At 42.6% G+C, this 61,866-nt stretch overlaps 2 protein-coding genes across 4 annotated transcripts; both read right to left on the reverse strand.

The window, feature by feature from the left end:
- Positions 1–1,378: 1,378 nt before the first annotated feature.
- On the reverse strand, positions 1,379–26,950 carry LOC120025934 (phosphatidylserine decarboxylase proenzyme, mitochondrial-like). 3 transcript variants are annotated; one of them, XM_038970662.1, is made up of 8 exons: positions 26,826–26,950; positions 22,150–22,579; positions 17,153–17,318; positions 5,419–5,655; positions 5,096–5,243; positions 4,685–4,834; positions 4,206–4,366; positions 1,379–2,639 (listed from the first exon to the last, which is right to left on the reverse strand). In XM_038970662.1, the coding sequence occupies exons 2-8, from the start codon at positions 22,200–22,202 to the stop codon at positions 2,364–2,366; spliced, it is 1,191 nt and encodes a 396-aa protein (XP_038826590.1). In that variant the 5' UTR covers positions 22,203–22,579; positions 26,826–26,950; the 3' UTR covers positions 1,379–2,363. The 3 variants fall into 3 exon arrangements, with proteins under 3 accessions (XP_038826590.1, XP_038826589.1, XP_038826591.1); XM_038970661.1 differs by having other exon boundaries at positions 21,968–22,579; XM_038970663.1 differs by lacking the exon at positions 22,150–22,579 and having other exon boundaries at positions 26,826–26,947.
- Positions 22,444–58,841, reverse strand: LOC120025557 (phosphatidylserine decarboxylase proenzyme, mitochondrial-like). Its single transcript, XM_038970116.1, has 4 exons — positions 58,627–58,841; positions 47,806–47,876; positions 44,420–44,595; positions 22,444–22,563 (listed from the first exon to the last, which is right to left on the reverse strand). Exons 1-4 carry the CDS (start codon positions 58,689–58,691, stop codon positions 22,444–22,446), a joined length of 432 nt encoding a protein of 143 aa, XP_038826044.1. The 5' UTR covers positions 58,692–58,841.
- Positions 58,842–61,866: the final 3,025 nt, after the last annotated feature.

Consider the following 61,866-nt stretch of genomic DNA (forward strand, 5'->3'; position numbering starts at 1 on the left):
TATTCAAATGTGACATACACCTTTTAGCAGTCATTTAGGAATGAAAGTGCCATTTGAGTGAGTTATGCTGGCATGCTAAACTGTAACACTACAATAGAACTCCATTAGAAGAGATCCACCTGGTTTGAACCCCCTCCATGTAGACACCTGTTAGCAGTGCTTGACTTGGAATGAAAGTAGTGCAGGAGCTGTCTTTTTCCAAGTCCATCCATTAGATCATGTTCACCGAAATTCACAACTGGTATGCTACAGATATTATTTTAAGAGTTCATACACATTTTCCATTACTTCAGACTTTTAACCAAATGTTCATGACTATTATTATAGCCTACATGAAATAGTAAGCATTATTGACACTGGAAGACTGCTGTGTCTGATCCCATGTAGGCCTTCCATCTCCTGCCATTGTGCCCTTCATCAAGGCAAACTTGTCAACATGTGGTCAACCCTCCATCTGGAGCTCTTGGGTGTGCAGGCTTCGCTTTTGCTCCGGGCCTGAAATACTTCTTATCAAGGTTCTCTTGAGCAGCTGATGTTAATGCTACAATGTGGTTAGACCAGGACTTGAAGAAAAGCCTGCACACCCAGTAGCTATCCTGGAGGATGGTTGCCACACTTCATGTAAAATATTACAACCAAATACTTTTGTTTTTATCAAATGATTCCCTCATTAAATGGATAAGGTAGGCTACTTCAAAGCAAGGTATGTCACTAGACATGTCTATATATAAGGCTCAAATATTCATGCTTCAGGGGAGCTCTATGCACAGCAAGTTATTTGTCAATTGTTATTTTTTTTTAACGTTACCTGCAGCAGAAATGAGCACACAGACACGCACTGAAGGGTCATTCCGATGATGGCTGATATGTCCATTTTTAAGTGTGCCTTCATGAATTACATTTGCAAAAATCATGAAATACATTTCCATGCCTTTTCATGACCTGATAAACCCTCTTTTGGCAAAAGCCCTTCATGCGCATTCAGGCTGGCTCATTTTCAATAGGCACAATCTTGAACTCACATCCTACTGTCAAGCACAGATTCACAGACCAGTGGAAAATGAATGCCCATTGGCCATTGCTAGTCAACGCAGATCCTGCCTTCATTCCACCTTGATCAAACTTTTTTGCCTCTGTATGAATCTAGACCGGTGACAGGCTACTTTGTTTTATAGAGGAGCCGGTACGCAATTCATCAAACATTTGAAGTGTAGGTAAGGCCTCCGGGTAGCTCAGTCCCAAGTCAAGCACTGCCTGTTAGGCATCACTTACAGTAAAACAACAGCGATAATTGGCATCAGGCAGGCAACGCTACTAGCTACCACTAATGGTGATTAATAACGCATTGCTGTGATGGCAGAGATTGTACATCATGGGCTTACTACAACAGGGTTGTATTTATTAGGGCAGACTGAGGCAAAACATTTTACAACAGAAAGTCCAGGTATTCAGCCTGTTTTCTTCTGGCAGGTGCCTAATGAATACGACCCAGACTCGTCTGACTGGGAGGAGTGGTGCCAGTCTGTACCTCCATGATAGGGAGGGAAGAGTCCACATAATCACCCCCAACACAAGCACCTTCTCTGGGGATGGCAGAAGAGGGAGACCAAAGGAGAACAGGAAGGCATTCAGTATCAGAATGAAGGAGGGAAATTAGAGAAGGAAGAGGGTAGACGTGTGGCCTCTGGTACATTCCTTCTTCGTGGTATGTGTACTGTAGGTGTGTGTATACTTTACATTGTATAGGGAAGCCTGTCCACATGATAGAGGCTGTCTGTGACAGGGGTTATCTGTATGTGTGGAGATGCCTCTTGCTAGCCTGGTCCCAGATCTGTTTGTGATGTATTGCCAAAGGCCATATGAGTTGGGCTACACAGCACTAGCCAGATCTGTAATCAGGCTGGTGTCTTGCTGCTTGTGTCTGAAATCTCAGGAGGAACTCCTAGTTGAAGAGGATACCCCTGACAAAAGGCAATATGGGTACAATTTTGCATTTTTTTATAGTTTTTTTTAGTTTTTTTTTTTTTTAAAGCTATGTTGTTATTCTTATGGAACGTAAATGTAACTAATTGCTATAAACGATCTTGCTTTTGCTGGTCAGGTATGTACACTAGTTGTAATCAACTGTCCAACTGACAGAATAAGTAAATTGTTAATAGAAACTCTAGTCAATGAAACGGGGAGACCCCCTTAGTAGTAATGCAACAGTGGTGACTGAGTTTTTTCTGTAAGTCCATCAGTGTGTCGTATGCCAGCCGTACGTCTCAATTTCGATGTACAGTACAGTGTGTGAATGAATGTGTGTCTAAGTCAGCCTGTGCACCTCCGCTCAAATCTGTACACACGTTAGTGTGTCCATCAGTTTATTTTAGTCCGTTTCCCCCCAGAAAGTGTCTCTCTGGTTGGCCATCTCGGCTCACAGTCCCCAGGGGTTCTCCGTAGCGGATCTTCTGGCCGGCCTTCAGGTTGAAGCTGAAGTCGTGCGGAGCCTCGAAGAGAAGGACTATAGTGGAGCCCAGGTTGAACTCTCCCAGGTGCTCCCCTTTCCTCATGCTCACGCCCTCCTGGTTGTTGTTGGACAAGTAGCTGAAGTCGTTGTACGAGCCTTTGCTGTAGCGTGGGCTGTTAGTGCGCAGCTCCTGGATACAGACACAGAAAGAGAGACAGAGAAAGGATACAGTTTAGTAAATCCAATACATACAATGTCAAGTGTTTTGAGCATCTGGTGGAAAGGATTTGATATAAAGCGACTTATAGTCACGCATATATTAAGTACACGTGACACATGGTGGAATCAAACCCATAGCCCTGATGTTGCATGCACCCTGCTCCAACCAACCCTTAACACTGAAAGGATATCTCATAACTGTCCCATTTATCTAGTGCCCATCATGTGATGTGTAAAAAATCTGAGGAGAATAGTTGAATTGGACTAAGCCCCATTAGACGATGAGCAGCATGATAGCTGCTGAATGAAGTCATATCCTCCTGTTATGTTGTTGACGGTCTGGTTGGGAACAACTTGTGCCACTGGCCCCCCTCCTCACTTTTCCTCTTCCCATTTAATCTTTCTCGTCTCCCCTCCCCCCTCCTCGTTGACTCCCCTCTCCTCCCCTTCCACCTCCCCCCTCTCCTCACCCTTCCTTCGCTTCCCCCTTCCTGATCAGGCTCTTCTTAATGACAGCCAAACCCAGAGCAGGTGATGGTGTTGGCTTACAGTTAACCCCCTTACCTACATATTAAAACGACCACGTCATCCTAAGCCTCTGGTCTAATCAATGGAAGTATATGGCTCCTATGGGAAATCAGTCAGTTTAAACACAGAGTGGAGAGATTAAATATGCCTATCCGGTGTGTGTGTCGGCAGCTTAGGGAAATGGCCTGACGTACAGGTAAGTGGGACAGGAAGCAGAGGGAGCTGAAGGGAGTGAAAGCTCACACTGCGAGAAGAAGTGTAATAGGGGTCAGATTGACATGGGGTTAGAACCTCTCTTAAGTCAGCATTATTTCTACTGTATGTACTGCTTTGTCCTAATAATTCATCTTTGAGTAAATACTATGGCACAGTACCAGAATAGGCTCAGACCAGGCCCTCAGTGTCTGGTCTGGAGTGTGAAGTCACAAGCTCTGCTGGTTGGCTACTGCGTAGCTACCTAGTGGTGTCAAGTCCTGGTCTGCCCTAGAAAGCCTATGTAAATTACGATCGTCAGAACAGCCAAACTATTCTTTATTTTTACGTCTGTTTTGGGCTCTAAAATGTGTTTATTATGATGAAGTTCAATCCCCAAAGTGAATTATTTTAAAGTTCGCTACAAATTGAGATATTTAGTTAAATAGTGATCCATTCTGACTACTACATTTGTCGTCACACAGGACCACTTGCTGACACAGACCAATCACGGGCTGGCAGGCTACGAGGAGGCTCTCGCCCTCATGCATTCTTTGCGCGACTCTTAGGCAGGATGACAACGACTACGTCGACCATGATCCTTTGCTAGTTATGGCCACTTTCACCATGATCCTTAGTGATTTTTTTGTGCCAGTCAGCAATACGGTGGGCTTCAAATTCAAATACTTCTATGGAAATCTCCCGATGGCGCGTGGAATACGTGGATGACGTCTGCGCTTTCACTATCTACTGGTTTTAATGTTTATGGGTCAGACTAGTAAACATTCACATTAAGTGGGCTGTAGCGCTAACTAACCTTGTCAAAGTAGATGCGTATGGAGCCCACGTTGGTGGCCCCTACAGCGGTGAGGGAGAAGAAGCCGTGCGTCCACTCTCCGCTCAACACCACCCTCTCGTTATGGCAGAACAGTTCTTTGATCCAGCGGGCCACACCAGGGTTCACTGACATCAGAGAGCCTGGGAGGGACACAGACAGGGAGCAGGAGGTAAATACACAGCTATACAGACACGACACAAAACATGAGGTACAATACAAACTCTGCAAGCAGCACCATATTTATACACCAAATATGATTTTAGGACTGTGCCATTTTAGATCAGATAGGAGTGAGGGTGCAAGGTGCAGCATGGCGAGTCTGAGTACGTAGAATGATTATGCTGTGTGTCCTGGACATCCTGGGATTGTCCTAGCATCCTCCTACCGTAGCAGAGTAATTCTGGTGTTTATATATGATGCATATAGTAGGAGTAGGACAGTCCTAACAGGGTACTGACCAGGGAAGTGTCTTCTGTGGGCCACCCTCCAGTCTGTGGGGGAGTGGAAGCAGTGGTAGTCTCCTGGAGCCAGGTACACCACACAGTGGAACAGCTCATTCCCCTCTTTAGTCACCAGCAGGTCCTGAAACGAGCTGGGGTCCTCTTCATCTGGGAAAACACACATACATCCACCGTTATGGTCAGCAGGCAGGGTGTGCAAGGTGTGTCATACAAACCAATCCTAAATGACCCCTAATCTCTGTGCTAGACAAAACAAATGGGCAAGGTGAGCCTATTAGGTCTATAACATTAGTGAAATATTTCCACCCAATCCGTTGAGATCAACAAGTCTAAAGGAGGTAGGGGGGATTAAGGGTCAAATTGGGATTGGGCATTAGACCAGGAGGGGGAAAGGGTAGAGGTATTCACTTGATGGCTTGATGGTACTGTTGATGGCCTCAGCCCAGGTGTGTGGTCCCAGGAAGGTCTCCAGAGAGTATGTGACTCCTTTGACTTGCTCCACCTCACAGTTCCGCACCCGCCCAAAGTGCAGGATCTTCCCATCTGCTGGGCTGATCTGGGGAAAAAACCCGGACATAATGGCTTTAGCCAGGGATCTACTCCTCTGTGTGTATAAAAGCCAGTAGAGAGAACTCTGATCAGACACAGAGCAGAAAGAGTAGTTCAAATTCACACACACCGTTCACACACATAGACAGACAGTTCACATATACGTGTGAACACGCACTTACCACGCAGTGTGAGTCACACACGGGCCGGATAGCCGGTTTGAGTTTCCGTCTAAAGAACTCTCCCAGGTTCCTGTACTGAATTAGGTCTTCCACAGCAGCCTCCTGCATGTTGACACCAAACGTCCAGATATACAGACTGTAGACTGGCTTCCTCAGCCAGGTCGGCAGCTCCACCTGGTTCAGCCGACCCCAGGCCCGAGACAGCAGCCGTGTCGGGATGGTCTTGTACAGAGCAACCTGAACCAAGGAGGATGAGAATGTTGGGTTACACTACACATAGCTAGACTCCATGTTCTCACATTGGCTACATCCTGGCTCCTTGTTTTTGTGGTCTGGCCAACTCCTATGGTCATTGTTACACCAAATGACCATAGGAGTTGGCAACAGTGCACAAACAGATCTGGCACCGGGCAACTGCTTCTCTACTGGGAGAACTCTATAAGGAGAAGCTAGAACCCTGGCAGACGAGGCTATTGAATGCAAGGTGACATCTTGAATAAAAGTATTCGCCTCCCATATCACTAGGTCAATTGCATCAAGGACATGTGCGGGACAGGTAGTAAGGTTGAGGTGTTGACAGCGTTTTAAAGGTGCCTGAATAGATCAAACTTTTGCACACCTGAAGTTCTGTCTTGGTGCATTGTAAAAGCCTAAAGTGAACAGGTAGAACTCAAACTGTGTACATTTGCAAATATAACTTTTCCAGATAACTGCAAAGTTTGTCGCATAGAAAGCCATCAATTCACGGCTTTAAGGATATCTAAACATAAACCTAGCCCTAAGCTGCACTCACCAAAACACGACCACATCTGAGCAGCAGCGTCGGTTTGAGCAGCAGCACCAAAAAAACAAATTAAATCGAAAGTTAATTGATTCCTACATCCCCTTCTACTCTATTTATCTCTGTATCCACGAGATGTGACCAGTCAAGTTGAAGGAGCCGCCTGTCACTTGACTTCTCTGCACAGGTGTAGAACATCCATCCGCGACTCACGCAGAGACACTTACAATGTGAAGCACGAAATTCAGTGTGCGATGAAGTGATGAGTGACAAAGCGATCTGATGATCTGACCCTCCTAGCACCTGCAAGCAGTCAGGACTGTTTAGACTCCTCTATCGCCTGAGCGATCTATATGGTTTGCTGCTTGACTTGCTGCTTCTAGCTGTTCGCTGGGCCAGGCTGGCATCATCAATAGCTTCTGCCTAGCTAAGTGGATTAGTCAGGTTCTGGACCAGCTGACATGAGGAAGGAGGAGAAAAGGGCTCTAATAAAGCTTACCTATCCTCCCCTTCGAAAATGTTGCGAATCGGATGTTGCAAGATATCTGATGATATAGATGGGGTTTAATACGCAAAACATGATTAATTTAATACCGGGCTAATCCTGATGTGTGGAAGCAAGCCTCGTTAATTATAATTAGTTGACTGTGCACTTTAGGGATCTGCAGCCTACGGGATCAAATCCGTCTCAAGTCCAACACGGCTACGAACAGCACAATATATATTTTTTTTTACATGGCCTCAGATGCGAGGACAGAATAATTAATAAACACAATGGCAGATTTAAAATAGACCTAAAATAGAATAGGAGTTAAACAGGTAGGTAGGTAGGAGGGGAAAGGGCCTAGAAAATCCATTTGATCCACAGTGTGGCTCAATCCACATGGAGTTCAGGGCTAAATTAAAAACCATGAAGGTGATCAGAGTTCAGAGTGAACAGAAATACAAACGTAGGAGAAATACTGGGGCTTATTTAATGTGGGTTACAACCAAAATTATTTTCCAATTGTTTCGTTCTGAACAGAACCATTATTTTTTCCCCTTCCAGCCAGCAAAATTAAGTTCTGAACCGACTCAAACCGCCAAAAAGTGAATGTTTATATCGTTACTTTCTGATCCTTTTTTTTTTATTTTTACATTTAGCTCGACATCAAATTACTTCACCAATCAGTGCACATAGAGCAGCTTGCTATTGGGCAAGCAAGTTATAGTTGTTCACCTGCATTGGAGAGACAAATTTGGGTGCGAGATGCGACAAATTTTGCAGGTGGGGAGGGAGCAAGAAAGGGTGGAGAAGGAGGCTTGGTTTGAAGCGCTGGGCATCTTATGACATGCACTATCTGAATTAGGCCCAAAGAATTATATCTATGGAGGAGCGGCTTTTATGAAGAAACTTTGAATGTCTTCGACCAGAGAGTTGACTTAACGTTGGGCCACAGCTAGCTAGCTAGCTAACAAGCTTGTGGATGCAGAGGCACCAGAATTTAAATAAAAACATCTTACCTTTTAGTAGTTAATAAATCCAATGTGAAACGTGATTACAATAGTATCTTTAACTTCTTTGGGAAAGGGGGCAGTATTGAGTAGCTTGGATGAATAAGGTGCCCAGAATAAACTGCCTGCTACTCAGGCCAAAAAGCTAGAATATGCATATAATTAGTAGATTTGGATAGAAAACACTCTGAAGTTTCTAAAACTGTTTGAATGATGTCTGTGAGTATAACATAACTCATAACTCAGGCAAAAACCTGAGAAAAAATCCAACCAGGAAGTGGGAAATCTGAGGTTTGTAGGTTTTCAAGTCTTTGCCTATCCAATATACAGTGTCTATGGGGTCATATTGCACATCCCAATGCTTCCACTAGATGTCAACAGTCTTTAGAACCTTGTTTCAGGCTTCTACTGTGAAGGGGGAGAGAATAAGAGCTGTTTGACTAAGAGGTCTGGCAGAATGCCATGAGCTAAGTCAGGCGCGCGGCCGTGAGAGCAAGCGGCGTTCCTTTTCATTTCTAAAGACAAAGGAATTGTCCGGTTGAAACATTATTGAAGATTTATGATAAAAACATCCTAAAGATTGATTCTATACATTGTTTGACATGTTTCTACGAACTGTAATATAACTTTGACTTTTCGTCTGAACTAATTGCTTGCGCACTGTGCATTTGGATTACTGGGCTAAACGCGCAAACAAAAAGGAGGTATCTGGACATAAATGATGGACTTTATCGAACAAAACAAACATTTATTGTGGAACTGCGATTCCTGGGAGTGCATTCCGATGAAGATGATCAAAGGTAAGTGAATATTTATAACGCTATTTCTGAGTTTTGTGACACCTCTCCTTCTTTGGAAAATGGCTGTATGTTTTTCTGTGGCTTGGCGCTGACCTAACATAAATCGCAAGGTGTGATTTATGTTAGCCATAAAGCCTTTCTGAAATCAGACACGGTGGCTCTATTAACGAGAAGTTTATCTTTAAAATGGTGTATAATACTTGTATGTTTGAGGAATTTAATTATGAGATTTGTTGTTTTGAATTTGGCGCCCTGCAATTTCACTGGCTGTTGGTTAGGTGGGACGATATCCCAGAGAAGTTAAATAACATTGAAAAAGTTCATCCATTCTAAATCAAATTTAAAAAAAACTGTCCCTAATTTCTGAACCACGCTTGTAACGTCAGTAGGCTACAGTAGCCTATGCTTTGGAGGGGGAAGCGCAGGTAGCCTATACACGCACTGGCAAAGATTTTAACCTCTTGGAACTATAGGGGGTGCTGTTCCGCATTAGCATATTTGGGTCTCCAAATTAAACTGCCTCGTGCTAAATTCTTGATCGTACAATATGCATATTATTGTTATTATTGGATAGAAAACACTTTATAGTTTCTATAGCCGTTGGAATTTTGTCTCTGAGTGGTACAGAACAATATCTACAGCACTTTTCATGACAGGGGTCAGATTTCAGAAATTTTTACCCCTGATCTGGAGTCTGTTTTTAAGGCGACAGTGAATGCTATGAAGAAACCGACACTGCCTACGTCTTCCTCTGGGTGTCTGTACGTCATCACGTTTTGAATGGAATCGATTGCACAATCCCAGCCCATATAAAACCACAAAACGTGGGAGTACACTCTCTTTTGTTCGCGCGTCACAAGCGGGATGGACATCGGACTTGCCTCATTCCAAATCGTTGTTTAACCAGTAATATTTCTCTGGTCATGTTTTTACTCGTTATAGTTGTTAAAAACATCATAATGTAGTTAATTTGAACCGTTTTATAGCAATTTATATCCGTTTAGTGCGATTCTGAGGAATTTCTTTGTCGTGCACTTTTTAGCTTTGGGAACGTTTCGGGGGTCTCGGTCGTTGGTAGTGGACATTTCGAAGGACAGAGGACATCTATCGACCAAAAGAAATTTATAACATAGAAAGGATACATTGCCCAAGAATCTGATGGAAGAACAGCTCAAAGTAAGCAATATTTAATATGATAAATCGTTGTTCTGTCGAAATATTTTAAACGCATATTTCGCCATTTTGTTTGGTATAGCTTCACTTGGCGAACCCTGTATTGAAAAGTAAGGATAATTTTAAAAATGTAAGTCAGCGGTTGCATTAAGAACTAATTTGTCTTTCGATTCCTGTCAACTCTGTATTTTTTAGTCAAGTATATGATTAGCTTTCGATTAAACTAGATCACTCTGAAAGCTGACGTCCCTCATTTTGATGCTTGAGTTGTGACTATTTCCATTGTATAACCACGGTTTTGTATGGCTAAATATGCACATTTTCGAACAAACTGTATATGTATGTTGTAAAATGATGTTACAGGAGTGTCATCGGAAGAATTCTGAGAAGGTTAGTGAAAAAATTAATATATTTTGGCGATGATAACGTTATAGCTCCCTTTGCCTTGAATTCATGCTCTACTAACGTTTGCACATGTGGTATGCTAACTTATCGATTTATTGTGTTTTCGCTGAAAAACGCTTAGAAAATCTGAAATATGGTCTGAAATCACAAGAACTGTGTCTTTCCATTGCTATGCTTTGTCTATTTTTATGAAATGTTTTATGATGAGTAAATTGGTCATACACGTTGCTCTATCTAGTAATTCTAGTCGATTTGTGATGGTCGGTGCAATTGTAAACTGTGATTTCTACCTGAAATATGCACTTTTTTCTAACACCTATCCTATACCATAAATATGTTATCAGACTGTCATCTGATGAGGTTTTTTCTTGGTTTGTGGCTATCAATATCTTAGTTTAGCCGAATTGGTGATAGCTAGTGGTGGAGAGAGAAAATGGTGGACAAAGAAAGATGGTGTATTTTGCTAACGTGGTTAGCTAATAGATTTACATATTGTGTCTTCCCTGTAAAACATTTAAAAAAACAGAAATGATGGGTTTATTCACAAGATCTGTATCTTTCATCTGGTGTCTTGGACTTGTGATTTAATGATATTTAGATGCTACTATTTACTTGTGAAGCTATGCTAGCGATGCTAATCAGTGTGGGGGGGGTGGGGGGTGATCCCGGATACGGGGTTGAGAGGCGGTAAAAGTTAAGCTTGCAGGCAGACATTGGAACAAGTTTCTGAGTGACAGAGTGGGCTTTGCATAGGCACTTTGTTGATGGGAAAAAAGTTCCCGGAAAGTAAAATAACATTATTCCCAAGCTTTTAAAATAACGGTTCTGTTCCGGAACAGTATAGTTCACTTTCGTTCCCGGTTCCGATTCGGTTCATCAACAAAAAAAAATCTCCAGTTTTCCTGGTCGCAACATACGGAACATTGCAGATAGAACTATAACGTACAGATCAAACTGATGAAATGAGCTGACAAAATGATTCAATGTGATTGATAGAGAAGCACCCTACATGACCATAAGTATGTGGACACCTGCTTATCAAACATCTCATTACAAAACCATGGGCATTAATATGGATTTGGTCCCCCCTTTTCTGCGATAACAGCCTCCACTCTTCTGGGAAGGCTTTCCGCTAGACGTTGAAACACTGCTGCGGGGACATGCTTCCATTCAGGCAGAAGAGCATTAGTGAGGTCAGACACTGATGTTGGGTTGATTAGGCCTGACTCGCAGTCGGCGTGCCAATTCATCCCATAGGTGTTCGATGGGGTTGAGGTCAGGGCTCTGTACAGGCCAGTCAAGTTCTTCCACACCGATCGACAAACCATTTCTGTATGACCCTCGCTTTGTGCACGGGGGCATTGTCATGATGAAACAGCCTTCCCCAAACTGTTGCCAAAGTTGGAAGTACAGAATCGTCTAGAATGTCATTGTATGCTGTAGTGTTAAGATTTCCCTTCACTGGAACTAAGGGGCCTAGCCCGAACCATGAAAATCAGCCCCAGACCATTATTCCTCCTCCACCAAACTTTACAGGTTGCACTATACATTGGGGCAGGTAGCGTTCTCCTGGCATCCGCCAAACCCAGATTTGTTCATCAGACTGCCAGATTGTGAAGCGTGTTTCATCACTCCAGAGAACACGTTTCCACTGCTCCAGAGTTCAATGGCGGCGAGCTTTACACCACTCCAGCCAATGCTTGGCGACGCAAATGGTGATCTTAGGCTTGTGTGCGGCTGCTCGGCCATGGAAACCCATTTCATGAAGCTCGCCGCCACGTTGCTTCCAGAGGCAGTTTGTAACTCGATAGTGAGTGTTGCAACCGAGAACAGACGATTTTTACGCGCGTCAGCACACAGCAGTCCTGTGAGCTTGTGTGGCCTACCACTTCACGGCTGAGCCGTTGTTGTTCCTAGACGTTTCCACTTCACAATAACAACACTTACAGTCAACCGGGGCAGCTATAGCATTGCAGAAATTTGACGAACTAACTTGTTGGGAAGGTGGCATCCTATGAAGGTGCCACCTTGAAAGTCAGAGCTCTTCAGTAAGGCCATTCTACTGTCAATGTTTGTCTATGGAGATTGCATGGCTTTGTGCTCAGTTTTATATACACCCGTCAGCAACAGGTGTTGCTGAAAAAGCAGAATCCACTCATTTGAAGGAGTAACCACATACTTTTGTATATATAGAGTACGTCTGTTCTATAACATTACTATCTGAATGTTCTGGAACGTAACACACCGTCCTGAATTTAAGCCACCGGTGCTGCCTGCTGAGTCTAGATCCGCCCACATAATTCACAGGCAGTTAGCTCCTGTAACTAAAGATAAATCACAGATAATGTCCAAACTGCAGAAAATGAGATCAGCAGATGCTATGGATGGCAGACAAGTTCCATCTCCACGACTGAGTTTCCCCTTTGAAAAGTGGTCCAGGGGAGGTGGAATAGATCAACATTTCATTAACATTAAATGCTTATTGGCTGATGGTAAGGGAAAAACAGCGTCCATTGAAACTAAGTGCACTCAGTCGCCCTGTGACTATGACAGCGCGAGCGAGCAAAGCAGGAGAACAAAACAAAGCATTTCTCTGTTATTGTGTGGCCCACACAAAGGGCCTTTGATAGGCTGTACGGTAGGGCCTGTACAGTGAAGCTCTGCAGGTCCATATGGGTCCAGCCATCTGTGTCAGGGGGGGGGGGGGGGGGGGGCATTTTAAATGATTTCACTATTCGTCTCAGGAGAGGCAGTGCACTATGTACAGACGGGTGGGGGTGGGGATGGGGATGGTGCCCTCAGCACAGACGGGTGGGGGAGGGGTGGTGCCCTCAGCACAGACGGGTGGGGGAGGGGAGTGAGAGGACCAGGGGCGGGCGTGTCTGACATGGAGGGAGATAGAGTAGCCAAACCAAGTTAGACAAACTTGTTGCTGCGATAGGTTCTCTATCCTCTCATCTGGTAGTGTGTGTCTTGATGTAAAGGAGCTAGCTAGCTACACTAGTCAGCTAAGTTAGTAAGCCAGCTAAGTTAGTAAGCCAGCTAGCTAGCTGGGCTAATTGAGGCCATTTTGTTGTGCGTCCTTGACGACAACAACTCACTCATATTAAACAGCCTACCAGTTGGTTGATCATTGAAGCCTACTCCTAATTTAGCCAATTTAATTCTGTAATTGTAAATCCATTTTGCATTGATTAAAAATCTCTCACTTCACTTGCTACACATGGAGCCTCTGACGGTAATGCTTTGATTGACCGACAATAACAAGAGTGAAAAGTGTGTAGGCTACCGGTACATTTTATTATTATTATTAAATGGGGCGCACTCATAAAACTGTTGTTTTATTAAAATGCATAGTCTAATCATTTTATTACATTTTAGACAAAGTCTTTACATTAAAAAAAGGCAGACAGATACAGTACAGGTCAAAAGTTATGACACACCTACTCATTCAAGGGTTTTTGTTTATTTTTTTTACTATTTTCTACATCGTAGACATCAAAATATTGAAATCATGTAGTAACCAAAAAAGTGTTAAACAAATCAAAATAGATTTTATATTTGAGATTCTTTAAAGTAGCCACACTTTGATAACAGCTTTGCACACTCTTGGCATTCTCTCAGAGCTTGAAGGAATGCTTTTCCAACAGTCTTGAAGGAGTTCCCACATACGCTGAGCATATGTTGGCTGCTTTTCCTTCACACTGCGGTCCAACTCATACCATCTCAAATTGGGTTGAGTTTAGGTAATTGTGGAGGCCAGGTCATCTGATGCAGCACTCCATCACTCTCTTTCTTGGTCAAATAGCCCTTACACAGCCTAGAGGTGTGTTGGGTCATTGTCCTGTTGAAAAACCTATGATAGTTCCACTAAGCGAAAACCAGATGGGACGGCGTATCACTGCAGAATGCTGGGCTAGCCATGCTGATTAAGTGTGTCTTGAATTCTAAATAAAATCACAGACAGTGTCACCAACTCCACACCTCCTCCATGCTTCATGGTGGGAACCACACATGCAGAGATCATCCATTCACCTACTCTGCGTCACTAAGATACAGTGTTTGGAACCAAAAATCTTTAATCTCAGACCAAAAAGACAAATTTCCACTGGTTGAATGTCCATTGCTCGTGTTTCTTTGCCCAAGCAAGTCTTTTCTTATTATTGGTGTCCTTTAGTAGCAATTTCTTTGCAGCAATTTGACATTGAAGGCCTGATTTCATGCAGTCTCCTCTGAACAGTTGATGTTGAGATGTGTTTGTTACTTGAACTCTGGGAAGCATTTATTAGGGCTGCAATTTTTTGAGTCTGGTAACTAATTAACTTATCCTCTGCAGCAGAGGTAACTCTGGGTCTTCCTTTCCTGTGGCGGTCCTGGTGAGAGCCAGTTTCATCATAGTGCTTGATGGTTTTTGCAACTGCACTTGAAGAAACTTTCAAAAGGTCTTGAAATTTTCTGGACTGACTGACCTTCATGTCTTAAAGTAATGATGGACTGTCGTTTCTCTTATGCTCTTTGTTTGTCTATGCTTATTTCAGCTGTTCTTGCCATAACATGGACTTGGTCTTTTACCAAATAGGGATATCTTCTGTATACCACCCTTACCTTGTCATAACACAACTGATTGGCTCAAACGCATTAAGGAAAGAAATTCCACAAATGAACTTTTAACAAGGCACACCTGTTAATTGAAATGCATTCCAGGTGACTACCTCAAAGTTGGTTGAGAGAATGCCAAGAGTGTGCAAAGCTGTCATCAAGGCAAAGGGTGGCTACTTTGAAGAATCACAAATATAAAATATATTTTGATTTGTTTAACACTTTTTTGGTTACTACATGATTCCATGTGTTTTTTCATAGTTTTGATGTCTGTATTATTCTACAATGTAGAAAATAGTCTAAATAAATAAAAACCCTTGAATGAGTAGGTGTCTCCAAGCTTTTGACTGGTATTGTGTGTATGTATACATACACATATATATATACACACACACACACACACACACACACACACATATATATATATACAGTGGGGAGAACAAGTATTTGATACACTGCCGATTTTGCAGGTTTTCTTACTTACAAAGCATGTAGAGGTCTGTAATTTTTATCATAGGTACACTTCAACTGTGAGTGACGGAATCTAAAACAAAAATCCAGAATATCACATTGTATGATTTTTAAGTAATTAATTTCCATTTTATTGCATGACATAAGTATTTGATCACCTACCAACCAGTAAGAATTCCGGCTCTCACAGACCTATTAGTTTTTCTTTAAGAAGCCCTCCTGTTCTCCACTCATTACCTGTATTAACTGCACCTGTTTGAACTCGTTACCTGTATAAAAGACACCTGTCCACACACTCAATCAAACAGACTCCAACCTCTCCACAATGGCCAAGACCAGAGAGCTGTGTAAGGACATCAGGGATAAAATTGTAGACCTGCACAAGGCTGGGATGGGCTACAGGACAATAGGCAAGCAGCTTGGTGAGAAGGCAACAACTGTTGGCGCAATTATTAGAAAATGGAAGAAGTTCAAGATGACGGTCAATCAACCTCGGTCTGGGGCTCCATGCAAGATCTCACCTCGTGGGGCATCAATGATCATGAGGAAGGTGAGGGATCAGCCCAGAACTACACGGCAGGACCTGGTCAATGACCTGAAGAGAGCTGGGACCACAGTCTCAAAGAAGACCATTAGTAACACACTACGCCGTCATGGATTAAAATCCTGCAGCGCATGCAAGGTCCCCCTGCTCAAGCCAGCGCATGTCCAGGCCCGTCTGAAGTTTGCCAATGACCATCTGGATGATCCAGAGGAGGAATGGGAGAAGGTCATGTGGTCTGATGAGACAAAAATAGAGCTTTTTGGTCTAAACTCCACTCGCCGTGTTTGGAGGAAGAAGAAGGATGAGTACAACCTCAAGAACACCATCCCAACCGTGAAGCATGGAGGTGGAAACATCATTCTTTGGGGATGCTTTTCTGCAAAGGGGACAGGACGACTGCACCGTATTGAGGGGAGGATGGATGGGGCCATGTATCGCGAGATCTTGGCCAACAACCTCCTTCCCTCAATAAGAGCATTGAAGATGGGTCGTGGCTGGGTCTTCCAGCATGACAACAACCCGAAACACACAGCCAGGGCAACTAAGGAGTGGCTCCGTAAGAAGCATCTCAAGGTCCTGGAGTGGCCTAGCCAGTCTCCAGACCTGAACCCAATAGAAAATCTTTGGAGGGAGCTGAAAGTCCGTATTGCCCAGCGAGAGCCCCGAAACCTGAAGGATCTGGAGAAGGTCTGTATGGAGGAGTGGGCCAAAATCCCTGCTGCAGTGTGTGCAAACCTGGTCAAGAACTACAGGAAACGTATGATCTCTGTAATTGCAAACAGATTTCTGTACCAAATATTAAGTTCTGCTTTTCTGATGTATCAAATACTTATGTCACGCAATAAAATGCATGCAAAATTACTTAAAAATCATACAATGTGATTTTCTGGATTCCGTCTCTCACAGTTGAAGTGTACCTATGATAAAAATTACAGACCTCTACATGCTTTGTAAGTAGGAAAACCTGCAAAATCGGCAGTGTATCAAATACTTGTCCTCCCCACTGTGTATACATATATATATACACACACACACACACACACACACACATATATATATTTAAATGAATAGTCTTGCAAATAAGATTTTGTTCTTAACTGACTTGCCTAGTTAAATAAAGGTTCAATAAATAAATAAAAGTAATCGAATACTAACGTCCGTTCGGATATTTAAATAACTGTGCCCATCCCTACACACCCACATCAGTGCCTCTAACAGACCACCTCTAGCCGAGAAAACCTAGGGTCACGACGCAGGGGAAACTAACGACTATAGGGGTTATTAGAGTGATGATAATGCTTTTTAAGTGTTCACGTTGTACTTTACCTTGTAAGAGAGGAACTCTCATCCTACTCCACAAGTATTCTAAGAGTTGGTACCCCTGGATGCTGAGATTGACATTCACACACAAACCCACAGATAGACACAAATAAATTATGCAGCAGCTGTTAGCAGGTAAATACTTACCCTGCTTGTTGGTCTCCAGCCAACCTTGGCCAGGGGCTTGAGTGCACCGAAGGTCAGGAAGTAGTAGAGGAAGCTGAGCGGCCATGAGCGCAGCCGCAAGGCGGGCCGGGACATGCAGCTCAACTGGCCAAGACGACGCCGCAAGGCCAACTGAGGGAACTGCAACCTAGGCAACCATACAAAACGCTGGGTTGGCACAGGTATGGCCGTGTATACATAGTACACACAAAACAGTCTCAGTACAGAAACACTGAAAGAGGACAGACAGACGACAGGCAGGCAGGCAGACCGACAGGCAGGGACACCGACAGGCAGGCAGGGACACCCCCGGCAGTCCACCCGGCAGGCAGACAGCCCAGCAGGCAGGACAGAGGCTCACACATTCACCCACAGACTCTCTCCCCCACAAACACCCACACAGGCAAAGCATGTGAATAATGCACATACCTATGTCCACGCAAAGGACATGACACACTGGTTATACACAAAGACGTGTTAAATACCGGCATAATGGGAAAAACAAAATGACACAATGATGCCCTCTTACTTTATACTGTTCAAACACAAATCACACAACACATTCCTATCAGGAAATAGGCTACTGTAGGTTCACATGTTCTGACTGCACACATCCTCCCCACTGTATCCCCAAACTCTCCTCAACAATGCAGATGGTACTCTTCTACAGTATCTCATCCAAACCACCACATGGTTTCCTAAGAAACTCCTCATATATTCATATTTCATACAGAATCCACCCTACTCTTCAGGCTGCTTTTAGTCAGGCCAACTGTGTGTGTCCTTAAAATATCCTAATGCCTAACTGCCATCCATCCAGATCTCTCAATATGCCATGTTAAAATAGCTAAAAAATAAATGAGCCTTCGCTGATAAATGCGGAGCGGGATTTTGATGACAAACCTTGTGCTTGTCATCAAAGCGTGGATGGTAAACACACCGCATAAAATGCATAGAAACAGCATATCCACCCAACAGCCAAATCAAATCATCTGTGCATGAATATGCCTGGCTGCACTGTAAAACAGTCTATTAAAATAGGCCTAAGTGGCTGTGATGTATTGCCCTGGTTCTGTACAATAGGACCAACTAGGGCAGCAGTGATGCAGCAGTGGCCTCTAAAGGGGGGAGGCCAATGTTACTGCAACAAGGGACATCAACGCACGCAATGTGCAAAACCACCGTCTTTGTCCAAAACCACAGGACGTGTACGAATACCCGCACTTGCGTTCTAAATAGTAGGTATTTGGGTATGCATTTCCCCCCCTCCTTTCTATTATAAATCTATATTTTTTATTTGATTTTTTGCATACCCAAATAATTTATTTTATAGTATATACATTTTCAAATAATAATGAACAAATGGCTCTGCTATGTCCACATTAGCTTCAGTATGTCAGGGGATGTGGATCATACTTGGCCCTGAGAGTGATGAGCCAGAGCTAATAGGCCTGAAAAGGGAGGGAGGGGGGAGAGAGGGGGTATAATACATTCTGCTATACAGCTATCTATAGGCCTAAAGAATACCAGTCCACTCTAATCAGGATAAGAGACAAGCGTGCCATGGATAGCTTCAACACTGACACCCTAATAGACAGTCAGCAGCACCTTAACACCTGCCACTGGCATACACACAGACACTGCCAACTAGAGGTGACCTGTAGGCCAAACCGAGGAGGCAAGTCTAATGACAACAATGGAGTAGGACTGGATACGTTCAATTACAACAGTTGACCCTGACAATCTCACGCATGCACACACACAGAAGCTCACAATCAATTGACACAGACACACTGACATAACTAAGCTAAGGACCCTGGGACTAAACACCTCCCTCTGCAACTGGATCCTGGACTTCCAGACGGTCCGCCCCCACGTAGTGAGGGTAGGCAACAACACATCTGCCACGCTGATCCTCAACACCGGTTCCCCTCAGGGGTGCGTGCTTAGTACCCTCCTGTATTCCCTGTTCACCCACGACTGTGTGACCAAGCACGACTCCAACACCAACATTAAGTTTGTTGATGACAACAGTGGTAGGCCTGATCACCGACAATGATGAGACAGCCTATAGGGAGGAGGTCAAAGACCTGTCAGTGTGGTGCCATGCCAACAACCTCTCCCTCAATGTGAGCAAGACAAAGGAGATGATCGTGGACTACAGGAAAAGAAGGACCGAACAGGCCCTCATTTACATCGACGGGGCTGAAGTGGTGCGGGTCGAGAGTTTCACGTTCCTTGGTGTCCACATCAACAAACTATCATGGTTCAAACACACCAAGACAGTCATGAAGAGGGCACGACAACACCTTTTCCCCCTCAGGAGACAAACTATTTGGCATGGGTCCCCCAGATCCTCAAAAAGTTCTACAGCTGCACCATCGAGAGCATCCTGACCGGTTGCATCACCGCATGGTATGGCAACTGCTCGGCATCTGACCGTAAGGCGCTACAGAGAGTAATGTGTACGGCCCAATATATTACTGGGACCTATATACTAGGCGGTGTCAGAGGAAGGCCCAAAAAATTGTCAAAGACTACAAGCACCCAATTAAGTTATAGACGTGTCTCTCTGCTACGGCACGGCAAGCGGTACTGGAATGCCAAGTCTAGGTCCAAAAGGCTCCATAACAGCTTCTACCCCCAAGCTATAAGAATGCTGAACAATTCATCAAATGGACGACCCAGACTACTTACATTGATTCCCCCCTCTTTGTTTTTACACTACTGCTACTCGCTGGTTATCATCTATGCAGTCACTTTACCCCAACCTACATGTACAAATCACCTTGACTAACCTATACCCCGCACATTAACTCAGTACTGGGCCCCCTGGATATAGCCATGTTATTGTTATGTAATTCTACTGTTACCTTTTATTTTATTTAGTAAATATTTTATTAACTCTATTTCTTGAACTGCACTGTTGGTTAAAGGCTTGTAAGTAAGTATTTCACGGTAAGGTATATACCTGTTTAATTCGGCGCATGTGACAAATAAACATTTGATTTGATGACACATACTCACAGGTCGGTCAGTGGCCCTGTTGTGTCTTTAATCCCTGTGTCATTATAGACCTGTTTTGCCTCAGAGCTGAATCAGATCAATTGAATGGTGCTTTACAGGCTGGTGTTGATGCACCCTTTGTGAAACTACAGACAGTGCTTAACGATTGTCCCCAGCATAGCCTTTCAGACAGAACACTGCCCATATTGTTCCACATACACACACAGATCTGAGGATGGTTTTTAGATCCGGAGCAGTGTGTGGAGCTGTGCGGTTCAGTGGGTCTACACAGACAGTCCTATCACCACCTTTAACTGTCTCATTTCTCAAGGGTTTGATCACCACAACATAAGTCGGGGGGGGGGGGGGGGGAGGTCATCAACAAATCTAATGATCCACAGCAAGAGATCTAAGATACGCCTGATTCTAGAAACCTGGAATTATTGAGTCATCAGGGAAAATCACATCTCTGATTACTTTGGCTACACGGATGACTGGGTAGGGGATGACTTCCACTGAGGCATGCTGCTGATGTGGCTGTATGGTGCCGTTCAGTAGGTAGTGTACTGGAGCTAGCGACTGCTCTCCTCACAGTCACCGCTGGTTGGCTAGCCTAGTTTGGACTGCAGAGTGTGACACTGGGCCACTCATCTTTTCTACACTCTAAACAGGAGAGCAATATTTACTACTCACAGCCTGGACGGGTACACAACAGCATATAAGATTAGAGCTAATATAGATAATTTAGCATAACGTTTAACCCCTTTATAAAAGGATATAAAAAAGGCTAAGAAATAATTTAAATGTAATTGAATCTCAATTCTCATACAAGTCTACCAGTGCAGAACGTTTTAAATATTTAATATCTTTACCATAACCTGTCATATGCCTTGGTTTCAGCCATCGCATAGCTTAAACATCCCAGCCACCCGGATAAATGCCACAAAAGTAACAAATTCAACATGTAAAGAGTACACTTCTACCCTTTAAAAAAAAAAATCCTGGCTATCCCGTCTGTAGCTCGCTCTCTACCACACAAAACACACGCTCCAGCAGCACCCCCCTCTCTTCCTCAATGCAGGCACATATTAGCCAATCACTGACTGCATAGCATTCTCTCTCTCCTGCCTCTATCCACACTAGCCGAGTCTTAGCCTTCATGCAGCTATTGAAAAGTAACGGATAGATGGAGTTCTTTCAGGACCACTTCTGAGGCTGGCAGGGTAAGGCTGGACCAGATGCTTTGTTCCCCCTTTGACTGGCCTGCCTGTTCGGGGCTTAAGGATATTACGTTGCAATTAGGCCAAACAGGGGCTTTGTGCTGCCTGGGACACAGAGAGAGAGAGAGAGAGAGAGAGAGAGAGAGAGAGACAGACAGATTGAGAGAGAAAAAACATTGAGGGGGCTTTGGGAGTGCAGACCAACTGTACTCACTCAATAGTCACCCCCTTGGCTCACACTTGTCCCCATGCTCATGAAGCAGCCAGGGCACAGCTCAACACAAAGTACACAACACAACCACCCACTCACAAACCACACCACTGCTACACCTTCAATCTCGCGGCAGAACATTACATTAATAGTTCCCTCTATGCTCGCTCAAGTCATCTCTCTCAAGCTCTTTCAATCTATCTCTACCACTCATGTACTGTAAACAATCCCTCTATAGGCTAAGTACCATTCATTCTCTCTCCATGTCAGTCCTCGCTCTCATGTACAGCAGGCATGTTATACACACGTCAAGTCATCCTGTAGTCATTCATCTCGTTCCCTCTCTCCCTCTCAGCATACCTGAATCGGTTCCTGTGGCTGAGTGCTTGGGCCCCCTGGGTGCCCTGGCCTGAGCTGTTGCCGCCGCTGACTCCCCCCTGCTCCCCAGAGGAGCTGATCGGCCGGAGCCGGCGCACATCAACCCTAACTCTGTGGAGATTGTAGCAAGACGGAGGGCTGTGCAAAGACTTGCAGCATCTCACCATTTCCCTGAGCTCCGCGCTGCTGCCCGCTGCAGGTTCCTGCTCTGACACATTATCACTGAAGGTGTGGGGGGATTACAGACACTTCTCTCACTGGGGCTGCCTCTCTCTCGCTCAGCGTGCACACGTCTGTTCTCTCGCTGGATCTTGTTCTCTCGCTCCGCTATTCTCAAGCCCGGCCCCCTTCTCTGGTAGGACGGATGTGACGTGGTGAAGGGGGGTAATCCGTTCGCTCCCTCTCTTCGCTCTCTGTCATCTCTCTCTCTCTCTCTCAGGGTTCCAGGGGCCTCAACGTTATTTTGTACCAGAGGGCAGAGGCTGGGTGCCAGAAGGTGGGGTGACTGTTTCACAGCTGATCTGAGAGGAGCTGCAGCAGACTGGTGACAGTGAGAGACTGGAGGAGGACTGGTCTGCCTGGGGGGAGGGGCAGCTTAATGAGAGAGAGAAAAAAATCCCATCAGCTATAGTGTTCATGGACCTTGTTAAAGATTCCTGGCCACTCCCCTATACTGCTAATAAGTGTTGTGTAACAGTATAATTCAGCATTCATATGGATGCTAGCCGTACCTTGTTTTTTTAACTTAGGTTTTGGCCTGTTTTGAAAGCCTGGCTAGACTCCACTGCTTCCTACCTTATCCTATCCTACAATCAGCCGATTGGGGGGGGGGGGGGGGGGGGGCATCTGGACCCTCTGTCTCCCAACTACACGTATAACAGAAATTAGACTAATTTTCATAATCTGCTATCTATTCATTCCCTGTTGTTTTGTTAAGAGTGAATCATTTCAGAACGTTAAGCATTGGTTACCATGAGGATAACTTGGTTAAATTAATGTCTATTTTTAAAGCCCATCAGCTTTCTTACTTGTCTGACTTTTCCAAAATAGCCTCTCGTCGAAATCTCATGTCTTGTTAAACACATAAAAAATTGCTTTTATGCACTAGCAAATAATCCCTTTGGTTTGGTGTCAGTTACATTAATCACGGTTCAAAGGGCTGAAATGCATCTTCAGTAGCCTTTTAAAACCACCCCTAAAAATACCAGTCAGACAACAGATGTCTAACGATGACACTTATCATTCTGAAATGATTCACTGTTTACAAAACAGCAGGGAGTGAAGAGACAACAGATCATGATCTTATTAGCTAGGTTTCCATCCAATTGGCGACAGATTTTCATTTGAATATTCTAAAATCTGCATTTAAAAATGTTGCATTCTCTCACCAGTGGTGTGTTTCCACCAAACAGAGTTGTTGCGGATAAAAATCTGAGCATGATGACGTAGTGTGCGCAAAATGTACTTTTCCGTTTAAAAAATGTCATGCACTGAATAAAAATCTAAAAGTTCAATGTGTTTCAATCACAGTTTCAACTCTACCGATAGTTTTGTCACAAAAACTGTTGGGTTAAATATCAAATGTGCCTATTCTGGTCCTGGCACCTGCGCTCTAGCCAACAGCTCACAGACACAGTATGGGTAGGCTGTGCTGGTAGGCTAATCTACATGATGAGATTATTATGGATAAGAGCTAAAATACTGTTATGTCAAATGGCAGTCAAGCATCGATCACGTCATCAAAGTAAGACCAATATTATTGGAAAGGGGCATCAAGATCACTGTGCACTTTCACCACCCAGTGAAGTTCATAATTTATTTCATCTGTAGCCGAATAAAATGCATGGTTTCCCGTAGCCTGGGCAGCCGCTACTTGGCTTTATGGATCTCCACTATGGGAGATTCATAAAGGCCTTGATGTGGCCAGCCGGTAATCCACTCGAGTGTCCCGGCTACCGGTTCGTACTTTCTCCATTCAGGCTGCAAAGGCTTCGACTTCCTCAACTTTATTACAGTTGAAGTCGGAAGCTTACATAAACCTTAGCCAAATGCATTTAAACTCAGTTTTTCACAATTCCTGACATTTAATCTTAGTAAAAATTCCCTGTTTTAGGTCAGTTTAGATCACCACTTTATTTTAAGAATGTGAAATGTCAGAATAATAGTAGAGAGAATTATTTATTTCAGCTATTATTTCTTTCATCACATTCCCAGGAGGTCAGAGGTTTATATACGCTCAATTAGTATTTGGTAGCATTGCCTTTAAATTGTTTAAATTGGGTCAAATGTTTCAGGTAGCCTTCCACAAGCATCCCACAATAAGTTGGGTGAATGCTGTCCCATTCCTCCTGACAGAGCTGGTGTAACTGAGTCAGGTTTATAGGCCTCCTTCCTCGCACACGCTTTTTCAGTTCTGCCCACAAATTTTCTATAGGATTGAGGTCAGGGCTTTGTGATGGCCACTCCAATACCTTGACTTGTCCTTAAGCCATTTTGCCACAACTTTGGAAGTATGCTTGGGGTCATTGTCCATTTGGAAGACCCATTTGCGACCAAGCTTTAACTTCCTGACTAATGTCTTGAGATGATGTGGATATATTGAAGCAACATTTTCCTCCCTCATTATGCCATCTATTTTGAGAAGTGCACCAGTCCATCTTGCAGCAAAGCACCCCCACAACATGATGCTGCCACCCCTGTGCTTCACGGTTGGGATGGTGTTCTTTGGCTTGCAAGCCTCCCCCCTTTTCCTCCAAACATAACGATGGTCATTATGGCCAAACAGTTCTATTTTTGTTTCATCAGACCAGAGGACATTTATCCAAAAAGTACAAATCTTTGTCCCCATGTGCAGTTGCAAACCGTAGTCTGGCTTTTTATGGCCGTTTTGGAGCAGTGGCTTCTTCCTTGCTGAGCGGCCTTTCAGGTTATGTCATTATAGGACTCGTTTTACTGTGGATCTAGATACTTTTGCACCCGTTTCCTCCAGAATCTTCACAAGGTTCTTTGCTGTTGTTCTGAGATTGATTTGCACTTTTCGCACCAAAGTATGTTCATCTCCAGGAGACAGAACGTGTTTCTTTCCTGAGCGGTATGACGGCTGCGTGGTCCCATGGTGTTCATACTTGCGTACTATTGTTTGTACAGATGAACGTGGTACCTTCAGGTGTTTGGAAATTTGTTTTCTGAGGTCTTGGCTCATTTCTTTTGAGTTTCCCATGATGTCAAGCAAAGAGGCACTGAGTTTGAAGGTAGGCCTTGAAATACATCCACAGGTACACCTCCAATTGACTCAAATGATGTCAATTAGCCTATCAAAAGCTTCTAAGATCGTGTCATGCACAAAGCAGATGTCCTAACGGACTTGCCAAAACTAGTTTGTTAATAACAAGAAATTTGCTGAGTGGTTGAAAAACGAGTTTTAATAACTCCAACCTAAGTGTATGTAAACTTCCGACTTCAACTGTAATGGTGAGAAGGTGAAAAAAAAATTGACTTTATGAAACACGATTTTCTCCCACCGTGCTAGACAGGCTAAATGCTAATCGTGGATGTTGCGTATCGTGTTCAGCCATTCAGGTTGCTGCAGTGTTTTTTCACGCCTAACCTAGCGTAGCAGGTGTAAAAGAAACAGGACCACTGGTCTGATTGTTTCAAAATAAAAAAGTTATGCTTATTGAACATAGTTTTTGTATTGGATTTGTTGGCATGAACTCGTTTACGGAACATTATTCATAGTTTTAATAAATAGTAAATATTTGTGAAATAATGCATCATACCGGCTGTATTTCTATATTATACATCTTGAAAACTTGATTGCTGATATGCAACAAAAATAAAATGGAACTATATCAACAATGGACTAATGTAACAAATACCAAAAGATAGTTTTGGGGTGGAATTTTCCTTTAACCCTGAGCAACATGGGCCTGGTATCCACATTACTCCACTAATTATACAATTTTCAACACGATAACATCTTGTATCCACCCCCCATTTCATTGTTTTACCTAAATGTACTGTAAGATTTAAAACTGCAAAGTTCTCTGCCGCATGGCAAAATGTGTAGAATATTAGCTGTAAAGCGGAAAAAAAAATTATGTCTGGACTATGATAAATGTGTAGAATAGCAGGAAATTTGCTTGAAAACGGCAAAGTTCTCTCTCCGATGCCAAGAGGCGGGCTTTAATATTGGTTAATCTGGCCATGCACTGCCGAAGTTATAAAACTCATATGTTATTTTTATCTAATGCGAGTTGTGTGCTGATGATGGGGTCCATAATGAATTTGCTTTCACAAATGAGGTCCCAGCCGGTCCCAAAAAGTTTGAAAACCTGACCTAGAAGGCCTCTCTAGAAAAATAGCACACTATACTCCCAGAGCATCCAACTATTTTCTCAATATTGTTTATCCATCAGTCTGATGTTGCACCTTTTTTGGGGGTGAGAGTCTTCAGTTAACACTATTAGTCTCTCAAGCAACGCATGTCTTCAACAAACAGGGAGCCGGTCCCTAAAAGCAGGACAACACCCACTTCCTTCCTTATCTGACACACTGATGCTACGGACTAGTGTTATGAGTAATCTACTCATAATAACAGTTACTGTAAAGACATAGGAACTGTCAAAGTAACACTTCAGTACAGATTCTGTTTATCCCAAAATTCACTTTGGATTTTGTTACCACTTCCTGTAACAGTTCCCTATTAAACACTATTCTGTTGAATTAGATTACATTGAACACTTACATAAACATAGTTACATATTTCAGATAATGCATTATACAACGTTAATCTAAAATTGTGTTAATCCATTTTCAAAAAATAAACTCCGAACATTACCTTCTGTTGTCTGAAGCGTGAATCAAATTGACAAAGGGGAAGTTAAGTCTCTCACTGCGTGCTAGTTAAAGGTGAAGGCTAGTCAGTTCCCTCTACTCTCTCACAACAAAGTCCTGCGTACTGGCTGGACAAGCCCTTTAAGAGACTAGAGGGTGGGCGGGCAGATATCACGTTCAAGGGAGTATATTTGCTGGGTGATGTCATCTGACTCACCACATGCCAAAGTAGCCTAATGGTCCAAATGCACAAAACTACTGTAGAATCTACAGCTGTAATACGATAATCATCTCATCATTCATCAAATTGACAGCGGGGCCATCTTAACGATAAGTTTGGGGTGATGAACTAGACTTCACAAATATTCAAATGTGTACAGTAAAGATAGCACTGTGTAATCAACTAAGCCTACAAGCAGCCATGTACATGTAACTGCTAAAATAAAGGAAACACCAACATAAAAATGTCTTAATAGGGCATTGGGCCACCATGAGCCAGAACAGCATCAATGCACCTTGGCATAGATTCTACCAGTGTCTAGAAATCTATCGGAGGGGTGCGACACCATTCTTCCATGAGAAATTCTATAATTTTGTGTTTTGTTGGTGGTGGAAAACACTGTCAGGTGCCGCTCCAGAATCTCCCATAAGTGTTAAATTGGGTTGAGATCTGGTGACAGACAGCCATAGCATATGGGTTACATCGTCGTCATACTCAAAACATTCAGTGACCACTCGCTCATGCCCCGTTGATGGGGACATTGTCATCCTGAGGGCATAGCCATGGTAGAATAAATTACCCTAAGCATGATGGGATGTTAACTGCTTAATTAACTCAGGAACCACACCTGTGTGGAAGCACCTGCTTTCAATATACTTTATAGCTCTCATTTACATTATTTTTTCAGTTACCAGTAGAGAGCGACCAATATGGATTTTTTAGGGGCGATGCCGATTTCTGGGGGTCAAGGAGGCCGATATTAAATGTTTTAATTACAATTTCCCAAAGATAGCCATGTATGCATTAATGCATACATTTGAATGGTAAATCTCTTTATAAAATGGGTGCATTATATTTCCATTCAAATAAAAGTATCTATTCATGTTAATGTTTTTAAATGTATGTAAACTGTAAAGTTTTTAAATGTATGTAAACTGTAAAGTTTTTGGTCTGTAATGCATTTGTGCCAATCAGTTATGTTGTGACATGGTAGGGTTGGTATACAGAAGATAAACACATTTGACCAAATAGGGATAACACTTTTGGTTACTACATGATTCCATGTGTGTTACGTAATAGTTTTGACTTCTTCACTATTATTCTACAATGCAGAAAATAGTAAAAATAAAAACCCTGGAATGAGTAGGTGTCCAAACTTTGGCTGCTATACTAAGCTTACTAATGACAATGAAATTATTATAACAACAACGAGATCGAGGAAAAAAATAGGGTTATTATTATTATAAATATAATTTGACAATTTGGAAGTGTAAACACTAAATACATTTGAAATAATACCAGGGAGGCTGGTCTAATGGGGAAAAAAGTGCAAAGCGTTTATCACAGCATAGCAAAGATTAAAAACTGCAGAATTTGTGAAATTGTTGTGTGAGCCTTGGTGCTCACGGAATCAGTAGGCTTTCAACCAAACACTCAAACAGTCAACATAAATCAGGATCGGTCTTATTTCTGTAGATATATATGGATGATTTATAAAGCCAGGCACATTTAACAGTTAGGCTATTGGTTATAGACCTAATTAAGTTGGGGTTTCCTCTATCCTCTCTTTTCTTAGACAATAAGGCAAGGGCTGTTTTCTCGTCTCCTAACTCTGCTGCTGCCTCCGCCGCATTGCTCTCAACACCAATATGGTGGTTAACTTTGCTAATATGCACATAGCAACATGGTCAATGAAAAGGCGCCAATTCAACAGCGCACTGATGTGTTTCAGAACCGTGTACAGCAACCACTATCCAACGCGGGAGAAAGTGCATTAGCTTATAAAATAATATTATTTGTATTGCACCATTGTTCTTACATAATATGACCATATACAATTTCAGTTGCATATGTCTTAGACTGATGGACTGTGCCATCCCAATGGATCAGTCCACTCAGACAGGCACGAATCAGAAAGGTATCTTGTATACCATGATTTTTTGTTTTGCTACTGTTAACTTAAGAAATCTTCGTCAACCAACAGCCTATCGACCAAACAATCGACCAGTCGTCTAAATCTGATCAGCCTTACAATTTATGCATATAATTGCGGCTGGTCAGATCAGCACACCGCAAGTCACCGCATTGCCGAAAATGGTGCATGTTCAAAATGATAACCAGCTAAAGCTAGCTAGCTACGTTTTCTATTAGCTCCCATCTAATATCGTAGGACCATCTTTATCTAGCCAACTAGCATAGTAGCTAATATAGCTAACACCACAGATGAAAGGGTTAGTTATTGTAATCTTTGCTAACAGGTCACATAGCTATCTGGTTAGCTAGCTTGCTTATTGCATGCATATCCGGGCAAGTCGACACGAGCCTTATTATTAGTGAATTAACTAACACTAATAATTTGCAACAGGAGTTCGATTTTGGTCACTGTGTCAGTCATCAATTTCTCAATACTGCACCTTTTTGTTGGAGAATGAGCTAGCTTGCTGCTGCTGGTGATCTCCCCAGATTGACATTTATGGGCATGGTGCTGTGATCGTGGCTCAGACGGAGAGTGGCGACTGGTGTAAAGGGACTATCGGCAAAGCCAATATCAGTCCGATATAGCGGCCCAGCCGATTATCATTCATTCTGTAGTTACCTGTATACTGACATAGGCTAATTGCGGTGATTTCCATCTGCTTAGCCTATTTCAACTTACGAGATCTTCAGTTTCTTGCCAATTTCTCGCATGGAATAGTCTTCATTTCTCAAAACAAGAATAGACTGACGAGTCTCAGAAGAAAGTTATTTGTTTCTGGCCATTTTAAGCCTGTAATCGAACCTACAAACGCTGATGCTCCAGATACTCAACTAATCTAAAGGCCAGTTTTATTGCTTTTTTAAAACCAGGACAGTTTTCAGCTGTGCTAACATAATTGCAAAAGGGTTTTCTAATGTTCAATTAGCCTTTTAAAATTATAAACTTGGATTAGCTAACAACGTGCCATTGGTTGCTGATAATGGGCCTATGTATATATTCAATTACATTTTATTTATTTAAATCAGCCGTTTCCAGCTACAATAGTCATTTACAACATTAACAATGTCTACACTGTATTTCTGATCAATTTGATGTCATTTAAAAAACAAGGACATTTCTAAGTGACCCCAAACTTGAACAGTAGTATATATCCGCATTTATCCATACTACATGCAAATGTAAAATATGTTACATAAACACACAATACCTCTGTCTTTACCCAAAGAGGAACTGCTAAATATGTCTGTAGAGAGTGAGACACAGGGAATGCTCCTATCCCCAATTTCCCTGTAGCTGGCTCAGAATGCTGTGTCTTTGGCTTGTCGGAGGGGAAATTGAGAGCCCCTGTCTAGTCTGCTCATTACCATTCCATTCACGTCTCAGCCCAGATTCACCCTGAGAAGAACTCAGGCCATTGTTAGGAGGCCATGTGCATGTGGGTCTTTGAGAAGCCAAATGAGACTTGTGAAGTGTAAGCCTAACTCTCTGACAAGTGTGTGTGTCCACAGTAGTGCTGAGCAATAAGTGCTTTTTGAGGTCGGTTCATATAATCACGGTTTTCAATGCTGTAACACAAAACAAATGATGGTAGTGATTGGCCATTACAGCATATCACTTTTTAATAAACCATCCTTTATTCACATTACTTTAATAAAATATTTCAGTTCTGTATATTACATTTTTTTTATTTGATGAATATTTTACTCAAGTCATCATATAATCTCTGCTCAGGCTGTAGCAGCCAGCTATCTCTGTGCTCCCCAGAGTCATCCTTCAGGTTAACCATAGCAGACTTGAATCACAATTTCAGTAGTTCTTCAAAAAGTAGATCAGGCATACTTTTAACACTGCTAAATAACAACTATCAATCAATTACATGTACTGTCGTGTAGAGACCTAAGCAACCGCTCTTTATTCCCCTCGTGTCGCTCTATCGCTCTTCCTCTCCATGTCTGTCTGCCTGCCCCACAGGCTTGCCCGGAAAGAACCAATGAGAACAGGCACAATTGATTCTGGTCACTGTAGTTAATTACCATCGTTCGGCGCTTAACTATGATGAGTTGGGACAGCATATCCCAGAGACAAATCTCTCTAAAGAAACAGCACAAATGGTGTGTTGAGCGCACAAAAAAACATGGAATTCAAATACTTGAACAGACTTCAGTCAGTTATTTAAAAACTAAAATAAATCAACATTTTGGTTAATTGCTCAGCACTAATATAAGGCGAGTGTGTATGGGTGTTCACACTTCAGAGTGTGTGTGTGTGTTCATAGTCACAGTGGGAAGTTGAGATGCCATGATGACAATGCTGACCTTGACAGTGACCAGGGGACCTTGCCAAGTCACTTTCTGATTGTCGCATGTTGTATTGGACAGTTCAAAAGGGGGTGCGACCAAAAGTCCACCACGTTGACAGTTCCATGCTTATTTACAATATAGCGAGATAAAAACGTCAACTTAAGTCTGGGAAATTCCCTAACCCAATCCCCAAACTAGCCAATGAGCTTCCATTTGCACTGTGACAAAACCTCACCCCACACTCAATTCATTGCAAAGCCCTATTGAGAAAGTCTGCATTCCAGGCCCCCAAAGGGTACACTTCAAAATAGGCAAGAATTTATTACAGTACTGCCGTATAAATATTCACCCTTTTGTAGCTAAAGCAAATAAGCCCACCAATCTGTGCGTTTACATAAGATTAGTTCCTTTACATACAGAGGTGAAACAGTTTAAAAGGGATGTTTTGTCAAATACAATTTTGTCAAAAGAAATTCTCTCTGGGTCACAGTAGTATAACAGTATAAAAGAGACTATGGTGCATAAACAACAGCACTGATTCTACAGAGAGGTAGAGAGGATAGAAATGGCATATGATACATTTTTACAGGGTCGGGGGAGATTCCATTTATTTTCTGTATGTTATTTGGTTAATGAATGTACATAAAATGAAGAGAAGACAATTTGAAGTGATGCCTTCTGTACTTCTTTGCATTCTCATACGGTCCCATGGTATCTGTAAAATTACGTGCCAGTGGCACAAGTCCTAGACCAGGGGTCCAAATCACATTCAGCTGTGGGACGATTTTTCCTTGAGCAGATGGTCGGAACATAGTTACAAATAATTTGTACACTGCAAATCGACTGCAAGAAACCCAAACAGATATAGTATGAGAAAAACAGAATACTTTCAAACCATGAATACTTTGGTATATGATCACATATGCCCAGAGCTTGACTTTAAATTATTTATTTTTTTAATTTAACTAGGCAAGTCAGTTAAGAACAAATTCTTAAATACAATGACGGCCTACACCGTCCACACCTAGACGACGCTGGGCCAGTTGTGTGCCGCCTTATGGGACTCCCAATCACGATTCGAAACAGGGTGTCTGTGGTGACGTCATCTAGCACTGAGATGCAGTGCCTTGGACCGCTGCGCCACTCGGGAGCCACAGACTTGGACTGAAATAGGTTCCGGTACTCATTTTGGGTGCCAGTACTGTTTATATTTAGGTGCAGGAGCTCCACAATACTTTTGAGATAATATTCTATAAGAGGAACAGGAGCTCAAGCACTAGAAAATGTGAGGTGTCGGTACTTTGCTCCGGTGAGCTCCTGCCCAAGTCAAGCACTGCATATGCCTATTTATGCGTGGGAATACTTGGGAACAGATTTCCTAAATAAAGAAAAAGCACTGAGCTCATTTCCTGGTGATATTACAATCATGTCCAAGAACAAAAATGCAAATTTTGTAAGTATTATTTTATTTAAGTAATTTTTTGCTCAGAAAACTTGAGAAGCCCCAAATTAAAATCACCGGCAGGCCAAATTGGGGAACCCTGTTTTAGACTCAACAAAGTCATGATTTAGCCTATATCACTTAAACCTTTCCCCTTAGGCATTCAACATGGACCTTTCAGGCTACCACTTGACCTCAAAACGTACACAGTGCCTACACCTGCAATATTGCAACCCTGGGCTTTCCCCATGATAATTTGCGCTAGCATAGAGCTCTATATTGCTTCATATATAGGCTACACAGGGCTCTACAGTGCGACCATTTTACTCGCATGTGTGCCTACAAGACTCCCAGTGATTTGATAGATACTGTATGACCAAGTCAAAGACTAACACATGTATGGTAAGATGATTACACTACAGAAAGGGAGGGGAAAAGTCACAGAAATGGCATGAAAAACAGGCTTACGCTTGGTCGTTCTGATCGGTCTGATCTTATGGTTGTTGGTTATCTGCAATGACATCACCTATTTTGACACTTGGCCGTCTCCCATGTTAAATAGCCTAAACAAACAATAGGCTACGTGGAGCTTGTTGTGCTTACTACCATGACACACCGACACGGGGCCTGTCGGGATTACTCCTATGACACTAACACTACGTACACTTAAAAGATCACTATTCCAACAATAATTTCCCATGGAATGAGCCTCAGTATCACTTCTGGATTAAGTTTGCTAATCCAGCTGTACCAAACCAGTTTGATTAGGTCAACAACTTGTAAGGCATTAGAGACAAAGGGATAGACCAAATACGCCTAGTTCTGCACTCAGAAAAATAGACAGAACGAAAATGTAGCACTAAAACTGACAAAGACAACATATCGGGCATAATTTACGGAAATCCAGAGAGGACAGATTAATAAAAAATAAAAAATCTGTTATGTCGAGATCACGACAGATGTGCTCTAAACAAAGTCTTAGATCTTTGTAGTCTTACTGCCTCTGATGCACTACGACATTGCTGTCAATCTATCATTAATACGTCCACTCCTATTAAATCAAGTTTATCAGATGGCATGCGTAATGCTGCAGAATGCTGTGGTAGCCATGCTGGTTAAGTGTGCCTTGAATTCTAAATAAATCACTGACAGTGTCACCAGCAAAACACCCCCACACCTCCTCCATGCTTCACGGTGGGAACCACACATGCAGAGATCATCCGTTCACCTACTCTTCATCTCACAAAGACACAGCGGTTGGAACCAAAAATCTCAGACCAAAAGGACAGATTTCCACTGGTCTAATGTCCATTGCTCGTGTTTCTTGGCCCAAGCAAGTCTTCTTATTGGTGTCCTTTAGTAGTATTGTCTTTGCAGCAATTCTACCACGAAGGCCTGATCCACGCAGTCTCCTCTGAACAGTTGACGTTGAGATGTGTCTGTTACTTGAACGCTGAAGCATTTATTTGGGCTGCAATTTCTGAGGCTGGTAACTATAATGAACTTATTCTCTTTAGCAGAGGTAACTCTGGGTCTTCCATTCCTGTGGTAGTCCTCATGAGAGCCAGTTTCATCATAGCACGCGATGGTTTTTGTGACTGCCCTTTAAAAAAAACGTTCAAAAAAGTGATGTTTTAAAGTAACGGACTGTCATTTCTCTGTTTATTTGAGCTGTTCTTGCCATAATATGGACTTGGTATTTTACCAAATAGGGCTGTCTTCTGTATACCCACCCCTACCTTGTCACAACACAACTGATTGGCTCAAAACGCATTAAGGAAAGAAATTCCACAAATGAACTTTTAACAAGGCACACCTGTTAATTGAAATGCATTCCAGGTGACTACCTCATGAAGCTGGTTGAGAAAATGCCAAGAGTGTGCAAAGCTGTCAAGGCAAAAGATGGCTACTTTGAAGAATCTCAAACATATTTTGATTTGTTTAACACTTTCTTGGATACTACATGATTCCTTGAGTTAGTTTCGATGTCTTAACTATTATTCTACAATGTAGAAAATAGTAAAAATAAAGAAACCCTTGAATGAGTAGGTGTGTCCAAACTTTTGACTGACTATGTAGAATGAACAAATTCTACGTACGGTAATTTTTTAATATATTTTTTCTCAAAGGTTGCCTGAAGAGAGCGCTCTATGAGATTCTCATTGAACATAATTCATCCCTAAGTCACAACGTGAGAAAGTGGGCATGGTAGTTTGACGATGAGTAGCTTGCCACAGCCAGTGACAGCATATTTGAATAAGTAAATAATCAAAAAGTATACTTCACCAAGCAAGCAGCCCCTGTCCTCATCACACTCTCACTTAGTTAACGTTAGCCGTCTAGCCAGCAATGTGGTTAGGCTCTATCTAGATCTGTTCTACTTGTGTGCTTACACTGGATTGTCGCCAAAGTGAACACATAAATAACACAGTTACTGTCTGGGCCTATTAGTGGGCTTCTTTAGTTTAAATATGCCATCTGCAAAAAGCAAGAGAGTTGGCGCAGATCTATCATTCAGGTCATGTGCTTGCATTAATGATGAGATAAGATTGTAAGCCAGCTTGCTAAATTAGAATGTGTGTGACTAAAACCAGATCGGCAAGCATTTTGCTGCATGAACTTTCAGTCTTCAGCGCATGCCATTTTCAATTGAAATATATAGCTAATACATTTAGAACCGAAAAACTATTTCACATTACGGTTTCAGTAAGAAAACATTGTCGTAATGAACAACTTGCGTGTGCTTGTCATATAAGGTTCATAACAAGCTCTCATTGCAAGGTTGCCAAGGTTCTTTACATGACCTTTGACTGCTGTTGTGAATCTATATAGTTGCGTTGGTGATTATCATGTAAACCACAAATACAATTCTTAAATAAAGTTAATTTTAACATTTAGTTAAAGATGCTCTTTGCAGAAATCCCACTGACATTTCCTGGTTGCTACAATTCTAATAGTTTGCCAAATTTCAGTTTGTGACAAAACAAGCAAGTATAGTTTAGAAAATCATTGTACCATTTAAACCGCTGTGAAATATATTTTCCATAACAAAAAAACATTGTATTTTCAGCTGTTATACAAAACCGAAAGTAAAATATGCAAAAACTAAACTTAATGGGAAGCATAGAAATAGCACATATAGAACAGATCTACCGCTTCTTCAACTTGCTTTCATTGAGAATGACAGATCTAAGTAACATTTCTATGTGAATTTGGTCAGGTTGTCCAAGAAGTTACACATTGCAGCTTCTTTAAGAAATCATAATTTAGAGTATCTGTTAATCATTTGGTGCACAATGTGTAAAAATGTTGTCTTTCAAAAAAACGATACTGGTAAAAGGTGTCTTTCGCTTCCCTAAATTTCATATCTTTCAAGCTTAAATTTTTGCCTACATACAGTGCATTTGGAAAAGTATTCAGACCACTTGATTTCCCCCCACATTTTGTTACATTACAGCCTTAATCTAAAATGGATTAAAATTGTTTCCCCCCCTCACCAATCTACACACAATATCCTGTTCTTGCTTTGTCATTATGGGGTGACATTTTTGTAAATCTATAAAAAAACTTTAAAAAAACTGAAATGTCATATTTACATAAGTATTCAGACCCTTTTACTCAGTACTTTGTTGAAGCACTTTTGGCAGCAATTACAGCCTTGAGACTTCATGGGTATGACGCTACAAGCTTGGCACACCTGTATTTGGGGAGTTTCTCTCATTGTTCTCTGCAGATCCTCTCAAGCTCTGTCAGGTTGGATGGGGAGTGTTGCTGCACAGCTATTTTCAGGTCTCTCGAGAGATGTTCGATCGGGTTCAAGTCCGGGCTCTGGCTGGGCCATTCAAGGACATTGAGACTTGTCCCGAAGTCACTTGTGCGTTGTCTCTTGGCTGTGTGCTTAGGGTCGTTGTGAGGTCCTGAGCGGGTTTTTGTCAAGGATCTTTCTGTACTTCGCTCTGTTCATCTTGATCCTAACTAGTTTCCCAGACCATGCCGCTGATTAACATCCCCACAGCATGATGATGCCACCACCATGTTTCACCGTAGGGATGGTGCCAGGTTTCCTAATGACGTGATGCTTGGCATTCAGGACAAAGAGTTTATCATGGTCTGAGAGCCCTTTAGGTTCCTTTTGGCAAACTCCAAGCAGGCTGAGAAGTACCTTTTACTGAGGAGTGGCTTCTGTCTGGCCACACTACCATAAAGGCCTGATTGGTGGAGTGCTGCAGAGATGGGAGAACCTTCCAGAAGGACAACCATCTCCACAGAAGAACTCTGGAGCTCTGTCAGAGTAACCATTGGGTTCTTGGTCACCCCCCTGACCAGGGGCCTTTTCCGCAGATTGCTCAGTTTGGCCGGGCAGCCAGCTCTAGGAAGAGTCTTGGTGGTTCCAAACTTCCTCCATTTAAGAATGATGGAGGTCACTTTGTTGTTGAGGACCTTCAATGCGGCAGACATTTTTTGGTACCCTTCCCCAGATCTGTGCTTCAACAAAATTCTGTCTCTGAGCTCCACAGACAATTCCTTCGACCTCATGGCTTGGTTTTTGCTCTGACATCTACTGTGGCACCTTATATGTGACTGACCGGCTCAAATCGGTCTTATGTTGCAACATTTGAAAGTGTTTTTTACATTGGCTAAAAGTAGAGACTCAGAACTAGAAAATGGTATATCATACATTACAGTTGAGGAACAATGGGAAAGTAATTTTGCTTTGAAAGTTTATAAACTCACTTATGAGAAAATAATGTTTTGGTACCACTATTGAAGAGCCCCTCTGTCTACACCCATTCAGCATCGTTCACACCCGCTTAAGCTTTAGCCCCACCCATCTCTTTAAGGGTTGATCCGAATGTACTAACAGCAGTCAAGCCCCCAAGCTAACTTGATAGCTACTTCCAGACATCTACTTGAGAGAGAGAGAGAGAACAGCTCACTGAACATTACTCGCCCTAGCGGAGCTGGTTTGGCTGTTATGTTATCCAGAGCGTTGGTGACTGCAACTGTGATGTCAGATTGTCCTTTCATAAATTCAGAGCATTTCACGTTCAGTGCGCACACCGGATGCTCTGGCCGATGAGTAAAGTTGATCCGAACGTTCTGACCTCACAACAGCAGTCAAACACCCAAGCTAACTGGCTAACATTGGCTAGCTTGCTAGCTACTTCCAGACAGAATGAGAACACACCCCACTGACCATTTTACTCACCGTAGAAGAGCCGGTTAGGCTGTTTTCATGTTATCCAGAGTGTCGGTGACTAACTGTGCTGCTGGCAACAATTTAATTACGCTTTTTTTGCTGACACCCGCCATATTCAACGGGCGTGGAGCGTTCGTAAATTCATCAGTTATTCAGCGCTCTCTGGCACACTCCGACTAGTGCTCTGAAAATACAGTAGATGGCCAGACTGTATTTACAAATGCACCCGAAATGGTTACTTGCATAGTGGAGTCTTTTGTTAAAACAAGTAAACAACTAACCATAATACGAATAATAAGGTCATACACGTAACGTTAGCAAGCTAGGTAAACAATGAACCATAATAACTCATGACGTTACTTCCTTGCATGAATCTGCAGGTTGCTAACCAACCAGGTTCAATGTTAGCTAGCTAATATTAGGCTATTGCTAGCCAACCAAATGGCTCTGTCAAAATTAGAAACGTGTAATATCTGAAAATGTAGCTAGCTAGACTATCTTACCCGTCCGTATACATCTTTCATGGTTGGATGCGTCTCCTCTCGGATGCCATGGTTGCCCTTGGTTTGAAGACGACAAGTGTTTTCTCCATGTCCTTAGCTATCATACTCAAATTCCACTGATTTTAAAACTCAGTCCTCCAGAAAGTGGAGAGCAACACATATGCAGTTTTAATTAAAAAAAAATTAAAAGTCGTGTTAGACAAAATTACCTAGAAATACTGACCAGCTCAAATAGACAGAAGTGTGCTATATGGCAGACCAATCCAAACTCATCTCTCGGCATGACCAGCCTTCTCATTATCTCAGCCAATCATGGCTAGTGGGAAGATTGCTGTCTTTCTGTGGATAAACCAACTAGGCTCGTAATTTAACAATTTTATTCGTATTTACAGATGGCATACAAGTTTAAGGCACATGAAAGTTCACATGTTTGAGAAGGCATTTTCTGCCCCAAAAAAAATCGCATTTTGATCAAATAAAAGTTTATGTTCGAACGGCTCTACTGTAGTAGAAGTAGTGGCCCGCGACATACTGCGTTTCAAAATCAAAGTAGACAGCCCTCAGCCCTCGGGGGAACCCCCCGGCCATATTTGTCGTCGGTCCAAATGATTAGCTAAGCAAGGGAAGCTTGCAACGTAAGCCCCTCAGCCCTCGTTTTTAAATTAAGTTTACGAATGTACAATTATGTTCACTTCGGAGCCTGAAACGCTCCACAATTCAATTTGCGATGACTGTACATCCCCTAAGAAAAGTCAGCCAAAACTTAAAACCTCAACGTCAATATGGAGTCAACATACAAGTGTAAGTAAATAAGTTAGAAATTGTGCTACTAATGCACAAACACGTCTCATAAAAGCAATGATGTTTTTGTTTGGTTGGCTATTGGAAATCGTAGAAATATAACATGTTCCTTCTTCAGAAGTAGCTAGGCAGGCTAATGTTAGTTAGCCAATTAATTTGCTAGCTATCATACAGTAGGCGTATATTAATAATTATATAGTTATTAATATAAGTAGACATGCAATCATAATTGACTGTAGCGCATATAAAGCACCCACAAGCTATTAGACTAATTTAGACGAATTTCCGGGCAAGGGCGGTCCATTTAATAATCCTTCCTTCCTCCCTCGCCTCATGCCCTGCAAGTGTTTACCCGTCAGACGTCATGATACGTCATCAGAAGTGTCCACTTAATTTGAGGGCTGAGGGGATAGGGTGTCTTAAAGTGTTTGGAATGCAGCCCTAGTTTCCTGAAACGGGTCACATAGACAGGTGTGTGCTTTTCCAAATCATGTCCAATTTATTGAATTTACCACAGGTGGACTCCAATCAAGTTGTAGAAACATCAAGGATGATCAATGGAAACAGGATGCACTTGAGCACAATTTCGAGCCTCATAGCAGAGGGTCTGAATACTTATGTAAATTTGTTTTTATTTTTTAATATATTTGCAAAAATGTCTAAAACCTGTTTTCACTTTGTCAATATGGAGTAGTGTGTAGATTGATGAAAAACATTTAATCATTTAAAAAATGAATACTTTCCGGATGCACTGTAGGCAAAACCATAGGTTTAACAGAACTGAAAATGTTTTCAGGTGAAAGCAATTACTTTAGCAAAAGCTGCTCATCTTGAACCCAGGGGAAGGTACATTTCAACTATTGGGAAAGGAACCGTTATGGCGACACCCCAAAAATATTCTCTGAGAATCCACAAAATACAGACATTGCAACAGAGCATCAAAACACAGACAAGCAGGAAGAAAAGAAAGATCAGCATCATGAAGGAAGGACACAAATGGAGTCCGACAGACAAACACATCCAAGCTCAATCACACACATCCTTTGAGTCTAAGCTCTGTACACACTTCTCAGCATCCAGAGGTATCAAATAGAGGTGGAGTTTGCCCTATCCCACCTGGACAAGAGGAAGATCCATGTAAGAGTGCTGTTCATTGACTATAGATCAGCCTTCAACAACATAGTACACTCCAAGCTCATCATCGAGCTCGAGGCCCTGGGTCTGAACCCCGCCATATGCACTGGGTCCTGGACTTCCTGACGGGCCACCCCCAGGTGGTGAAGGCAGGAAACACCTCCACTTCACTGATCCTCAACACAGGGGCCCCACAAGTGTGCGTACTCAGCCCCCTCCTGTACTCCCTGTTCACCCATGACGCCGTGGCCACAAACAACTCCAACTCAAATCATCAAGTTTGCAGACGACACGACCATAGTTGGCCTGATTACCAACAATGACGAGACAGCCTACCGGGAGGAGGTGAGGGCCCTGGCGGAGTGGTGCCAGGAAAATAACCTCTTCCTCAACAAAATGAAGGAGCTGATCGTGAACTTCAGGAAAAAGGAGAGGGAGCACGCCCCTATCGACATTGACGGGACCGCAGTGGAGAAGGTGAAATGCTTCAAGTTCCTCAGCATACACATCACTGACGATCTGAAATGGTCCACCCACACAGACAGTGTGGTGAAGGCGCAACAACGCCTCTTCAACCTCAGGAGGCTGAAGAAATTTGACTTGGCCCCTAAGACTCAAACTTTTACAGATGCACAATTGCACAATTGCACAATGCACAATTGAGAGCATCCGGTCGGGCTGTATCACCGCCTGGTATGGCAACTGCAACGCTCGCAACCGCAGGGCTCTCCAGACTGTGGTGCGGTCTGCCCAAAGCGCCACCAGGGGCACACTGCCTGCCCTCCAGGACACCAATAGCAGCCGATGTCACAGGAAGGCCAAAAAGATCATCAAGGTCATCAACCACTTTAGCCACGGCCTGTTCACCCCGCTATCTTCCAGAAGGAGATGTCAGTACAGGTGCATCAAAGCTGGAACCAAGATACTGAAAAACAGCTTCTATCTCAAGGCCATCAGACTATTAAATAGCCATCACTAGCCGGCTACCACTCGGCTACTCAACCCTGCAACCTAGAGGCTGCTGCCCTATATACACATAGAATCACTGACCACTTCAATAATGTTAACATACTGCTGTACTCATTTCATATGTACAGTTGAAGTCGTAACTTACATACACTTAGGTTGGAGTCATTAAAACTTGTTTTTCAACCACTCCACACATTTCTTGTTAACAAACTATAGTTTTGGCAAGTCGGTTAGGACATCTGCTTTGTGCATGACAAGTAGACGGGGAAGGACTGCCCGTTCCATGATCTCGCCATCACGGTTGACAACTCCATTGTGTCCTCCTCCCAGAGCGCTAAGAACCTTGGCGTGATCCTGGACAACACCCTGTCGTTCTCAACTAACATCAAGGCGGTGACCCGTTCCTGTAGGTTCATGCTCTACAACATTCGCAGAGTACGACCCTGCCTCACACAGGAAGCGGCGCAGGTCCTAATCCAGGCACTTGTCATCTCCCGTCTGGATTACTGCAACTCGCTGTTGGCTGGGCTCCCTGCCTGTGCCATTAAACCCCTACAACTCATCCAGAACGCCGCAGCCCGTCTGGTGTTCAACCTTCCCAAGTTCTCTCACGTCACCCGGCTCCTCCGCTCTCTCCACTGGCTTCCAGTTGAAGCTCGCATCCGCTACAAGACCATGGTGCTTGCCTACGGAGCTGTGAGGGGAACGGCACCTCCGTACCTTCAGGCTCTGATCAGGCCCTACACCCAAACAAGGGCACTGCGTTCATCCACCTCTGGCCTGCTCGCCTCCCTACCTCTGAGGAAGTACAGTTCCCACTCAGCCCAGTCAAAACTGTTCGCTGCTCTGGCACCCCAATGGTGGAACAAACTCCCTCACGACGCCAGGTCAGCGGAGTCAATCACCACCTTCCGGAGACACCTGAAACCCCACCTCTTTAAGGAATACCTAGGATAGGATAAAGTAATCCTTCTACCCCCCCCCCCCCTTAAAAGAGTTAGATGCACTATTGTAAAGTGGTTGTTCCACTGGATATCATAAGGTGAATGCACCAATTTGTAAGTCGCTCTGGATAAGAGCGTCTGCTAAATGACTTAAATGTAAATGTAAGTAATTTTGTTCAATTAATTCCAGACAGATTATTTCACTTATAATTCACAGTATCACAATTCCAGTGGGTCAGAAGTTTACATACACTAAGTTGTGACTGTGCCTTTAAACAGCTTGGAAAATTCCAGAAAATAATGTCATGGCTTTAGAAGCTTCTGATAGGGCTAATTGACGTAATTTGAGTCAATTGGAGTTGTACCTGTGGATGTATTTCAAGGCCTACCTTCAAACTCAGTGCCTCGTTGCTCGACATCATGGGAAAATCAAAAGAAATCAGCCAAGACCTCAGAAAAAAATTGTAGACCTCCACAAGTCTGGAAATTGATCCCAAGGATGAAACAAACGCCTGAAGGTACCACATTCATCTGTACAAACAATAGTACGCAAGTATAAACACCATGGGACCACGCAGCCGTCATACTTCTCAGGAAGAAGACGAGTTCTGTCTCCTAGAGATTAACGTACTTTGGTGCGAAAAGTGCAAATCAATCCCAGAACAACTGCAAAGAACCTTGAGAAGATGCTTGAGGAAACAGGTACAAAAGTATCCATGTCCACAGTAAAACAAGTCCTATATCGACATTACCTGAAAGGCCGCTCAGCAAGAAAGAAGCCACTGCTCCAAAACCGCCATTAAAAACGCCAGACTACGGTTTGCAACTGCACATGGGGACAAAGATCGTAATTTTTGGAGAAATGTCCTCTGGTCTGATGAAACAAAAATAGAACTTGTTGGCCATAATGACCATCATTGTGTTTGGAGGAAAAAGGGGGAGGCTTGCAAGCCGAAGAACACCATCCCAACCGTGAAGCACAGGGATGGCAGCATGTTGTGGGGGTGCTTTGCTGCAAGATGGACTGGTGCACTTCACAAAATAGATGGCATAATGAGGGAGGAAAATTATGTGGATATATTGAAGCAACATCTCAAGACATCAGTCAGGAAGTTAAAGCTTGGTTGCAAATGGGTCTTCCAAATGGACAATGACCCTAAGCATACTTCCAAAGTTGTGGCAAAATGGCTTAAGGACAACAAAGTCAAGGTATTGGAGTGGCCATCACAAAGCCCAGACCTCAATCCTATAGAGAATTTGTGGACAGAACTGAAAAAGCATGTGCGAGCAAGGAGGCCTACAAACCTGACTCAGTTACACCAGCTCTGTCAGGAGGGATGGGCCAAAATTCACCCAACTTATTGTGGGAAGCTTGTGGAAGGCTACCCGAAAGGTTTGACCCAAGTTAAACAATTTAAAGGCAATGCTACCAAATACTAATTGAGTGTATGTAAACTTCTGACCCACTAGGAATGTGATGAAAGAAATAAAAGCTGAAATAAATAATCCTCCTCTATTATTCTGACTTTTCACATTCTTAAAATAAATTGGTGATTCTAACTGACCTAAGATAGGGAATGTTTACTATGATTAAATGTCAGGAATTGTGAAAAACTAAGTTTAAATGTATTTGGCTAAGGTGTATGTAAACTTTCGACTTCAACTGTATATACTCTATTCTACTGTATTTTAGTCAATGTCACTCCGACATTGCTTGTCATAATATTTATATATTTCTTAATTCCATTATTTTACTTTTAGATGTGTGTTTATTGTTATGAATTGTTAGATATTACTGCACTGTTGGAGCTAGGAACACCAGCATGTCGCTACACCCGTATACTAACATCTGCTAAATATGTGTGTGTGTGACCAATAAAAGTGTATTATATGTAGGGACTGAAAAAGCACGGTGCACAAATCATACCGGGTGTGGATTTTCCTTCGATTAGGCTATTTAAGTTCAATCAGTAAACAATGGGCTGAACTAGTGTTGACAGCAAGCATAAGAACACCTGTGATATTGTTCTCCATAATACCCATCCTGGTACCTGGGACCATGACTAGGTCCAAAGATACAGTAGATTGACCCCAGAAGTTCTCCCTACCTGGGCTTCATTGGCGATGCGTGGAGGCACCTCGATACCAATCTTTGTTAGCTCCCGGTCCTTGTAGCGGCCGTACTGGTCGTATCCCATGTAGCCTCCGCCAGTGGCGATGAGGAGAGTAAAGGGCCTGCTGCGAGCCTGAAGGCCGAGAGAGGCTGCATTGAACCGCTGTCGCCCTGCACCATGCATATAACACAAGGGTAATATTAGGAACAGTTACAGTTCTTTCCATAACAAGTCTTGCATATTCAGTACCAGTCAAAGGTTTGGACACACCTACTCATTCAAGGGTTTTTCTTTATTTTTACTATTTTCTACATTGTAGAATAATAGTGAAGACATCAAAACTATGAGATAACACATATGGAATCATGTAGTACCCCCCCCCAAAAAAAGTGTTAAACAAATCAAAATAGAATTCAAATTTTTTATTCTTCAAAAGTAGCCACCTTTTGCCTTGACAGCTTTGTACACTCTTGGCATTCTCTCAACCAGCATCATGAGGTAGTCACCTGGAATGCATTTCAACTAACAGGTGTGCCTTGTTAAAAGTACATTTGTGGAATTTCTTTCCTTAATGCGTTTTGAGTCAATCAGTTGTATTGTGACATGGTAGGGGTGGGTATACAGAAGATAGCCCTATTTGGTAAAAAACGAAGTCCATATTATGGCAAGTACAGCTCAAATGAGCAAAGAGAAACAGTCCATCATTCCTTTAAGATATGGTCAGTCAATCCGGAACATTTCAAGAACTGCAGTCGCAAAAACCATCATGCGCTATGATAAAACTGGCTCTCATGAGGGCCACCACAGGAAAGGAAGACCCAGAGTTACCTCTGCTGCAGAGAATAAGTTCATTAGAATTACCAGCCTCAGAAATTACAGCCCAAATAAATGCTTCACAGAGTTCGAGTAACAGACACATCTCAACTGTTCAGTGGAGACTGCGGCGTGAAATCAGGCCTTCATGGTCGAATTGCTGCAAAGAAACCACTACTAAAAGGACACCAATAATAAGAAGAGACTTGCTTGGGCCAAGAAACATGAGCAATGGACATTAGACCAGTGGAAATCTGTCCTTTGGTCTGATGAGGCCAAATGTGAAATTTTTGGTTCCAACCGCCGTGTCTTTGTGAGACGCAGAGTAGGTGAACAGATGATCTCCACATGTGTAGTTCCCATGTGAAGCATGGAGGTGGTGTGATGGTGCTTTGCTGGTGAAACTGTGTGCTTTATTTAGAATCCAAGGCACACTTAACCAGCGTGGCTACCACAGCATTCTGCAGCGATATGCCATCCCATCTGGTTTGCGCTTAGTGGGACTATCATTTGTTTTTCAACAGGACAACGACCCAACACTCATCCAGGCTGTGTAAGGGATATTTGACCAAGGAGGAGTGATGGAGCGGTGCATCAGATGACCTGGCCTGGATGTCATTTGGATGTCATTTTCATGGACCGATGCAACTACTCAACGTTTTCCCAAGCTATGCTAACCTCCCTCCACAGCAACCATCTGAACCAGAATGATGCCTGGGCAGTGGTCACGGATAATGCCTCCTACTGCCTGAAGGCATACAAGGAGGTTCTGAAAGAAGTGATGCCCAACAGTGTCCATGTAACCTGTCTCTGCCATGTTATCAATATGGTGGGTGAGACCTGGCAACACTACAAATACTTCTCTGAAGTTGTGACATGGAAAGAGAAGATGGGTGAGCTTCCTCATTATGAAGGAGTTTGTGCAGGCCAAGGCTCCTCCTGAAGCAGTGAGCTCCAGTTGGAATAGCTGGTTTGAGGCAGTGAAGTACCATGCAGAGCATGTTCATCTGTACAGAGTTTTTGTTGGCAGAAAAGTTATCATCCCAGGCAGTCACAAACATCCTCAGCCAGCTGGAAACAGAGGAGAAGGTTGCTGCATTGTAAACTAGATTCTTGCATTACTTTTTTTCAATTTATAATGAAACACTTAGTAGAACTCTGTATTGAAGCACTTGACTTGATAAAAAAATAGTGCACTGTTGTGTTGCATCATTACACATTTACTGTTATATCTTATTAAATTGTTGACGTTTAATTCATTCATATTAATAGACATTCTTTCTGATGATAAAATTAGCGTAAATCGTAAAACACAGAATTCCAGAAAAATGTCAACAAAAAAAACAAAATTTGGAAAAGAATAAAACAGATTTCAAAGGGCCCTAGGAAAAGCAGCCAAAATGTGCTCAGCATATGTGGGAACGCCTTCAAGACTGTTGGAAAAGCATAGATAATGCCAAGAGTGCGCAAAGCTGTCATCAAGGCAAAGGGTGGCTACTATGAAAAATCTAAAATATTTTGATTTGATTAACACTTTTTTTGGTTACCACATGATTCCATGTGTTATTTCATAGTTTTGATGTCTTCACTATTATTCTACAATGTAGAAAACAGTACAAATAAAGAAAATCCCTTGAATGAGTAGGTGTCCAAACTTTTGACTGGTACTGTATATATTTTTATCATAATTCCTACTGTAGCTAAATGTGCACGTCATGTTATTATAAATAAACCATAGAACCTGGTAGACTAATTACTGAGTTGAGACAATGGCCTAGGCTACTCGCTGGATAGTGTGATAGAGTTGACTCACAAATTATGTAATTATTTGTGTCTGTAAAAGTTTTTACTGATAATGTACTGGCTAGAATGAGAGAAGCTCTAATATGAACAATTAATAGACCAGTGTTTGGCAATCCCACAGCCCAGGGTGGTTGCGCCAAACGTAGAATAATATCTAGGCCTAACAATTTATGTCTCGATTATTTTTGCATCAATTCACACTGAAACCATTGTGGTGTAATCAGAGGTGTAGTAGAGGGTAAATGTTTACCAACCTTTTGTTATTTTGCACAAGCATTTACACACATTTTTTACCCACTACATTACTGCGTGTAATCCATTAGCGCACAACTTAAGACTCAAATGTCTTGTAAAATATAAAAAATATATGGCTTTGTCAAAAGAATACTATAGCAACTGATTGATACACCTACTAAGGCCGTTGGAATGTTCAGTAAGTTGGTACTACAATTTGCACCTCAGTTTCTGAATTTTCTACATTGGTGTCAGAGGAGAGATGGCGCCCCTGTGACGCCATTGGAGTAATGCACTAGTAAGGGTCTGAAGGTGTTTTAAAGAGAGTTTAAGTGATACAGGATAGCAGTAATGCCACTTTACTTTTGGTTAACACACTACTTACTACCACTGAGCATGTTCATCTTATTAGCACAGAGACTAATGGGAATGTAGTCTAAGAGTGTTTGACAGCCCCAGTCACCATGTTGGTTGTAAAAGCCTGGGTCTTGTCTGGGACTGTTGTGTGAGGATGTCAGTGTGAAACTCACCACTGGATAATGAACGCCATGGCCCTGGATGAAACTGTCCGGCTCCTTGTGCTCTGAAGTGGAGCCAGCCACTGCAGGCGGACAGAAGAAGCACATACTCTAGTTATATATTTCAATAACTATCCCAATACCACATTAAGAGATCGGAGATACAATATACAGTACCGGTCAAAAGGTTTTTCTTTATTTTTACTATTTTCTACATTGTAGAATAATAGTGAAGACATCAAAACTATGGAATAACACATATGGAATCATGTAGTAACAAAAAAAAGTGTTCAACAAATCAAAATATTTTAGATTATTCAAAGTCCCTCAACCAGCTTCACGAGGAATGCTTTCCCAACCATCTTGAAGGAGTTCCCACATATGCTGAGCACTTGTTGGCTGCTTTTCGTTCATTCTGCGGTCCAACACAACCCAAACCATCTCAATTGGGTTGAGGTCAGATGACTGTGGAGGCCAGGTCATCTGATGCAGCACTCCATCACTCTCCTTGGTCAAATAACCCTTACACAGCCTGGAGGGGTGTTGAGTCATTGTCCTGTTGAAAAACAAACGATAGTCCCACTAAGCGCAAACCAGATGGGATGGCGTATCACTGCAGAATGCTGTGGTAGCCATGCTGGTTATAAGGGTGCAATGAATTCTAAATAAATCACACAGTGTCACCAGCAAAGCACCACCACACCTCCTCCTCCATGCTTCACGGTGGGAACCACACATGCGGAGATTATCCGTTCACATGCTCTGCGTCTCACAAAGGCACACTAGTTGGAAACAAAAATCTCAAATTTGGACTTCCACTGACAAATCCACTGAAATCCACTGGTTGAATGTCCATTGCTCATGTTTCTTGGCCCAAGCAAGTCTCTTCTTATTGGTGTCCTTTAGTAGTGGTTTCTTTGCAGCAATTTGACCATAAAGGCCTGATTCACGCAGTCTCCTTTGAACAGTTGATGTTGAGACTGGAGATGCACAATATATCGGTGAATATATCGGAATCGGACGATATTAGCTAAAAATGACAACATCGGCTCGATGTCTAGTTTAACGCCAATGTGCAAAACCGATGTCAAAGCTGACGTGCATACCTATATAATGTAGGTACATGATGTAATGATGCCACGTAAAATGTAGCGCTACACAGCATTCCTAACCTAGCCCACAATGTCTGCTGTGCAGAGCAAGCAATCAACAAGTCCAGCAGTCATTTGAAAGAGTAAGAACATTTCAGCGAAACAACTCAAACGCGAAATCCATTAAAGCCAAGATAATGGAACTAATTTCCCTTGACAATAAACCGTTCTCTGTCGTGGGTGATGTTGGCCTTCGCCAACTGGTACACACTACCAAGTGCACTATTTTTCAGATGTTGCCCTACCGGAGTTACACAGTAATAGCGTCACTTCACGACTGACATTTGGACCAGAGATATCAGCCCCAATGAGCATGTCGAGTCTGACAGCATAGTGGGTTGTCGAGGATTTCGTACTGAGGAAAGTCATATTACATGCTCATGAATGTGCTGGTTGTCATACCGCTGCTGCCCTTTTTGAAATTTGGAAACATGAAAACACTAGCTAACTCCATTCGAACAACTGACTCGAGAAATAAGCTCATCAACTACGCCTGCAGCAGACGTGATACCCTCTGTCATGCATTGAAACGCCTGCTCCTCAAAACTGCCGACACAGGCTATGAACAAGCGATTCGGTGGCATTCTCCCTTTACTGTGTCTGTGCCTCGACCTAGCCTGCCAGCTTAGTGGAGTCTGCCACTAGCACAGTCAGTGTAGGCAGCTCAGCTATCCCCATTGAGACCGTGTCTGTGCCTCGACCTAGGGCAAAACTAAACATGGCGGTGTTCGCCTTAGCAATCTCATTAGAATAAATACCTCCTCCATTCCTGCCATTATTGAAAGAGATCGTGACACCTCACATCTTAAAATAGGGCTACTTAATGTTAGATCCCTCACTTCAAAGGCAGTTATAGTCAATGAACTTACCACTGATCATAATCTTGATGTGATTGGCCAGACTGAAACATGGCTTAAGCCTGATGAATTTACTGTGTTAAATGAGACCTCACCCCCTGGTTACACTAGTGACCATATCCCCCGTGCATCCCGCAAAGGCGGAGGTGTTGCTACCATTTACGATAGCAAATTTCAATTTACTAAAAATAAAATGACGTTTTCATCTTTTGAGCTTCTAGTCATGAAATCTATGCAGCCTACTCAATCACTTTTTATAGCTACTGTTTACAGGCCTCCTGGGCCATATACAGCATTCCTCACTGAGTTCCCTGAATTCCTATCAGACCTTGTAGTCATAGCAGATATTCTAATTTTTGGTGATTTTAATATTCACATGGAAAAGTTCACAGACCCACTCCAAAAGGCTTTCGGAGCCATCATCGACTCAGTGGATTTTGTCCAATACGTCTCTGGACCTACTCACTGTCCCAGTCATACTCTGGACCTAGTTTTGTTCCATGGAATAAATGTTGTGGATCTTAATGTTTTTCCTCAATCCTGGACTATCGGACCACCATTTTATTATGTTTGCAATCGCAACAAATAATCTGCTCAGACCCCAACCAAGGAGCATCAAAAGTCGTGCTATAAATTCTCAGAAAACCCAAAGATTCCTTAATGCCCTTCCAGACTCCCTCTGCCTACCCAAGGACGTCAGAGGACAAAAATCAGTTAACCACCTAACTGAGGAACTCAATTTAACCTTGCGCAATACCCTAGATGCAGTTGCACCCCTAAAAACATTTGTCATAAGAAACTAGCTCCCTGGTATACAGAAATTACCTGAGCTCTGAAGCAAGCTTCCAGAAAATTGGAACGGAAATGGCGCCACACCAAACTGGAAGTCTTCCGACTAGCTTGGAAAGACAGTACCGTGCAGTATCGAAGAGCCCTCACCGCTGCTCGATCATCCTATTTTTCCAACTTAATTGAGGAAAATAAGAACAATCCGAAATGTATTTTTGATACTGTCGCAAAGCTAACTAAAAAGCAGCATTCCCCAAGAGAGGATGGCTTTCACTTCAGCAGTAACAAATTCATGAACTTCTTTGAGGAAAAGATCATGATCATTAGAAAGCAAATGATGGACTCCTCTTTAAATCGGCGTATTCCTCCAAAGCTCAGTTGTCCTGAGACTGCACAACTCTGCCAGGACCTAGGATCCAGAGAGACACTCAAATGATTTAGTACTATATCTCTTGACACAATGATGAAAATAATCATGGCCTCTAAACCTTCAAGCTGCATACTGGACCCTATTCCAACTAAACTACTGAAAGAGCTGCTTCCTGTGCTTGGCCCTCCTATGTTGAACATAATAAACGGCTCTCTATCCACCGGATGTGTACCAAACTCACTAAAAAAGTGGCAGTAATAAAGCCTCTCTTGAAAAAGCCAAACCTTGACCCAGAAAATATAAAAAAACTAAAATCGGCCTATATCGAATCTCCCATTCCTCTCAATTTTTAGAAAAAGCTGTTGCACCGCAACTCACTGCCTTCCTGAAGACAAACAATGTATACGAAATGCTTCAGTCTGGTTTTAGACTCCATCATAGCACTGAGACTACACTTGTGAAGGTGGTAAATGACCTTTTAATGGCGTCAGACCAAGGCTCTGCATCTGTCCTCGTGCTCCTAGACCTTAGTGCTGCTTTTGATACCATCGATCACCACATTCTTTTGGAGAGATTGGAAACCCAAATTGGTCTACACGGACAAGTTCTGGCCTGGTTTACATCTTATCTGTCGGAAAGATATCAGTTTGTCTCTGTGAATGGTTTGTCCTCTGACAAATCAACTGTACATTTCGGTGTTCCTCAAGGTTCCGTTTTAGGACCACTATTGTTTTCACTATATATTTTACCTCTTGGGGATGTCATTCGGAAACATAATGTTAACTTTCACTGCTATGCGGATGACACACAGCTGTACATTTCAAAGAAACATGGTGAAGCCCCAAAATTGCCCTCGCTAGAAGCCTGTGTTTCAGACATAAGGAAGTGGATGGCTGCAAACTTTCTACTTTTAAACTCGGACAAAACAGAGATGCTTGTTCTAGGTCCCAAGAAACAAAGAGATCTTCTGTTGAATCTGACAATTAATCTTGATGGTTGTACAGTCGTTTCAAATAAAACTGTGAAGGACCTCGGCGTCACTCTGGACCCTGATCTCTCTTTTGACGAAAATATCAAGACTGTTTCAAGGACAGCTTTTTTCCATCTACGTAACATTGCAAAAATCAGAAACTTTCTGTCCAAAAATGATGCAGAAGAATTAATCCATGCTTTTGTTACGTCTAGGTTAGACTACTGCAATGCTCTACTTTCCGGCTACCCGGATAAAGCACAAAATAAACTTCAGTTAGTGCTAAATACGGCTGCTAGAATCCTGACTAGAACCAAAAAATGTGATCATATTACTCCAGTGCTAGCCTCCCTACATTGGCTTCCTGTTAAGGCAAGGGCTGATTTCAAGGTTTTACTGCTAACCTACAAAGCATTACATGGGCTTGCTCCTACCTATCTTTCCGATTTGGTCCTGCCGTACATACCTACACGTACGCTACGGTCACAAGACGCAGGCCTCCTAATTATCCCTAGAATTTCTAAGCAAACAGCTGGAGGCAGGGCTTTCTCCTATAGAGCTCCATTTTTATGGAATGGTCTGCCTACCCATGTGAGAGACGCAGACTCGGTCTCAACCTTTAAGTCTTTACTGAAGACTCATCTCTTCAGTAGGTCATATGATTGAGTGTAGTCTGGCCCAGGAGTGTGAAGGTGAACGGAAAGGCTCTGGAGCAACGAACCGCCCTTGCTGTCTCTGCCTGGCCGGTTCCCCTCTCTCCACTGGGATTCTCTGCCACTAACCCTATTACAGGGGCTGAGTCACTGGCTTACTGGTGCTCTTCCATGCCGTCCCTAGGAGGGGTGCGTCACTTGAGTGGGTTGAGTCACTGACGTGATCTTCCTGTCTGGGTTGGCGCCCCCCCTTGGGTTGTGCCGTGGCGGAGATCTTTGTGGGCTATACTCGGCCTTGTCTCAGGATGGTAAGTTGGAAGTTGAAGATATCCCTCTAGTGGTGTGGGGGCTGTGCTTTGGCAAAGTGGGTGGGGTTATATCCTGCCTGTTTGGCCCTGTCCGGGGGTATCATCGGATGGGCCACAGTGTCTCCTGACCCCTCCTGTCTCAGCCTCCAGTATTTATGCTGCAGTAGTTTATGTGTCGGGGGGCTAGGGTCAGTCTGTTATATCTGGAGTACTTCTCCTGTCTTATCCGGTGTCCTGTGTGAATTTAAGTATGCTCTCTCTAATTCTCTCTTTCTGTCTCTCGGAGGACCTGAGCCCTAGGACCATGCCTCAGGACTACCTGGCATGATGACTCCTTGCTGTCCCAGTCCACCTGGCCGTGCTGCTGCTCCAGTTTCAACTGTTCTGCCTGCGGCTATGGAACCCTGACCTGTTCACCGGACGTGCTACCTGTCCCAGACTTGCTGTTTTCAACTCTCTAGAGACAGCAGGAGCGGTAGAGGTACTCTCAATGATAGGCTATGAAAAGCCAACTGACATTTACTCCTGAGGTTCTGACTTGTTGCACCCTCGACAACTACTGTGATTATTATTATTTGACCATGCTGGTCATTTATGAACATTTGAACATCCTGGCCATGTTCTGTTATAATCTCCACCCGGCACAGCCAGAAGAGGACTAGACACCCCTCATAGCCTGGTTCCTCTCTAGGTGTCTTCCTAGGTTTTGGTCTTTCTAGGGAGTTTTTCCTAGCCACCGTGCTTCTACACCTGCATTGCTTGCTGATTGGGGTTTTAGGCTGGGTTTCTGTACAGCACTTTGAGATATCAGCTGATAAAAGAAGGGCTATATAAATACATTTCATTTGATTTCTGTCACCACCATGCTCATGCTATGTACAAGGACCGCTACTTCGATGCAGACAAGAAACAGGGTTTACGTGAAATGTTACATAGTGGGGCAAAAAAGTATTTAGTCAGCCACCAATTGTGCAAGTTCTCCCACTTAAAAAGATGAGAGAGGCCTGTAATTTTCATCATAGGTACACTTCAACTATGACAGACAAAATGAGAAAGAAAAAAAATCCAGAAAATCACATTGTAGGATTTTTAATGAAATTATTTGCAAATTATGGTGGAAAATAAGTATTTGGTCAATAAACTTTTGTTATCTCAATACTTTGTTATATACCCTTTGTTGGCAATGACAGAGGTCAAACGTTTTCTGTAAGTCTTCACAAGGTTTTCACACACTGTTGCTGGTATTTTGGCCCATTCCTCCATGCAGATCTCCTCTAGAGCAGTGATGTTTTGGGGCTGTTGCTGGACAACACGGACTTTCAACTCCCTCCAAAGATTTTCTATGGGGTTGAGATCTGGAGACTGGCTAGGCCACTCCAGGACCTTGAAATGCTTCTTACGAAGCCACTCCTTCGTTGCCCGGCCGGTGTGTTTGGGATCATTGTCATGCTGAAAGACCCAGCCACGTTTCATCTTCAATGCCCTTGCTGATGGAAGGAGGTTTTCACTCAAAATCTCACGATACATGGCCCCATTCATTCTTTCCTTTACACGGATCAGTCGTCCTGGTCCCTTTGCAGAAAATCAGCCCCAAAGCATGATGTTTCCACCCCCATGCTTCACAGTAGGTATGGTGTTCTTTGGATGCAACTCAGCACTCTTTGTCCTCCAAACACGACGAGTTGTGTTTTTACCAAAAAGTTATATTTTGGTTTCATCTGACCATATGACATTCTCCCAATCTTCTTCTGGATCATCCAAATGCTCTCTAGCAAACTTCAGACGGGCCTGGACATGCAGGGGACACGTCTGGCACTGCAGGATTTGAGTCCCTGGCGGCGTAGTGTGTTACTGATGGTAGGCTTTGTTACTTTGGTCCCAGCTCTCTGCAGGTCATTCACTAGGTCCCCCCGTGTGGTTCTGGGATTTTTGCTCACCGTTCTTGTGATCATTTTGACCCCACGGGGTGAGATCTTGCGTGGAGCCCCAGATCGAGGGAGATTATCAGTGGTCTTGTATGTCTTCCATTTCCTAATAATTGCTCCCACAGTTGATTTCTTCAAACCAAGCTGCTTACCTATTGCAGATTCAGTCTTCCCAGCCTAGTGCAGGTCTACAATTTTGTTTGACAGCTCTTTGGTCTTGGCCATAGTGGAGTTTGGAGTGTGACTGTTTGAGGTTGTGGACAGGTGTCTTTTATATTGATAACAAGTTCAAACAGGTGCCATTAATACAGGTAACGAGTGGAGGACAGAGGAGCCTCTTAAAGAAGAAGTTACAGGTCTGTGAGAGCCAGAAATCTTGCTTGTTTGTAGGTGACAAAATACTTATTTTCCACCATAATTTGCAAATAAATTCATAAAAAATCCTACAATGTGATTTTCTGGATTTTTTTTCTAATTTTGTCTGTCATAGTTGAAGTGTACCTTTGATGAAAATTACAGGCCTCTCATCTTTTTAAGTGGGTGAACTTGCACAATTGGTGGCTGACTAAATACTTTTTTGCCCCACTGTACACTGCTGGACAAGATGGAAACGGACACAGTGACAGTGCGCACTAGAGGTCGACCGATTATGATTTTTCAACGTCGATACCAATTATTGGAGGACCAAAAAAGGCCGATACCGATTAAATCGGCCAATTTTTATAATAACATTTACAACAATACTGAATGAACACTTATTTTAACTTAATATAATACATCAATTTAGTCTCAAATAAATAATGAAACATGTTCAATTTGGTTTAAATGATGCAAAAACAAAGTGTTGGAGAAGAAAGTAAAAGTGAAGTTTACTTTTTTTAAGTTCCTTGCTCAGAACATGAGAACATATAAAAGCTGGTGGTTCCTTTTAACATGTCTTCAATATTCCCAGGTAAGAAGTTTTAGGTTGTAGTTATTATAGGACTATTTCTCTCTATAACATTTGTATTTCATATACCTTTGACTATTGGATGTTCTTATAGGCACTTTAGTATTGCCAGTGTAACAGTATAGCTTCCGTCCCTCTCCTCGCCCCTACCTGGGCTTGAACCAGGAACACATCGACAACAGCCACCCTTGAAGCATCGTTACCCATCGCTCCACAAAAGCCGCGGCCCTTGCAGAGCAAGGGGAACAACTACTCCAAGTCTCAGAGTGAGTGACGTCACCGATTGAAACGCTATTAGCGCGCACCTCGCTAACTAGCTAGCCATTTCACATCGGTTACACCAACCTAATCTCGGGAGTTGATAGGCTTGAAGTCATAAACAGCTCAATGCTTGAAGCATTGCGAAGAGCTGCTGGCAAAACGCACGAAAGTGCTGTTTGAATGAATGCGTACGAGCCTGCTGCTGCCTACCAACGCTCAGTCAGACTGCTCTATCAAATATCAAATCATATACTTAATTATAACATAATAACACACAGAAATACGAGCCTTTGGTCATTAATATGGTCGAATCCAGTGAAATACGGAACCGTTCCATATTTTATCTAACGGGTGGCATCCATAAGTCTAAATATTCCTGTTACATTGCACAACCTTCAATGTTATGTCATAATTACGTAAAATTCTGGCAAATTAGTTCGCAACGAGCCAGGCGGCCCAAACTGTTGCATATACCCTGACTCTGCGTGCAATGAACGCAAGAGAAGTGACACAATTTCACCTGGTTAATATTGCCTGCTAACCTGGATTTCTTTTAGCTAAATATGCAGGTTTAAAAATATATACTTCTGTGTATTGATTTTAAGAAAGGCATTGATGTTTATGGTTAGATACAGTCGTGCAACGATTGTGCTTTTTTCGCAAATACGCTTTTGTTAAATCATCCCCCGTTTGGCGAAGTTGGCTGTCTTTGTTAGGAAGAAATAGTCTTCACACAGTTCGCAACGAGCCAGGTTAGGTACACGTTGGAGCAACAACAGTCCTTTTTCGCGAATGCGCACCGCATCGATTATATGCAATGCAGGACACGCTAGATAAACTAGTAATATCATCAACCATGTGTAGTTAACTAGTGATTATGATTGATTGATTGTTTTTTTATAAGACAAGTTAAATGCTAGCTAGCAACTTACCTTGGCTTCTTACTGCATTCGCATAACAGGCAGGCTCCTCGTGGAGTGCAATGTAAGGCAGGTGGTTAGAGCGTTGGACTAGTTAACCGTAAGGTTGCAAGATTGAATCCCTGAGCTGACAATGTAAAAATCTGTTGTTCTGCCCCTGAACAAGGCAGTTAACCCACCGTTCCTAGGCCGTCATTGAAAATATGAATGTGTTCTTAACTGACTTGCCTAGTTAAATAAAGGTTACACACACACCACACTGACCAAAAAGTTATTTTGTTGGAATTTACGTATGTCCCTATTACCAGTAAAACATAATCAGAACCTATTTCTTTCACTTACGTTCTGTGCTGTTTCGTTGTTAATTTGTTTAGTCTTTTTATTCTCAACCAGGAATTCATCATACCTGTCAAGCAGTGAAGTTTCAGCTCTGTCTCTCCGTGGCCTCTCTTCCTCGGTGCGCACTAGAGGTCGACCGATTAATCGGAATGGCCGATTAATTCGGGCCGATTTCAAGTTTTCGTAACAATCTGAATTCGGTATTTTTGGACACCGATTTGGCCGATTTTTAAAAATGTATTTTTAAAACACCTTTATTTAACTAGGCATGTCAGGATCGGTGTCCCTCCCTGCAGGACAGTTGAGCTAACGTAGACTAATGTGATTAGCATGAGGTTGTAAGAAACCAAATAAAATCCCAGAACATAGACATATCTGATATGGGCAGAAAGCTTACATTCTTGTTAATCTAACTGCACTGTCCAATTTACAGTAGCCATTACAGTGAAAGAATACCATGCTATTGTTTGAGGACAGTGCACAATTATGTACTTAAATGTATCAAAAAACCAATTAGGCACATTTGGGCAGTCTTGATACAACATGAACAGATATGCAATGGTTCATTGGATCAGTCTAAAACTTTGCATATTGCTTCCATCTAGTGGCCAAAGTCTAAATTGCACCTGGCTGGAATAATGCATTATGGCTTTACATTTCAAAGATGGTACAAAAAAAACGTTTTTTTCCTGCATTATCTTTTACCAGATCTAAGGTGTTATATTTTCCTACATTAATTTCACATTTCCAAAAACTTCAAAGTGTTTCCTTTCAAATGGTATCAATAATATGCATATCCTCCAGTTAGATTTGGGTATGTCATTTTAGGTGAACATTTAAAAAAAGGGGGGGGGATCCCATTAGGAACAATGACGGCCTACATCGAAGCAGGATGTCTACGTATGGGTGGTCCCGAGAATCAAATCGACTACCCTGGCGTTACAAACACCATACTCTCCCACCAGTTCAAATTTTTGCGCCAAAAGTACATTCATCTTTTTCCTGCCAGCATGGTCGCCAAACCACTAAACTGTTAGTGGCACTGTCACAATGCAGAATCATAACATAGTAGGTGGGGTTGTAAACAACACAAATATTACTGACTAGTAGTAACGTTAGATATAAAATCTTCTTGACACGAGTGACAAGACATTGGCATCATAAGAGCTACTTAGGTGGCTAATGCTAGCCGCAAGAACCTGTGAAGTGAGCAAACCGGTGTTCATTTACTCCCATCAACACAATTATATTATGACTCTTCCAATGGTGTGTAGCCACCATGCATTGGAATAGCAACATCATTCTGCCAAATAAACTTTCACAAGCAAATTACAACATTACCTGCCAATTTTCCTCGCTGTCAGTGGCAGCTGATTACAGCACAACTTTCCTAAGGACGCTGCCATCTTGTGAGTGTGTAGAACGCTCGTGTAAACAACCAATCGGAACTCGGTATTGAGGAAAGCTTCTTCGTCTTCGCAAGACAAATATTAATCCTAGCTGGAGGTCTTTGTCGCCACCTAATGGATTGTGATACTGTAACACTGTGTCTGATTGTGCCAAAGAGTATGGTAAAGATTTGTATAACTAACCCAAGATAGACCACAGCCTGTTGTTTCCTATAGGAGCAAATTAATCATAGTGGGCAGAACGAGCAAGAAGGTGGGCAGAGCCAAGCACGAGCTAGTGAGAGCCTATTGGGGCGTTCTAGCATGTATTTGCATATTTCCGTTAGGGAACGCATACTCTGTGAGGTGCGCGTGTGCCATTTCTTCATTCGCGCTTGCATTCCTTCTAAACAACGACATTTTTAGAAACTTTGAAAAAAGGGTAAAATCTACAGAACTTAGTCCACTCTACTCGTAACGTCTTTTCGTTTTCGAAACAGAAAACTATTCAGATCAAATGTTTAATCGATGGGACAATTTGCAGAATGTCGGGCAAAATCCATCTCGCTCTATCTTCTCCCACTTACAGTCACATCCGGATAAATATCTTGTCTCATTGTTCGAAATTTGAGTAGGGGTTGTGGCGAGATTTACCATTGAAATACCGCGAGAGTTTGGACTTCCCGGCGAATTCCGTTGCTATGGAAATTGCTTCCTAGAGTTAGGTCCTTTGGCGATGGTAGAAAATATACTTTTAACTATAGACTGTATATTGGTTTGCTCAGTCATCTGTGATGACAGTTAGTATTCATAAGGATAGTCATAAGGATGCAAGCTAAGGGTAAATTGATGCTTATTTATAAACCCCTCTTAGGCCTCACTCCCCCTTATCTGAGATACCTACTGCAGCCCTCATCCTCCACATACAACACCCGTTCTGCCAGTCACATTCTGTTAAAGGTCCCCAAAGCACACACATCCCTCGGTCGCTCGTCTTTTCAGTTCGCTGCAGCTAGCGACTGGAATGAGCTGCAAAAAACACTCAAACTGTTTTGTCTCCATCTCTTCATTCAAAGACTCAATCATGGACACTCTTACTGACAGTTGTGGCTGCTTCGCGTGATGTATTGGTGTCTCTTCCTTCTTGCATCTTTGAGCTGTTGTCTGTGCCAAATAATGTTTGTACTATGTTGTGTTGCTGCCATGCTATGTTGTCTTCTTAGGTCTCTCTTCATGTAGTGTTGTGGTGTCTCTCTTGTCGTGATGTGTGTTTTGCCCTATATTTTATTTTTAATCCCAGCCCCCGTCCCCGCAGGAGGCATTTTGCCTTCTGGTAGTTTGTCATTGTAAATAAGAATTAGTTCTTAATGGACTTGCCTAGTTAAATAAAAATAAATAAAAGGATGTCACCGTGACATGCCAATTAGCTAACATCACTGTCCTCGGGAAGGACGACAAGAAAGTGCACCATTGCGTTGGTGTTGTACTTGTACGGAGGTGCTTACCAACTTTAAGTGCGTCAACATGGCAGCTGTATTCACAGTTTGGCCAATGTTTTCTCTGCCATGATTTTATTTCAAGTAGTATAGTAACAATACGTTATTTATTGTGTAGGCTGTTAATATACTACTTGAAATAAACTACCACTCTAGATCTGTGATTCCCAAACCTTTATGCTCGGCCCCACTTCCAGCATTGGTGAATATCCCGATTTGGACATGAAGCGCGAACATGCAAATATATACTGAACATAAATAGAAACGTAAAGTGTTGGTCCCATGTTTCATTAGCTGAAATAAAAGATCAACATTTTCTATATGCACAAAAAAACTTTTTTCTCTCTCAAATGTTGTGTACAAATTTGTTTATATCCCTGTTAGTGAGCATTTCTCCTTTGCCAAAATAATCCATCTGACAGGTGTGGCATATCAAGAAATGGATTAAACAGCATGATCATTACACAGGAGCACCTTGTGCTGGGGACAATAAAGGCCACTCTAAAATATGGATTTCACATGAATAGGCAGGGGCGTAGCCATGGATGAGCCTGGGAGGGCATAGGCCCATCCACTGGGGAGCCAGGCCCAGCCAGTCAGAATGAGTTTTCCCCCACAGAAGGGTGTTATTATAGACAGAAATACTCCTCAGTTTCATCAGCTGTCTGGGTGGCTGGTCTCAGACGATCCCGCAAGGGGAAGAAGCCGGATATGGAGGTCCTGGGCTGGCGTGGTTACATGTGGTCTGCGGTTGTGAGGCCGGTTGGACGTACTGCCAAATTCTCTAAAATGACAGAGGCGGTTTATGCTAGAGAAATTAACATTCAATTATCTGGCAACAGCTCTGGTGGACATTCCATCAGTCAGCATGCCAATTGCACGCTCCCTCAAAACTTGAGACATCTGTGAAAAAACTGCATATATTAGGGTCTTATATGAACTATAACGGAGTAAAATTGTTAAAATTGTTGCGTTTATATTTTTGTTCAGTATAGGTACCATTGACTTACATTGGATTTGTGCCACACATGCTAAAAAGTTATAATTTTTAGTTGTAAGAGGCCAGGTAAACAAAACCAAAGCATGGATTGCTGTCATACCTTGTCCATAGACTGTTTACCCTATGTAACCGGTGTGAAATTGCTAGTTAGTTAGCGGGGTGCGCAGCTTTTGTGGAGCGATGGGTAATGATGCTTCGAGGGTGGCTGTTGTCTATGTGTACAGAGGGTCCCTGGTTCGAGCCCTGGTATTGGCGAGGAGAGGGACGGAAGCTATACTGTTACACCTACATGGTCTCAGTTTCACTTCCAGATTTCTCAAAAGTAAAGATGGTTATTTCAGCCAAACAAGTAAATCAGTTTGCATATGCAACTAATTAAGAAATTACACAAATACACTTTAAACACCATTTTATTCATAAAATGTATTACAATTAAAACAATTGACAATACTAATCTTTAGTGTTGGTCTGTGAGATGATGTCTACGGTAAGAGCCCATCACTTTTAACATAGGATGAAATAAGGAAGACATTTTTTTTTTTTTAAGCAATGTAAAGTTTTATTTTCAGACATGGGGGATCCCAAAATGTGTTGTGTTTTCCACTACACACCAGTGTAAACTAAAGAATCCTGTTAAAGTCAAATTAAAAGAAAATATATATTTCACATCACTCACCAATAACTTTGTCACATTTTT

The sequence above is a fragment of the Salvelinus namaycush genome, chromosome 31 (genome assembly GCF_016432855.1).
Source record: "Salvelinus namaycush isolate Seneca chromosome 31, SaNama_1.0, whole genome shotgun sequence".
NCBI classification, from domain to species: domain Eukaryota; kingdom Metazoa; phylum Chordata; class Actinopteri; order Salmoniformes; family Salmonidae; genus Salvelinus; species Salvelinus namaycush.

Bases quoted from the DNA above. Each gene is read 5' to 3' on its own strand.
- LOC120025934 (XM_038970661.1), bottom strand. From the start codon at position 22,152: ATGGTGAGATGCTGCAAGTCTTTGCACAGCCCTCCGTCTTGCTACAAT. The intron at 17,319-21,967 runs GTATGCTGAGAG...ATGGTTGCCTAG, and splicing joins AGCCACAGGAACCGATTCAG to GTTGCAGTTCCCTCAGTTGG. The intron at 5,656-17,152 runs GTAAGTATTTAC...TCCTTGGTTCAG, and splicing joins GCTGGAGACCAACAAGCAGG to GTTGCTCTGTACAAGACCAT.
- LOC120025557 (XM_038970116.1), bottom strand. From the start codon at position 58,691: ATGGCAGCGTCCTTAGGAAAGTTGTGCTGTAATCAGCTGCCACTGACA. The intron at 47,877-58,626 runs GTAATGTTGTAA...GTCCGCCTGCAG, and splicing joins ACAGCGAGGAAAATTGGCAG to TGGCTGGCTCCACTTCAGAG. The intron at 44,596-47,805 runs GTGAGTTTCACA...TGCATGGTGCAG, and splicing joins ATGGCGTTCATTATCCAGTG to GGCGACAGCGGTTCAATGCA.